Genomic DNA, 70,608 nt, shown 5'->3' on the forward strand with positions numbered 1-70,608 from the left:
GGCACCTGACCAAAAGAGCTAATGGGAAGGCTGGAACTTTTTTAAATGGTGAAAAAAGCTTTCCCTGTGTGTTCTGGGGTTGTTCTCCGGAGAGAGGAACAGAGCAAAGTCAGGGTTAGGACTATGCTGTAAAAAGCTTTTTGCCCGGTATGGAAATCACCCGATTAAGAACGACCCAAATATGTCAGTAGATCAGGAAATGTCTAGAAAGCTGCAATTAGGTTATTTCTTTTATTTTCGGTAAGGCTTGTGGACTCCTCTGTGCTAACCCCAGATGTTTTTGTTTTGCTGGTAACCTTTAAGCTGAACCTCAAGAGAGCTATTCTTGATGCTTATTTTTTGTAATTGTTTCTTTTACGATCTAGCAAAAAGCCTAAGTTCCAGATGTATTTTCTTTCTTTTTGTTTTTAATAAAATGTACCCTTTTTAATAACAGGATTGAATTTTTGGTGTCCTAAGAGGTTTGTGCACATGTTGTTTCATTAGCTGGTGGCAACTGCTAATTTCCTTTTGTTTTCTTTCTCAGCTCTTCCCCGGAGGGGGGGTGAAAAGGCTTGTGGGTACCGCACAGGGAGGAATTCCCAAGTGCACTTTCCTGGGTTCCAAGGAGGTTTTGCATTTGGGTGGTGGCAGCGTTTACCAAGCCAAGGTCAGAGAAAAGCTGTAACCTTGGGAGTTTAATACAAGCCTGGAGTGGCCAGTATTAATTTTTTTAGAATCCTTGCGGGCCCCATCTTCTGCACTCGAAGTGCCAGAGTGGGGAATCAGCCTTGACACCGTATAATGGTAAAATAAATCAATTGGAATACAACGATTGTACTTACATTTCAGTGTATAGTCTATAGAGCAGTATAAACAAGTCATTGTCTGTATGAAATTTTAGTTTGTACTGACTTCGCTAGTGCTTTTTAGGTAGCCTGTTGTAAAGCTAGGCCAATCTCCAGATGAGTTGACGTACGCCCTGGAAGATCTCTGCTTACCCCTAGTGGTACAACTACCCCTGGTTGAGAACTACTGACCTGGAGAAGGAGTAAAAGGCCTGTGAGAAAGCAGGAATCCTTATTAAAGCCCAGAGCTGCGGACACTGAAGTGGCTGGCAGTCTTTTCATTGACTTCAATGGGCGCAGGATGAGGCCCATAAATACTTGGCCCTCTAGTGTAATTAACAAGTGGCATGAAGAACTTACGGGGAAAAAAGCATCTGCAAGGTGGTTGAGGTTTACATCATATTTACAAAGTTTTCCTGGGTATCAGAATCCTTCTCTGGTCAATGTGAAATAACAATTTTCAGATATAGGGGGGGTCTGCTTCTGATTTCAGGCACGCTGGTGTAAATCAGGAATCACTGGTGTCAATCAGTGGAGTCACACCAGTGTCCAACTGGCTTAAGCAAGATCGGAATGAGGGTGTTTGTATAAAGCCCACTGGCACCATATCTAAGCAGGGTGCAGTAGAGCTGTGCACTGCAAGAGAGACGGATAGTACGGATCAGAGAGGAAGAAATCATTTTGCCTTCTGCTCCCGAGGCACAGGTACATTTAAACATCTCATTCCAAACGTTTTCCCGGGAGCACTGGGAAGTCAAAGCGTGTACGGGGACTTTGTCATCAAGGTGTTCTTGAAGGGCCCCATACTGCTTCCACTAAAGTCAGTGGCAAAATTCCCACTGGCCTCCCTGGTTACTGTCAGGACTGTTATAAAATTGTGAAAAGCTTTGCTCCAAATTAGCAGTTTGCTGATGCCAGCTACGAATGGCAACATTAACAGGCAATCGCTACAAAGTTACAGAGCACATGGTGTTAAAAAATTCAGTCCTTGTTAGTTAGTTAATTAGTTATCCAGTGTCCAAAGTGTGCTACAAAATATAGAACAATCCACCAATTGCCAGTCATTCGTCTCCCATTGAAATCATCATACCTGATGCTCAGTTGGTGTAAAACCATGTAGCTCCCTGTAAATCAATAATAACAACTGACCAGCTGCCCAGTGAGACTTCAGAGTGGCAAGATCATTACAAGTCTTCATGTTGCTTCTATATGGAAATATTTGAATTGCTTACCTACAGCTAGCTAGTTAGTTGCCTCTGTCTCTAATATACACAGGCCTAGTATCTGCGTAAGACAAATCGCCATCTGTCGTTTCTGCAGATATAATTGTAGCTGACAGTGTCTTTGGTGCCAGGCTATGCCACAGACTCACAACAGAAAGGTCAGTGGGTTGGGGTTATCACTGTTTGCAGTATCCTTCTGTCCTTCCAGTTGCTTATCTCAACAGGGTAGGAGTCCACAAGGCACCCTAAGGCCTTACAGCCTTTTTAACTACTGTGGCCAGAAGGGTGTTATATGTTATAGATGTGCAAAATATTATCGTTATTACTACTATTTGTTATCATTATTGGGACCCAAATCCAGCTCTCTTTACACAACCGGTAGGCGATCAATGCTTCTACTAACTCCTGTGGGAGTATTGTTTGACTAAGAACAGAATCAGTGCAGTGGGGTTTGGTCCATAGTTATCGTCATGCCTTTAGATTCCTCAGGGGCACTCCTTAGGAGGACACACCTGCATCTCCAACTCCGGCTTCCAGCCCCGATGCCCAAGGTCTCTATTTTCCCTTGGTGATCTCACCCTGGAGAACCAGCTCCTGAAGGACTTACTCAGCCAGAACTCCCGTTGAAGTCAGCCCTGGAGAAACCGACAGTAACTGTATTGTTAGTGAAGACGCTGATGGAAGAGGGCAAGAAACTCTCCTGCTGACATGGTGGTGTCTGCACGGGGGTAAAGCTGTAGCGCTGTATGTGAAGACAAGCCCTTACAAACCCAGAGTAGCGGAAACCTTTGCTGCATAGGGAAGACCAGGTGCCCTTTGATGTAGCATTCTCCTCACAGGCCTGGCCCCAACTGCTCCCTCCCTGGAGCTCTTCTCCCCTTCCCCCATCCCCCCCCTGAGGATTCTTAGATCCTTGTCTAGAAAAGAGAAAACTTCCCTAAAGCCAAATGCACAGGACATTGTAGGCCAAGGTGTGGCTTGTATGCAAAGGCATTATCTTCATCAATCTTCCTGATGGCTCTTTTCAGAGTAGCAGCCGTGTTAGTCTGGGACTGGGAGTGGCTGAGCCATTACAAACATTGAATCTATCTCCCCTTGTAAGTATTCTCACACTTCTTATCAAACTGTCTGTACTGGGCTATCTTGATTATCACTTCAAAAGTTTTTTTTCTCTTAATTAATTGGCCTCTCAAAGTTGGTAAGACAACTCCCACCTGTTTATGCTCTCTGTATGTGTGTATATATATCTCCTCAATATATGTTCCACTCTATATGCATCCGAAGAAGTGGGCTGTAGTCCACGAAAGCTTATGCTCTAATAAATTTGTCAGTCTCTAAGGTGCCACAAGTACTCCTGTTCTTTTTCCCCATGTTAAGTTCTCCTCACACCTTCTATGGGTCATCTCGATTATCACTTCAGTTTTTTTTTCTTCTGCTGCTGATCGCTCATCTCAGTTGATTGGCCTCTGACAGTTGGTATGCGTACTTCCACCTTTTCATGTTCTCTGTATGTATAAAGATCTTCTGTCTGTATGTTCCATTCTATGCATCTGATGAAGTGGGCTGTAGCCCATGAAAGCTTATGCTGAAATAAATTTGTTAGTCTCTAAGGTGCCACAAGTACTCCTGTTGTTTACACCCATTAGCCCAGCCCAGTGACCAGTGCAAAGGCAGAAAGCATTAGCCCAAAGGCTGTTTGACATGAGCACCCGTCTCTCTCCACACTGCTCTGGGGACTGTGGGCTCAGTCCCCCAGCCCCTGGGATCCTGGGCTCGATGGAAGCCATTTCAACCCTGGATGTAATTTACAGCAGCTTCAGAGGCTGCAAAGGTCAAGACTCTGGTGGTGCCCTCGGCCCACACCCCTCCTGCCTCCCCTGCACAGAGGGAGGGGGAAACTGGTGTCGCGGAGCCAGTTATGCTGGTTTTGCACCACTTGAGGATTCCCCTGAGTGAAGGAGAGTCCTTGGCTGCCCTGTTAGGGCAGCTTTCCCACTCCTGGTGCTGCTGCCGTGGTGCAAAGCAGGCGGCACAATGGCTGAGGATTGGCCCATGTGGGCCCAAATCTCTTCTGATTTACACCAGTGTGACTCGGGAATTACTGCACTGCAGCCAGTGGAGTGACAGCGCAGGGTTCAACCTGTGTAACTGAGGCCTGAAGCAGGGACCAGGGGCCAGCGCTTTACCCCACTGGGAGCAGGCGGGGGCTGTGTAATAGCAGACACCCCATTCCCCAGAGAAGTGAGTTCATTCAAGTGTGTCAGTTTGCATCCGTTACCAAGGCTGAACAATCCCAGCAAGTAAGGGAGGAAAAGGCAGAACAAAATACTGGTTATGGGCTCGAGCCTCTAGATGCTACTTCTGTGGAAACAAATGAGCATTTAGCCCTTGATTCCAAAGGGAGCAGGACTGGGCCTTTTCATTGGGGTCAAGCTGCTGTGACTCCGTCAATGGGAGGTCACACTGGGGTCAAGCTGCAGTGACTCCATTGATGTCAATGGGAGGTCACACTGGGGTCAAGGTGCAGTGACTCCATTGATGTCAATGGGAGGTCTCACTGGGGTCAAGCGGGAGTAAGTGGCAGGGGAATCAGGCCCAAGGGCCAGGGCCGGCTCTGGCTTTTTGGCCACCCCAAGCCAAAAAACAAAACAAAACAAAATGGGGCGGCCAGAACGGCAAAGCAAAAAAAAAAAAAAAAAAAACCTGCCGCGCAGCTGGAGCATGGGTGCAGGGGGACCTCCTGGGGGGGGAGGGAGGGAGCGGGCGGGCGGGAGAGAGAGACAAGGGGGTGGCCAGGGCTACAGCAGGGGCGCTGCCACGCTGCCCCTCCCGCTGCGCCGCCTCCTGCCACCTGCCGCGAGGGCTCCACTCCGGTCGGCAAGGAGGGAAGGAAGAGGACTGCCCTGCAGGGCGCTCTGGTTCTCTGCACCGCCGCCCCCTACAGGGGGACCGGAGCGGAACAACAACAAAAAAAAGCGGCCGTGCCACCCTAGGATTGGGCGGAATGCCGCCTCCAACAATCTGCCGCCCCAAGCACCAGCTTGCTCAGCTGGTGCCTGGAGCCGGCCCTGCCAACGGCGACTGTAGGGCCAAAGTAAGATTTTTTTAAAGTGGTTGGGAGAAATGTTGAGCCTCTTTTCCTGCCTTGTATTCTAGCCACGCCCTCCCGAACGGGCCCCATTAGAACAGAAATGTGTTTAAAAGCAAAAAACGCATCATTTTTTTATATATCTGTAACTTCCTGTAGCCCCTTCCACTTTCCTAGTTCTGATGTTTTTTAAAGCCTTTACATCCAATATTCTCACTACACACCAGTTCTTGTTGGCCATCGCTGCAAAGGGAGCTCTTACTTGGCAGCTTGACACGCTAGAACAGGGGTCGGCAACCTTTCAGAAGTGGTGTGCCGAGTCTTCATTTATTCACTCTAATTTAAGGTTTCGTGTGCCAGTAATACATTTTAATGTTTTTAGAAGATCTCTTTCTATAAGTCTATAATATATAACTAAACTATTGTTGTATGTCAAGTAAATAAGGTTTTTAAAAAGTTTAAGAAGCTTAATTTAAAATTAAATGAAAATGCAGAACCCCCCGGACCAGTGGCCAGGTCCCGGGCAGTGTGAGTGCCACTGAAAAAATCAGCTCGCGTGCCGCCTTCGGTACCTGTGCCATAGGTTGCCTACCCCTGGGCTAGCATGAGCAAGGAAATTGTTTGCTCTGAGCCTGGCTTTATTGGGTGAGGTTCCCTCCCCATCCCCCAGCTGAGAGATTGACACTGGCTCCCTGGTATTTATGTGTTTACATTCCTAACTCAGTTCTTTTCTCACGGAAGGGCCAGGCGAGTGGTCATGGGGCTCTGTATTGTTAATTGTCACTGTGATAGGGAGCTAGTTGTATGCCACAGGTCAATGAAGTTGCTGCCGGAAGACTGCAAGTTTGAGTGAAGTTAATTAATCTGTTTCTGTGGAGGGATTACTGAGACCTGGATGACAGGTTTCAGCGTGGTAGCCGTGTTAGTCTGTATCAGTAAAAACAACAAGGACATCAAGAGACACCTTAGAGACTAACACATTTATTTGGGCATAAGCTTTCGTGGGCTAGAACCCACGTCTGGGCACATGAGACAATTGGCTCAGTACCTGGGAGGATATGTCATTGGGACTAGGAACAGGAAGCAAAGGGAAGAGAGAAATCTGGGAAAGGCACCTCCTCCTGCTGTGTACCTGTGATGTGTCCTGCCCGCTTGGATACTGCGGATGAAAGGTACCTGTGGTGAAAAAGAAAGAGACGGTGTGTGTTTGTGAGTAGGAGACCATGTAAACAGGCTAGGCAGTTCTGCTCAGTGCGTAGCTGCAGAAGCACCCATGTGACAAGCACCACCAATGTGAAATTGGAGGGATCTTTAATAGTGATTGTGCAAATAAAGGGGCCTCTTCATTCACAGAAATAAAATGACAAGACACACTCCTAAGTCCTTTCTTAGGTAAACATCCCAGTGACTTCAAGGGGAGGTTCGCCTGAAGAAGGACTGAGTAAAATCTAAAGAAGGACCTTAGGATTGGGCCCCAGGCCTCAAGGCAACTGTAGCTATGGTTGTTTGCTTCTTTGATTACACATTTTCAGATGAAGATAATGAATATCCACACTCACAAAACTCCTAGACTATAGGGTGTAACTGTCCAAAGAGCAACTAAGTGCTTCAGTCTGGCAACTTGTAAATAGAGGATCTTATCTTGCAAATGATACTCACATGAGTAGGACTGTTCGTGCCATGAAACCAGCCAAATTAAAATGAGAAATTAGACATGCATTTTGAACAGGGAGTCTGATTAACCATTGGAACACACTACCTCGGGAAGTGGTGGATTCTCCAGCACTTGATGACCTCAGAGCTAGAATGGTGCCTTTCTGGAAGACCTGCTTTAGCTAAAGACAAGTTACTGAGCTCAATGTGGGTGAAAGTGGGTGAAAGTTAATGGCCGGTGATAGATGGGAGCTCAGACTAGATGGTCTAAAGGTTGCTTCTGGCCTTAAATCCAATCAATCTGTGATGGCAGCTCCTGGCTGGCTCCCCATTAACTATCGAGCCCAGTTCAAGGTCTCTGTCCTGATATTCAAAACCTTCCATTGGATTGACCCCAGAAGCCTGTGAGATCACCTCCCCCTCCACAGCCATGACCTCCTTCCGTAGCTCCATTCTACTGGAACAATCAAAGTATCAGCCAGTAGCCGAAGGCTCATGAGTGTGCCAGACTGTGGAAATTCCTTCCTGTGAGAGAGGAGTATGACCACGGGCGTGACCATTTACAGAACAAATTGCAACCCCTTTCCCCACTTTCAACATAGCTTTCCCTAAGTAGCTCTTCACACATCTGCTTAGGGCTTGGTCTGAACCATACTGAAGTCAATGGAAAGACTCCCAGAGATACCAGTGGGCTTTGGATCAGTCTTTTACTCAGGCCTGGTTTATGGCTTAAAAGTTCGGTTGAGGTAGCTATGCCACTTGGGGTGTGAAAAATTCACACCGCTGAGCACCGTAGTTATGCTGACCTCACCCCCAGTGTAAACGTGGCTAGGTCTGTGGAAGAATTCTGCTGTTGGCCTAGCTAATGTTGCTTAGTGAGGTGAATTATCTACAGTGACGGAAAAACCCCTTCCGTCACTGTAGGAAGTCAATAGATAGCTGCAGCATTGTAGCTGTGCCACTGTAGCACCGGTAGTATAGACATGGTCTTAGTCAATCTCACCCTCTTAAATTCACTCCTAAAAAAATATTTCTGGTTAATTAGATTTTCTCCCACATGATAAAGCTGGTGGAGATACAAGCAAATCTTCACTGTACGTGATATAATGGTGTTTCTAACATCCCTGGTCACAAGGAGGCCTAAAAAGCACCAGGTCAGTTTGATGCTTGAATGGGCCTTAAGTAAATATTATACAAAATGATGGCGAATGGCCAAATTCTGTCCTGTGGGAGCGTCACGTGTCTTGTGTTCCCAAGCTCCCGTCACCCGGGGCAGGAGTTCAGGTGGCGGCTGGAGGTACAGCACGCAGAAGTGTTTGTATTGGGAGGAGCAGGCTGGCCATGTCCCTAGCCAGCAGACCATGATCCACTGCGGCCATGATGCACCAGCCAGCATGGACGAAGCCGTTCCCCTTCTCTAGTGCTCTCCAGGGAGCTGTCCTACTGCTGTGTGAAGAGAGAAGTATCCCTCACCCTCTTCCCCTTCCAACTCACCCAGGCAACACATGGGATTGCACCTAAAATTCACCTTGGGGTGCTGGTGGCTTGCGTGTCACTCTGGAGGGGACATGCTGGCCACAGGACCCTTCTGTGGAACTGCAGCCCTTTAAGGACTGACGGACGGCACGTTCTGGACATTTTAGACCACGCTTTCCCCTCCTCGGAATCACTGAGCACCCCAAAAGGTTCCTTCCACCCTTTGGAGAGAGGCGTTTACTTGTAAAAGCCCTAGAGGAAGAGAGAAGCCACACAAAAGTCTTGCTGCTGCAGCTAAAGAGAATTTGGTATTAGAGTTAGCAAATGTTATTGCAAAGTGCAGGAACGTATCTTAGAGGAGGAGGGGGGGAAATAGCCCGTGGCTGGGGTGTTGCTGAATGTTTAGAGTCGGGGATCGGACAGTGGAGAGTGGGATGGATGGGATTGTCCCTGCTAACTTCCCCATAACAAATAAATGACTGCTTGGGGATAAGTGATGTGGGGGCAGGGATAGCTCAGTAGTTTGCGCATTGGCCTATTAAACCCAGGGTTGCAAGCTCAATCCTTGAGGGGGCCATTTAGGGATTTGAGGCAAAAATCTGTCTGGGGATTAGTCCTGCTTTGAGTAGGGGGTTGAACTAGATGACCTCCTGAGATCCCTTCCAACCCTGATATTCTATGATAATCCAGAGCCAATTGGCTTGTGTTTAGGAGTGGGTAGCCTGGTTCTCTTGTTTCTACAGTCTCCACTCTCTGACCTTGCCAGCTTTGCACACATTGCAGTGGAGTTACTCCTGGTTTAACCCACTGGCCCTGACAGCAGAATCAGGTCTGATGAAGTCCCACAAGCATGAAGTGAGCTCAGACCCAGGCTCACCATTTGTACAGGGCTCTGGGAGCCAGGTCCCGCTGAACCCCAGACCACAAAGCCAGCCTGTTGGTGACCTACTTGTGGAACTGTGCCCTCAAATTCTCCATAGAGATATTGTTATGGTATGATTGTGGCATAACAATTATGTGTTTTATGCAAGATAAGGCATGTGAGAGGTCATTGGAAAGGTTATGATTTACAGAATATGAGTATCCAGTTTGTAGGCATATATCATTTTGGTATCTGAAGTTAGGAATATTGTCTATGCATCTATTACAAATGTGTTTACACCTGGGGAACGCCCACTAGAAGAATGCAATTAGTCTAGATGACTCATTGGGAAGGGTCATTAAGGAGAACAATAGGTCTTAGAAGAGGCTAATCTCCCACCAGGAAGCCTTCCTGGGGACTCTGCAAACAGGCTTTGTGTTATGGCTGCAGAGACAAGTGACCAAGTCACATGGTACTGGACTCCATGATAATACTAGTGTTTTTCCACTGACCGGGGGCGGGAATCAAACGGAGAGACAAAGGATTCCTGCCATATGCAAAGACTATTTAAGGCAGGGGAGTGACATTATCGTGGTCCATTCTTCATTGACTCCCTGCCCAAGAAAGAGGACGGCTGGAAACACCTGAGAACAAAAAAGACTGGACTAGGGGAGAAGGGCAGAGCCCAGGCTGGAGGGTTGTCTGGCCTTTGAAAGAAATATCTGGGGTTTTAAGCAGCAAGCAAGTGCAGCCTGCCTTCAAGAATCTCTGCAATCTGCCTAAAGCAACATTTAGGGTGAGAATTTGCTACTTATAACCAGTTTCTTTAGTATATTAAGTTTAGATTGCATGTTTGTTTATTTGCTAGGTAATCTGCTTTGACCTGTTTGCTATTCCTTATAATCACTTTAAATCTATCTTTTGTAGTTAATAAACTTGTTTTGTTTTGTCTAAAACCAGTGCGTGTGAAAATCATAACCTGGAGCAGAAAGCTGTGTATATCCCTCTCCACATTGAGGGAGGGGTGAATTTCATGAGTTTGTGCTGTCCAGTTCTCTGTGCCACGCAAGATGGTACAATTTTGGGTTTACCCTCTAGAGGGCAGTGTGCACTTGAGAGCTAAGCAATTCCTTAGCTGAGTCTCGCCACGCAGAGCTGATTTCAGTGTCTGTGGGTCCCTACCTGTGTGCTGGTGAAAGTGTGAGACTGGGAGCGTGTCTACAGCTTGTCACAGCATTACAGGCTGAAGGGGAACCCAGGCTGGTGCGTCAGGTGGGCTCAGTGGTGCCCAGGGATGAAAATAAGTTAAAGGACTTACCGGTACGCCGGAGTCCTGAGCGGGGGCATGGCCTCAGCCGGAAGAGGCGTGGTCTCAGCCAGAAGAGGCGTGGTCTCAGCCAGAAGAGGCGGGGCCTTTCAAGATTTAAAGGCCCTGGGGCTCCGGCTGTGGCTGGGAGCCTCAGGGCCTTTAAATCACCCCGAGCTACCAGCTGCAGAGGCTCAGGGGCGAATTAAAGGGCCTGGGGATCCCCGCAGCGGCCGGAGCTCCGGGCCCTTTAAATCCACACCTGAGCCCGGCTGCCGGAGCTCCAGCGGTGCTTTGAAGGGTCCGGGGCTCTCCGCAGTGGCTGGAGCCCTGGGCCCTTTAAATCACCGCCGCGGAAGCCGGTCCGGTCCGGCATGGCTTACTGGCTCTTGCTGGTACGCCCTACCAGATCGGACTGGCTTACTTTCATCCCTGGTGGTGCCCCAGTTCCAGGTGGCACCCCCAAGGTGGGGGGGAACCCATCACACCAGTCTAATAGGATTCACTGGTGGTTTAGCTTCTGTGGCATCCGGCAGGTGGCTGGGACTCCCTCGTGCCCATTGATCTCACGGCATTAGGGTGGCTGCTGGGGGCTGTGGCAGCTGGCCAAGATTAGAGCAGCTGTCGGGTGTCCCACAATCAGGGACCTGCAAAGGTGTCAGAAAAAATGATGCAGCCCTGCATGCTCCCCAGCTGCAAACTGGGGGTCTGGGCCATATTTAGCGTGGCGAGATAATCCAAGAGTAGAGTTCCTTCCCAAATTCACTCTGATGCCGGTTAAACGCTGATCCTGAGGGGGGAGGAATTCCCTCCTCCTCGCTCACATTCCCAAAATGATCACCTCCAAGCATCCAGACGTCTGGGAACGGTTAACGATGGCCCACTGTGACCCAGCCCCCCAGAGCCTGGCAATCCTGTGAACTGCCTCCAGTCTATTAGCCCACTGAGCAACAACATCCAGTGTAGCGTGAGTATCACACAAGTTCTTTGCCTCACACATCTTTAAGCTCAGAAGGCCAGATCCTCAGCTGGTGTAACTCGATTGACTTCAGTGGGGCTGCCTGACGCCAGCCGAGGATGTGACCCAGGGTCTTTTCAATGCTTATGTCATGCGCTGGGCTAGGGGCTGGGCCACAATTGTCTGCATTTTATCCCTCACAAGGGCACATTTTCAGCTCTGTGTTCCATCGTTCGAGACAGTCGTCGTCTTCAACTACAGACACCTGGGCATTTGCTGCAGCCTCTTCGCTTCCCGGGCAGGTTGAGAACGCCATGAATTTTATGATCAGTGCTGTAATTAGTCTTAGCATTGTGGTAACTCACAGGAGTCCTTGTTATGGACCCCACGGCGCTAGGCACTATACAAACATAGGACAAAAAGCCAGTTCCTGCTCTAAGGAGCTTGCCATCTAAGGCCAGGTCTACATTACAGCCCTATATTGGTATTGCCACGTCGCTCAAGCGTATGAAAAATCCACATGCCTGAGCAACCTAACCCCCATGTAGACAGCACCAGGGCTGGATGAACCACCCCAAGGCCCAGCCCGAAGCCTCTCCCCCCCGAGGCCCCAACTGCTGCTTGCGTGGGGGAAGGAGGGAATGGATAGCAGGGGGCAGAGAGGAGTGAGTGGCAGGTGGGGCCTCGGGGGGCGCAGGCCAAGCAGGAGCAGGGCCTCGGCCTGAGCTGTGGTCTCAGCACACTGGCAGCCCAACCGATATCAGGTGTTTTGTATGTATCCCAGCAGGGAGGGTTTTAAGGACGGATGTGAAGGAAGTCGGTGGTTTTGCAGATGTTTATGGGGGGGCTCCGCCCAAGGGACAGCCCAGGAGAAAGCACAAAGGTACTTGTTGGAAAATTACCAAGCGGGCTATGAAGGCTGGTGGCGCTGCCAGGGAGGAGGCAGGCGTCATCCATACGCCGAGACATTGCTGGAACACACACACATCTCTTATCAGTTCCAGACACGCTGCAGCAGAACAGAATGGTGACGGCTTCTCTCATTTGCTTCCTGCTCAGGGGCAAAAGGGAAGTTCACAGGATTGCTAAAATCTGGGGTGCTGGGCTAAGTTCCTTGTAAGCTGTGCAGCCGTGCAGCAGGCTTTCAAGAGCCATGCAGGCGGGGAGAGGCACCCCTACCCGACCCAGCCCAGCCACGCCGGAGCTGTGGCGGCCCGGGAGAGGGGCCTCTCACCCAGCCCTGAGCTGCTGCAGTGAGCGAGGGCTGGGAGGAGTCCTCTCTCCCCACCACAGCCCCAGGGCAGCCTGCACCCCAAACCCCTCATCCCTGGCCCCACCCCAGAGCCTGCATCCCCCACATCCCAACCCCCTGCCCTAGCCCTGAGCCCCCTCCCACACTCCGAACCCCTCATCCCCAACCCCACTCCAGAGCCCGCAACCCCAGGCAGAGCCCTCACCCCCCCCGCACCTCCACCCTCTGCCCCAGCCCTGAGCCCCCCTCCCACACTTCAAACCCCTCAGCCCCCCCCCACCACACATCACCTCCATATTGGTGCACATTCCAAAATTCATTCCACACATGGATGTAAAAAATGAGAGGGAACACTGGAGCGCTGGGTCACACATGGCCTATTTCTAATTGCTCATCAACACAGTCCAAAAGGTGAGACAACACCTCATTGTCAACAAACACTTTCCCACCATTTGTTCTTTTAACCACAATGGGTGCGGGTCTGCTCCAGGAGCAACCCCTGGTCTCAGGCTGCAAGCTCTTTAGGGCAGGAACTGGCTTTTTGTTCTGTGTTGGTACAGTGCCCAGTCCGTGCCTGGTCTGTGACGCGTGCTCCTATGAGTTAGCACAATACTGCCATCCACAGCCAGTTGATCCTCATAAGCAAAGTCCTGTACACATAAATGATTGTCAGCTGGTTTGGAGTTGCTGAAATTGCGCATTATGGCCCTGGTGCAACAAGAGACTTTAGCAAGTACATAACGTTAAGCAGATGATTAGTCCCATTAACTTCAGTAGGATCACTCAGTCCTGCACTTGTTCTGAATCAGGGCCTCGTTACATTCAAGTGGTTTGAGATTGTCATACCTCTCCAATCCGTCCCAAATGTCTGTGCTCTTCCATTCAGCATATGCACATCTGACCCTCTCCCATATATTCTTTGTTGTCTGATCTTCTTTGTCCTCTCCGATACATAGATAGCCAACCTGTTCCATACACACTGTGCAGCCTGGTATATTAAGATCATTGTTATTAAGAATATTTCTAGGTGCCCATGATGCAGTGGCAGGGAAAATATTATTTTAGTACCAAAAACACTACCAGGCTGTACCACTATTGAGGTCAATGGGAATAGGTACAATAATAAATCCTACATCTGGGAGTACATGGCGATAAGCCCCTATGCTGCAAACAATAACCAATGAGCAGGGCCGGCTTTAGGACTTGCGGGGCCTGATTTGAATACCCGGCGGCGGTCTGGGTCTTTGGCGGCACTTCGGCTGCGGGGGGTCCGCTCTGCGTCTTCCGCGGCACCGAAGGACCCCCCGCCGCCAAAATGCCGCTGAAGACCCAGAGCGGACCCCCCCCCCCCGCCACTGAAGTGCTGCCGAAGACCCGGAGCGGACCCCCCGCTGCCGAAGTGCCGCTGAAGACCCAGAGCGGACCGCCGCAGGGTGAGTAAGGCGCGGGGCCCTCTTTGGTGTGGGGCCCGATTCCGGGGAATCGGGGGAATCGGCCTAAAGCCGCCCCTGCCGATGAACATCCACATATGGATAAGTCAGGCATGTGCATGTTTGGCTCAGGGCCTTAATGAACAAGAATCAATACGAAATAAAAGTCGCTGCCAAATAAATGAATTAATACAAATCAATGTTGATTGAAGAGGACTATTAAATACTGAATAAATAAGTGAACACTCCATGCAATGCACAACCTGTGGAACTCCTTGCCAGGTGTCCCTAAAGCTCCGACTGGCAGAAGCTGGGACTGGATGACAGGAGATGGATCATTTGATACTTACCCTGTTGTGTTCGGTCCCTCTGAAGCAGGTGGCACTGACCACTATTGGAAGAGAGGACATTGGACTAGGACCATTAGCCTGACCCAGTATGGCTGTTCTTATGTTTAATAAAAAGCAAGGCTCCAGTCCTGTAATGCACTTCAAATGAGCACAGGCCCTGAGCCATGGGAATGCGTCAGAATGCAAAGGGGGTCACCTGCGTGGGGTTTATTGCAAGAAGAGGGTCTTGATGAATTTAATAAAAATCAATATTTGTTAAAAATTACTGAGAAATTAATAAAGAGCAATACTCTTAAAATTATTGCTGGTAAAGAAATGAATATAAATTAATCCTGAACACAATTAGTGCAAGATCAGTACAAGAATAAGAATTAGTGCTGATTAAACATTAATGATCATTAAGGCTGCGAGTCTGTCACGGAAGCCACGGATTCTGTGACTTTCCGTGACTTCTGCAGTGGCAGGTGCTGGCTCAGGGGCCAGCAGCAGCAGTTTGGGTGTGTGGGAGAGGGCTCAGGGCTAGGGGCAGGGGTTGGAGGGTGTGGGGGGGTGCTTACCTTGGGGTGGGGGGCTCCCCGGCTCCCACTGGCATGGCCCTGCAGCTCCTAGATGGAGGGGCCAGGGGGCTCCGCGCGCTTCCCGCGCCCACAGGCCCCGCCCCTGCAGCTCCCATTAGCTGCGGTTCCCGGCCAATGGGAGCTGCGCAGCCGGCGCTTGTGGTGGGAGCAGCGCGCAGAGCCCCCTGGCACCTCTGCCGCCTAGGAGCTGCAGGGACACGTGGAGCCGGGTAGGGAGTCCCTGCCAGCCCTGCCAACCCGCCCGCCCCCAGCACCTGCAGTCCCCACCCCCCAGCACCTGCAGGGCTCCCTGACCGCCCCCCACCCAGAACACCCATGACCCCTACCCAAGGTTCTGTTCGGGGTATATAGTAAAAGTCACGGACAGGTCACAGGCCGTGAATTTTTGTTTTCCGCCGGTGACTTTAGCTAAAACTACCTGTGACTGAAACGTAGCCTTAGCGATAAGCCCGTACACACCAGGCTGAAATACAAATGGTGTCAGCACGTCTAGGTGACCAGATGTCCTGATTTTATAGGGACAGTCCTGATATTTGAGGCTTTTTCTTATATAGAAGCCTATTACACCCCACCCCCTGTCCCGATTTTTCACACTTGCTGTCTGGTCCCCCTAAGCACGTCTAGCAACACCATAGAAAGAGGAATGCCCGGGAAGGACCCCTCTGGCAGGGTCAGGTCCCCCAGCTCAGAGGAGAAGGAAGCTGCAGGCTCTCAGTGGCCATGGGAAATAACCAGGAGCATGAACAGGCGTTACTGCAAACTATGCGCCCATGAGCTGGGCAGACGCCAGCGGTGTATGAATGTGACAGAAGGTAGAGTCCATCTTCTAGCGAAGTCAGGATGGCCGAGCGGTCTAAGGCGCTGCGTTCAGGTCGCAGTCTCCCCTGGAGGCGTGGGTTCGAATCCCACTTCTGACAAAGCTCTTTTTTTCCCCTTTCCGTGACCCCTTTGAAGCCCTATATATTTCAAATGTGCCCTTCCCGGGCTCCGCTGCGGGGTAACCGGGCAGCACGGGCACAAACAAAACAACAACGCTTTCACACCCGGTTTTAGGCGCTCCGCGAGTCGGGGGCACCGCAGCGTGAAATCCAAAAAGTTAAGCTTTGTCAGAAGTGGGATTCGAACCCACGCCTCCAGGGGAGACTGCGACCTGAACGCAGCGCCTTAGACCGCTCGGCCATCCTGACAGCCGTGAGCAGAGGCGCTCGCCCGTGGGTAGAAAAGCGCCTTAGTCTCCGCGCAGCCGCACTTCGACTCTTCAGCCCCCCAGGGAAACTGTGCGCAGCCGCACTCCGCCCGAGCCTGGACTCCGCGCAGCCGCACTTCGAATCCCTTCCCGCGAGCGCGGGTCGCCCTTGGGCCGGGGTCTTCACAGGCCCGGTGGGGTCTGACCGGCCCCTGCCACGGGCTCCCCTCTTCCCCGCTCCGGCCCCGCGGCCCCCCCGCTCCGGCCGGGCCACTCGGCTCCCTTCGCCCTCCCGACCCGTCCCCCCCCGGGCTCCCTCCGCCCCCCCCGTCTCCCTCCCCCCCCTTCCGGCCCGTCCCCCCCCCGTCTCCCTTCACCTCCCCCCCTCCGGCCCGTCCCCCCCCGGGCTCCCTCCGCCCCCCCGTCTCCCTCCCCCCCCTTCCGGCCCGTCCCCCCCCCGTCTCCCTTCACCCCCCCCCCTCCGGCCCGTCCCCCCCCCGGGCTCCCTCCGCCCCCCCGTCTCCCTCCCCCCCCCTCCGGCCCGCCCCCCTCCCCGGGCTCCCTCCCCCCCCCCTCCGGCCCGTCCCCCCCCCGGGCTCCCTCCGCCCCCCCCGTCTCCCTCCGCCCCGTCCCCCCCCCCGGGCTCCCTCCGCCCCCCCCTCCGGCCCGTCCCCCCCCCCGGGCACCCTCCGCCCCCCCCTCCGGCCCGTCCCCCCCCCGGGCTCCCTCCCTCCCCCCCGTCTCCCTCCGCCCCCCCTGTCTCCCTTCACCTCCCCCCCTCCGGCCCGTCCCCCCCCGGGCTCCCTTCGTCCCCCTCTGGCCGCCCCCCCCGTCTCCCTCCCCACCCTCCGGCCCGTCCCCCCCCGGGCTCCCTCCGCCCCCCCCCGTCTCCCTTCACCTCCCCCCATCCGGCCCGTCCCCCCCCCCGGGCTCCCTCCGCCCCCCCCTCCGGCCCGTCCCCCCCCCCCGGGCTCCCTCCGCCCCACCCTCCGGCCCGTCCCTCCCCGGGCTCCCTCCGCCCCCCCCCGTCTCCCTTCACCTCCCCCCCTCCGGCCCGTCCCCCCCGGGCTCCCTCCGCCCCCCCTGTCTCCCTCCCCCCCCCTCCGGCCCGTCCCCCCCCTGTCTCCCTCCCCCCCCTCCGGCCCGTCTCTCCCCGGGCTCCCTTCGTCCCCCTCTGGCCGCCCCCCCCGTCTCCCTCCCCCCCTCCGGCCCGTCCCCCCCCCCCGGGCTCCCTTCGCCCCTCCCCCCGGCTCCCTTTGTCCCCTTCCGGCTGCCCCCCCCCACCCCGGGTTCCCTTCTACCCTCTCCGGCCGCCCCCCGGCTCCCGTCGCCCCTGTTCAGCAGGGACACCCCCCCCATCCCTCCCACTCCTCCGGCCAGGCCCGCCCGGCTCTCCTCCTTCCTCCCTCCAGCTCCTTTCCCTCCCCTCCAGCCTGGACTCCCCCTGGCTTCTCTTCCCCTCTGGCTAGGACCCCCCCCCCCACCAGGCTCCCTTCCTCCCGTGGCCGGAAACACCCCCAGCCGCCCCCACCATCACCTGGACCCGTGCGCCCCCCCCCCCCCGCTTGTCATTATGAACCAGCTGCAGCGTGGGGCTAGGGTGGGGTGTAGTGGTCGGGTCTGGCCCAGGTGTGGATGTGGTTTGTGGGTGTCGCTGCGTTATTAGCGTGTGGCTGCCCCAGCCCGGGCGACGAACTGCGTGGGTGTGAGGCACGTAGCATAGAGGGGGCCTAAGGCACCTTTATCCCAGTATTACTGTGTTCACGCTAGGGGCTGTATTGGTATCAGTATCAGTAGATCAGTAAAAATCACCTCCCTAACCAACATAGTCGTATTGGTACTAAATCTGTGTGTTGAGCAGGCCTCACTGCATTACCCCTCACCACCTACCACACTGCAAAGTGATGAAAATGCCAAGCCAGGTCCACACTAGGACATTTTGTTGGCAGAGCTATGTCGGTCAGGGGTGTGAAAAAAACACATCCCTCCAGCCAACATTGCTAGGCCAGTAACACCCCCAGTGTAGACGCAGCTATGCCGACAGAAGAGAGCTTCTGTGGGCAGAGTTAACATCATTCGGGGAGGTGGTGGTGTTAAACCATCACAAGAACCCCCTCTGTGGGCACAGGCTGTGTCTACACTAGGTGACTCTACCTGTATAGGTGTACTGCTATAGCTGTAGCAGAAGAGCATGTGTAGTGTAAACTAGCCCACAGTCTTTAAATCTATCCTTTTCTGTTTCAGGTGGCTGTTTTCCAGGCCAGGCATCCATTTCCTCTTACAGATCAGTATCTTTCCTTGCTGAAGGTATTACTTGTTGCATGAACACCTTGGATCTATAATTTTCTTGTTTAACCTCCCTGTCCCCTTTCAAAAGTTTGTCTTCCTGCTTCTTCCCTCACATTCCACTGATGATAATATGGCTGGAATATTCAGTTACACTTTCACTAGCCTCATAATCACTTGTGCATGTCCTTTTTTATCCGCTGTTTATTTTAAGGCATTTTTGTATTCAAACACAAGAGCAACATGGTGGAACAAGACTCAGGAGAGTGTTACATTTCTGCGCTGCAGTGGGGTAACGTACCCGGCGGGAACATGCTATACAGCACAATCAGTCCTCTTGTTTCGCAGTTTTTGGCCAAAGAGACATGTAAAATTGTGAGAGACACAATGAGAGCTCTGTGACGCTCGAAAGCTTGTCTCTTCCCCCAACAGAAGTTGGTTCAATAAAAGACATTGCCTTGGCCACTTTGTCTCTCATATCCTGGGATCAACACTGCAAATGTATTATACTTAGATAGCATCAGACATGCTGTAGAAATATTACTTACTTAAGATTATCCTTATTTTTATAGCTGGGGAAAATGAAGTATAGAGAAGTGAATCACAGAGAGCTGAGAAAGGAGTTCGGATCTGTTAACTGTGCCAGCCTTTTGATCATTCTTACGCTGTCTCTGTGTTGTTCGCGGTCTGGTCTACACTTAAAAGTTTTGCTGGCATAGCTATGTCGGTTAGTAATGTGGAAGAAATCACACCCGTAACTGACATAGCTATGCCGGCAGGAGACCTAGTGTAGTTCTACTGGGGGAAAAAATCCTTTTGCCAGTACGGTATAGCTTATTTCTTTTGGGGAACTGGTATATGCTTTAAGCCAGGGGTAGGCAACCTATGGCACGCGTGCTGAAGGTGGCACGCGAGCTGATTTTCATGGCATTCACACTGCCCGGGTCCTGGCCACTGGTCTGGAGGCCTCTGCATTTTAATTTAATTTTAAATGAAGCTTCTTAAACATTTTAAAAACCTTATTTACTTTATATACAACAATAGTTGAGTTATATATTATAGACTTATAGAAAGAGACCTTCTAAAAATGTTAAAATGTATGACCAGCACGTGACACCTTCGATTAGAGTGAATAAATGAAGACTCGGCACACCGCTTCTGAAAGGTTGCCGACCCCTGCTTTAAGCTATATTGGCAAACCCTGTCTGCTATGAAGACAAGGTCTCAGTGTCCCTCTGTGGCACAAATCATTCTGTCTCTGTTCACCCTTAGGAGTCAAAATCAGAATGGAGGTGCTTGGGCTTGATTGCTGGTGGTAAATAGTCTCTGCCTGCAACTCAGTAAAGAGCAGCTGTACGGTAAGGGCTTTGTCTGCCTTTTGTTTGCACTGCTGCATCAGATTGTGTTGTGTTAACTTTCCCATGACAACTAGGTTCCACATGTTACTGAGCCATGAAGCTTGTGTGGGGAGGTTCAGCCACAGGCAGTTGGACAGCGATCGCCTGCCAGCAGCTCTGCGATAAGGGTGTCGTGTGAACTGATGTGCTAAGTGGGGAAATCATCCACTGGGAAACCCAGCTATAGGACCAAGGCATTGCCTCTCCAGCAACTTGACAGCATGTCTTGGCTCAGAATTCTCATCCGGCTGGGCATGTCCACTGAATCTGATGACTTCAGAGTTGCTCTAGCACAGGGGATCCAGGATTTGGCTTCTAGTCTTTGTGAGTGCAAAAACCTACATTTACACACGCAGTCGGAGTAATTGCAAGCATGAGTGAGCAATTCGGCTGGTGCGTACAAATGCTCTGCATGTAGAACTGTGGTTTTGAGGCTGCACCTTTTGCACCTGCCTTTGAACATTTAACCTAGAGCGTATAAAGTGAAAAAGGTAAAGGATCTAATTCTGAAGCTCTTGCCCACATAAGTAACCCTACTGAAGTCAGCAAGGATGTTGAGGGGAGTAAGGAGCACAGGATCAGGCCCCAAGACTTGGGTTTTCGGGAGCGGGTGGGTATGAAAGTGTCTTAGATTGTGATGTACTGGGAGGAAGAGATGCTGGAGTCATTTAGGCTGTAATGAATAACCAAGCAGAAGTATCAACTGTATTGTGCCAGTTGCCGCTCACTAGATTTCATGATGCATGTTTTACAGCTGCATGTAAATATAACTAAACTGGATGGTGTTTGAAGAGCTGTACGGTTAAATCCTTAGGTGCCTCCCATGTGTGTGTTTCTCCTCTGTTGTATACTAGAGTGCCTGTTATGAATAACAACTAATGGTATATTGTGTTTACACAGCATCTTTCATCAGAAGAATCACCAAGCACTTTACATACCATATATAGTACGCAGCGTTTCTCAAATGCGGCCACCAGGGGGCTTTTCTTGCGGTCACAGCCTCCTGGCCTGTGATGGGGCGGGGAGGGTAAAGTAGCTCTCCCTCCCCTTCCCTGTTGCTCCTGGGTGCACCCGCCTTGGTGTTGATTACTAGGGTCACCAGCAGGGATTGGGCCCTGCCCCCCTCTGGAGTCATTTGGGGCACAACGCTGTAGGAGCAGGCAGCCAGAGAGTTCCCCACTTCCTCTGGGGCGAGGGGGTTCAGACTTTGAGCTTCAGCCCTGGGGTGGTGGGGTGGCAGGCTTCGGACACGGGGCTTCAGGCTCCAGCCCTGTGCTCTGGCTGCGTGGTGGCAGGCCCCAGGCTCCGGCCACACGGTTTCGGGATCCGTCCCTGGGTCCCGTCCTCCAGTTGCAAGGCTTCGGGCTCTGGCAGCAAGGCTTCAGGCTCCAGCCCTCGCTGCCTCCCCCAGCCCTTCACCCCCATCTCCCCTGACCCCTGCTGCCTCCCCTGACCCTCCCTCCAGGGCTGAGTAAGTCTGCTGTGAAAAGTGATACTTGTATGTTTGTTAATATCACTTTTCACAACAGGCTTACTAGCTAGTGATAAATAAATTACAATGATTCGGACATGGGTATGTGCTAATTAAGTATTTTAGGAAAAAATGTGAGAGCGGCCACCAGCTGGTGGTGAGAGAATGAGCAATGACCCATCTTACCAGCACAGCCACTGTCTGTGGGTTTGCTCCCCTGAGCAGAAGGTGCTTGAGTCTCATTTAGATTCCCTGAGAACTCTGAGCCACAGAAGGAGTCTCCTCAGACTCCATCTGAGAGGGATGGAGCTGGGCTTGGCATACCTTTGACCATGTAGCCTGGTAATCGCTGAGCTGAGCCCATTGTCTGGTTTTCCCTTGGAGCCTCATACAACGCACATGGGGCCCAGTGAAGTTCTGTTGTTGCAAAAGCTGAATCCGTCCTTTTTTGGCTCCACATTCAAGCAAAAGATCCAGTGTGATGAGTCAGGTTGGCCCCGCAACTCCCTGTCACAGCCTACTGGTAGTGGAGAGGGCACGGCTGCTGCTCTGCAGGCCAGAGACAAAATAGTGAGACCCAACACAGAGCAGCCAGCAAGTATCAAGGAGTAGCTCTCCTGAGAGTGGGGCCAGGGTTGTACTGCTGGTAGACAAGGAGTGGAATTGCAACGGAGCTGCTGTGGCCAGCAGGAGACAGGCCACAGAGCTCAGGTTGGGAGCAGGAAGGCTGATTGGCAATCCTTGAGTAGCTTCTTGGCTAGGTTCATACCTGGAGCCCACCCATCCCCTGCCCTTCCCAATGATTTAAAGAGTGTGATAGGTAACATGCAGAAGTGGCTGCAGCTTTTGAAAGGGGATCCTGAGACAAAAAGGTTTTCAGAGTACCCCTTGGCCTGGCCCTCTCTGAGTATCTCAGCCTCAGCAGGAGGGTGTCCCATTGTGACATTATTGACAGAATCTGTAACTGTATAGATCATCGTTGCAACCAAGGTCCCGTAGTGGCACCAAATCTTGTATAAAGGGGGTCAAATAAAGTGTCTAAGATAAGGTTATGGTTTGCTGGTTATGATTATGCTATCTGTATGCATGTCAGCTCTGCCAGAACCAGCATCGTTACAGTGGACTAGTTTTGGCGGGACCCAACTGACAGGGCCAATTCAGGACAAATTGCTTAAAGCCGGGCAGTTACAGCCCAAGGCTGGGGTTTTTCCACCTCTAAAGCAAACCAAACCAGCCAGACAGAGAGGACTTTGGTTTTGCCCCACTGGCTAACCACAAGTCACACAAGCAATTCCCTTAGACACTCCAGTTTCCCAGTATCACCACCAGTGCCACTCGTTATGGGGACGAATGGTTATGAAAACCAATACCTCAGTAAAAGAAAAAAGGTTCTCCTGATCCCATAGGACCAAGCCCCAGACCCAGGTCAATATACAAATCAGATCTTACCCACAAATCACGCTGTTGCCAATCCTTTAGAATCTAAAATCGAAAGGTTTATTCATAAAAGGAAAAAGATAGAGATGAGAGTTAGAATTGATCTATACGGTTACAGGTTCTGTCAATAACGTCACATCCGTGTTGGAGCAGCTCAAAGTATTTCAGAGGGCCAAAATTAGCAACATTTTAGGACACGCCCTTGTCAGGTCCTCAGGGCTGAGGTATGAGTAACAGCCTCGCTGGAATTTCCCCTCCCTGGGCTGTGTTCTCCTAGCTGTCGGGTGAACAGATCCATTGTCACGCCTGTCTCCATGCTAATGCAGGGAGCTGGCAGCTCACCTGTCTAGGTTGCACAGGTGGGGCAGGCAGAGGTCAGAATTCATTTTAAGAGCTGATTATTTTTCTTACAGGACAGGAAGTGACATATTACTGGGATTGGGGGCCAATCCCATGTGTCTGGAGCAGGTAAAGCTTAGATTGTCAGAGAGCCAAGATATGTGCCCCCCCCCCCCCCCCTCCAGCAGGTATTACTCTCAGCCACCTAACCATGCCATGCTCCCCATTGCAGCTGGCCTAGTCGCCCACAGCACTGCCTCTGTGGTACCTCTCTCCTCCACAGCTGTCATAACAGCCTGCTTGCATCTTTAGTAGCAGAAGCACTAGCGAGAGACACATGGGGTCATATTCTTGGCCCCAGCATGACTAGTCTGCATTGCTAAAGTGGCTTGCCTGGCTAGTGCTGGAATCCCCAAGTGGCATACAGCCAGCAGAGCAGGGCTGGGCAGTGGCCAAAGAACATTACGCCAGCTCTATGCCCCGAAGGGATCACCATACACTGGGGTAAACCTCTCTCAGCTGGTTCGAAGGCCAGATCCTGTTGGAAGTGTGACATGCAAGTCACTCCCAGTCACTTCTGCGTGAGCTGCAGCCAGCCACACCTTGTTCTCTTACCAGCATTGGTTATACGGCAGGGTGACCCCAATGCACCCCCAGTCCTAGATCCCCCCCCCCCAGAAGTGTGTGTCTGTACTGCCCAGCCCTCTCCTGGACAATACAAATTCATCTAAAGTAGGGTTACCATATTCAAACATTTAAAAAAGAGGACACTCCACGGGGCCCTGGTCCCGCCCCTGGCCCTGCCCCAACTCCGCCCCTTCCCTGCCCCCGACCCAACCCCACCCCTTCTCCGCCCCCATTCCAACCCCTTCCCCAAAGTCCCTGCCCCAACTCTGCCCCCTACTCTGAGCACCCCGCATTCCCCCTCCTCCCTCCCGCTCTGATCTTGGTTGGGGGTTGCTAAGTGCTTCCCTGCTCCCCACTCGCCCTGCAGCCTCTGCACCCCCTCGCCCCTGCAGCCTCTGTGCCCCCTGCTCCCCACTCGCCCTGCAGCCTCTACACACACACACCCCCGCCGCCGCCTGCCCTGCTCCCCCCGCTCACCCGGCAGAGGGAGAAATGCAGGCTCCACGTGGACTAAACACAGCCCCGCTGCTCTGTGGGGGAGGAGGGAGCGGGGGAGGGACTCTGGCTGCTAGAGGCCCTAGTGGCTGCGAGCGGCTTTCAATCAGGCCAGGCGTCCAATCAGCCGCACCACACAAGGGGAAGGGGGAAATCCCGGACATTTCTACTTAATTAGAAATCTCCCCCGGCTGAATAAGCCGGACATGTCCGGGGAAACCCGGACGGATGGTAACCGTATCTAAAGTCTCTGCTTCTTTCATGGAAATAATATCCACATTTTGTAACCCAAATGGAGTTTCCCAGAAACTTCGATTTAAACACACTGGATTAGATAAAACAATAAACCAAGTTTATTAACTACAAAGAGATTTTAAGTGAGTACAAGTAATGAGGTATAAAAGTCCGAAATGGTACAGGAAAAATAAAGATGAAATAGAACTAGTGCCTAATTTAAACTTAAATTCAAAGCAAAGTTTTTCTCACCACATGCTCTGAACAGTCTTCCCAAACTTCTTAGCTCAGGACCCCTTCTTCTGTTTAATGGCTGCTTCCTTTGTCCCTTCTCGTGCAATGAATTGATGGGCAGACAGAGAGAAGGGAGTGCCTGGGGGTATTTGTCCCCCTTTTTATAGTGTCCTCATTTCCCCCTGGGAAAACATTTCCAGCTGATATTATGGAGACAGAGAGTCTCCTGCTGCTCTTCCTCACTTGTAGGACCTTCTTTTGTTTCCCTTCCTGCTTGATGACATTGTTTGCTGCTTAAATGCAAATTAAGCAGAGCCCACCATGGACGGCTGGTATCGTAGGCTGGGGGAGGCTGTGCTTCCCCAAATAACCAGGTGTGGCCCCGCATTCGCTCCACCCCGAGGCCCTCCTCTACGGCTCCCCTGTGTGGTGGCCCTGGCTCGGCCTGGGGCCACACAACTCGGCCTCCCGATGCTCTGGGGCTGGGGGAGCTGGGGCCGCGCAGACCACCCTTCTGGCGCGCTGGGGCTGGCAGCCACGGTGGGTGGCCTCTGGGCTCTGGCGGGGGAGGCTGGGGCCTTGGGCTGAAGGGGCAGGGCTGGGGACTAGCCTCCCCCAGCCGGCGGTTCACACGCCATCCATGGAGCAAGCGTTCCTTTGGTCGAGACAGACCTGTTTGCCAAGCTCAGTTTGGAACGTGTGTTAAGAGCTCCTGACAGTGGAATCCTATCGCCTCACATATTTTATCAGGACAAAGTTGATCAGTTGAATGATGAGTTTTCAGCGGATACCTTACAAGGCATGCTCTATACAAAGATCATTACAACCGGATAGGGTGTGGACACGGGTACCGTCTATCATAGCCCCCTCCTCCCTGGGAGTCACATAGGAGGGCTGCCCCCCAGCCATCCAGCCAGAAAGTGACTCACTGAGGGGAGTGGGCAGCTCACGTCCCTGGTGGTGGCAGGACCTGGCTGGCTCCATCCCCGCCGTGTGGCGTGAGTGGACCAGGCCTTCCCGCCCCCTCCCCCCGAGCCTCTCACTTCCACAGGCTCTAGGGGTTTCAATTACATGGGGCTGTGGCCAGCTGTGTGTTTGGGCCAGGGCAGGGCAGCAGCCATAGGGGTGGGGGTGGGAGGTGTCTCCCCACAGTTGGAAAATCAATGGCTTAGAAGAGAAATGTTCTTCCTTTGTTGTTAACGCTCTTTGACATCAGCGAAGTTTTCCAACCTAATTTATTTTTTACTGGTTTGTTTCGTGCCTGGCTCCTAGCTTGGATGATGTCACTAAATGAATCAGTTTCACTTTTGGGTCCCACAATGGGGCATCTGTGATGCCAGCATTTCAGAAGATTGTGTAGAACCAAAGGAAAAATCCCCCAGCTTCCACCAGTATTTAGGCGGGGTGATGGTTAAATCCGGGACTCATTTCGATAGCTGTTAGGTTCTATAGACTGGGGGGTGGCCAAACTTACCGACCCTCCGAGCCACATACAATAATCTTCAGAAGTTTGAGAGCCACAAGACACTCACAGTATTCCCCAAGCTGCCCTTGCAGAAGCCCCTAGCCCCATCAGCCTGCCGCAGGGCAGAAGCCCCAAGCTCCCTCCCCCACGCTGGTAGGTAGAGAATGGAGGGGGGCCTCCGTGAGCTGCACTTTAACTGTATAAGAGCCACATGCGAGCCGCGGTTTGGCCACCCCTGCTATAGATGCTTGTTTTTGCCAAGTCTAAATTTGGGACCTACTTTGACCTGATGGTGTCCCCTGAACTAGTCATGCAAAATACTCATTGGAAACTCTCTGGATGTCTTGGGAAGTTCCAAAACTTGTGCTCTCCTCTCAGGGTGGAGGTGGGGGTGTGGGAGTAAAACGAGCCTTGTATCGCCTAACAGCAGCAACCGGAGAGAGGAAATGAGTGCAATAGGATCTGTTCCAAAGCATGTCATGGATGGAAATATGAGTCACCACGCTCCATAGTCCAGTGCACATTCACAATGCACCTTAGAATGGATTCAGTTACTGCCCACCTCCGCCACCTGCCCTGATGCACAGTCTCAACTCCAGTGGGTCTATTCTAAAGGATCTTGTGAGGCCCAAGAGGGATAGGATATAAAATGTTTTGGGGATGCCAAATTGAGACAGGTGGGGATAGAGGGGCGGCTCAGGGATGATGCTCTATGGCTGAAAGATTTGATGGTGCTGTGTATAAAAGTTTAGTGGTAGGGTGCAAACCGGTGTGAGATGGCAGTGACAGATGGTTCAAATAGTTTGGAAACCAACCTCATTAATAATTAGACTCCTTGCTGCGGGGGGTGATTTAGACGTGAAAGCTCCTGCTCTTTTCGGTGCTCTCATCCCCTTTGGAAGTGAGACATTTGGATTCAGAAAGGGAATCGCTTCTGTGACAAAGTTCCTCCTCTATCCTGGTGGGTCCTGCACTTATTGGTGGATTGTCTTGCCTCAGGGATTCACCATGTGGGTTGGGGAACAGCCCAGAGACCTTCCCCTCTGGAAGAACCCACAGTCCAGGTCAATTGGGAGGTTTGGGGGGAACCCAGGCCCACCCTCTACTCCGGGTTCCAGCCCAGAGCCCTGTGGACTGCAGCTGTCTATAGTGCCTCCTGTAACAGCTGCAGGACAGCTACAACTCCCTGGGCTACTTCCCCATGGCCTCCTCCAAACACCTTCCTTATTCTCACCACAGGACCTTCCTCCTGGTGTCTGATAACGCTTGTGCTCCTCAGTCCTCCAGCAGCACACCCTCTCACTCTTGGCTCCTTGCGCCTCTTGCTCCCAGCTCCTCACACTCTCACACCACAAACTGAAGTGAGCTTCTTTTAAAACCCAGGTGCCCAGATTAGCCTGCCTTAATTGATTCTAGCAGCTTCTTCTTTATTGGCTTCAGGTGTCCTAATTAGTCTACCTGCCTTAACTGGTTCTAGCAGGTTCCTGATTACTCTAGTGTAGCCCCTGCTCTGGTCACTCAGGGAACAGAAAACTTCTCATCCAGTGACCAGTATATTTGCCCTCTACCAGACTTCTGTACCCCACTGGTCTGGGTCTGTCACACTCCCAACACCAGTGAGTAGGTCAACACCATCCCCTTTTTAACGGGTGGAGAAGCAGAGGCATACGGACGTTAAGTGAGCTGTGCAGCAAGTCATTGTGGCTGAGTTGGGATTTGAACTCGGGATCCTTTTGTGTGTAATCCCATGTGCCATCCACTAGATCTGTTGCCTTCTAAGAGGCTATTGTTCCACGGATGAAGATAGTAATGCATACCAGGCACAGGATCCAGTTTTGTCCTTAGGGTGACCATCTGTCCCTTATTTGAAGATGTCGTGAACGGTATTAAAATTGATCATAAGTACCATTTTAAACAGTACAATTAAGCTGATGATAATTGCATTGTAACCTTGAGGGCAGTAGAAATGTACAGTTGAGAGAAAAATGCCTGATATGCTAAAGGAAATGGGGTCTCCCCAAAATGTCCCTTCAAATGAGACATTGCTTCTTATTTTCCATGTGGTTTTTTCCCTTATTTCCATCCAACAACGATCATCATCCTAGGGTCCACCTTAACCCATTTTCACTCTCTGGAAGGGATGAAAGGCAGAGCGTGGCTTTCTCTCTCACCTTGTCAGTTTCACAGCATTCCAGGTCCTCTGTGGGCATGGAGGGCGCAGCACCATAGGCGCCGACTCCGTGGGTGCTTTGGGGCTGGAGCCAACCCGACCCGCTCCAGCTCATCTCCTCCCCTGAGCGCGCCACCGCATCCTGCTTCCCGCCCCCCCCCCAGCGCTTGTGCTGCAAAACAGTTGTTTCGTGCGGCAAGCGCTGGGAGGGAGGGGGAGGAGGAGGAGGAACACAGCGCGCTCAGGGAAGAGGCGGGGTCGGGGCGGGGATTTGGGCAGGGGTCCAATAGGGGCAGGGAGGGGGCAGAGTTGGGTTCGGGGCCAGGGGGCAGGCCCGGGGTGGGGGTGGGGGGGCGAGCACCCACCTGCGCCAAGGAAAGTTGGCGCCTGTGTGCAGCACAAGATTTGCCCGTTAGCTGTTGGAATGGCGGCTGTCCTTATAAAGGTGGCTTTGCTGGGTTCTTCCATTTACTACTTCATTTGCTTCCCCCTGACTCCCTTTGTTACTAATCAGAGGAGTCACTCAGTGCTCTGTGAAGGCTGGCCGTGCTCATTCAGAGATCTCCTCTGGACAGACTGGCTGCCTTCTTTCAGAAGTGATGGGGTTAATAGAAATGCTCCTGGAGTGATACACATTTCAGTGCACGTACTGTGAGCACATCAGACTTTCCCAGTGCATGGCAAGAGCATTGGGGGTCCATTTCTTTGCAAACCACTGAAGCTCAGTGTTTATATACAAGTTCCAACCGAAAATATAAGTAACCCAAACCCTCTCCCTTTGCCCTCCAGTGTATGGCCATCCGGTGTCCTAGGAAAGCTGTTAGGGAATGGGTCATTAGGTAAGAGGGCCCAGGACCGGAAAGTTTTACCTGAAATGCCACCATCCTCACACACTTCGGGGGTTCAGATAAAATGGGACCTGGATCCAAATCCCTCCTGGATCTGCTTTGATAAAATCCATGACAGGGATTTTTGCAAACCCAAGCCCGCTTTTGGCCATTGGCGATCAGTTCCCTGGGGGTAGTAATATGTGCATGCTCCCAGTAGCAAGGCTGAGGGGGGAGTCAGCACATGGTTAGCGTATATTCTACCAGCCGGATTTAAAGAGGGGGCCTATTAATGAGTTAGGGCAGGACTAGGTATTATCTAGACCATCCCTGACAGATGTGTGTCCAACCTGCTCTTAAAGACCTCCAATGACGGAGATTCCACAACCTTCCTAAGCAATTTAGTCCAGTGCTTAACCACCCTGACAGGTAGGAAGTTTTTCCTAATGTCCAACCTAAACTGTCTTTGCTGCAGTTTAAGCCCATTGCTTTTTGTCCTATCCTCAGAGGTTAAGAAATGTTTTTTTTCTTCCTCCTCCTTGTGAGAACCTTATACGTACTTTTACGGTTATCATGTCCCCTCTCAGGCTTCTCTTTTCCAGACTAAACATACACAGTTTTTTCAGTCTTACCTCAGAGGTCATGTTTTCTAGACCTTTAATCATTTTTGTTGCTCTTCTCAAGACTCTCCAATTTGTCCACATCTTTCCTGAAATGTGGCACCCAGAACTGGACACAATACTCCAGTTGAGGTCTAATCAGCGTGGAGTAGAGCGGAAAATTACTTCTTGTGTCTTGCTTACAGCACTCCTGCTAATACATCCCAGAATGATGTTTGCTTTTTTTGCAATAGTGTTACACTGTTGACTCATATTTAGCTTGTGGTCCACTATGACCCCCAGATTCCTTTCCGCAATACTCCTTCCTAGACAGTCATTTCCCATTTTGTATGTGTGAACTGATTGTTCCTTCCTAAGTGGAGTACTTTGCATTTGTCCTTATTGAATTTCATCCTATTTACTTCAGACCATTCCTCCAGATCATTTTGATGTTACTCCTATCCTCCAGAGCACTTGCAGCCCCTCCCAGCTTGGTATCATCCGCAGTGTACTCCTTATACCATTATCTAAATCATTGATGAAGATATTGAACAGAACCAGACCCTGCAGGACCCCACTCGTTATGTCCTTCCAGCATGGATGTGAGCCACTGATAACTACTCTCTGGGAACGGTTTTCCAACCAGTTTTGCACCCACCATAGAATCATAGAATATCAGGGTTGGAAGGGACCTCAGGAGGTCATCTAGTCCAACCCCCTGCTCAAAGCAGGACCAATTCCCAACTAAATCATTCCAGCCAGGGGTTTGTCAAGCCGGGCCTTAAAAATCTCCAAGGAAGGAGATTCCACCACCTCCCTAGGTAACCCATTCCAGTTTTGCTCCTTCTAGGTTGTATTTCCCTAGTTTGTTTATGAAAAGGTCATGCGAGACAGTATCAAAAGCCTTACTAAAGTCAAGATATACCACGTCTACCGCTTCCCCCCATCCACAAGGTTTGTTACCCTGTCAAAGAAAGCGATCAGGTTGGTTTGATGCGATTTGTTCTTGACAAATCCATGCTGACTGTTACTTATCACCTTATTATCTTCTAGATGTTTGCAAATTGACTGCTTAATTATTTGCTCCATTATCTTTCTGGGTACAGAAATTAAGAGGACTGGTCTGTAATTCCCTGGGTTGTCCTTATTTCCCTTTTCATAGATCGGCACTAGATTTGCCCTTTTCCAGGCCTCTGGAATCTCTCTCGTCTTCCATGACTTTTCAAAGGTAATTGCTAATGGCTCAGATATCTCCTCAGTCAGCTCCTTGAGTATTCTAGGATGCATTTCACCAGGCCCTGGTGTACAGATTTATTAAATACTAGGAAAAGGAATCATAAAATATCAGGGTTGGAAGGGACCTCAAGAGGTCATCTAGTACCACCCCCTGCTCAAAGCAGGACCAATCCCCAACTAAATCATCCCAGCCAGGGCTTTGTCAAGCCCGGCCTTAAAAACCTCCAAGGAAGGAGACTCCACCACCTCCCTAGGTAACGCATTCCAGTGCTTCTCCACCCTCCTAGTGAAATAGTGTTTCCTAATATCCAACCTGGACCTCCCCCACTGCAACTTGAGACCATTGCTCCTTGTTCTGTCATCTGCCACTACTGAGAACAGCCGAGCTCCATCCTCTTTGGAACCCCCCTTCAGGTAGTTGAAGGCTGCTATCAGATCTCCCCTCATTCTTCTCTTCTGGAGACTAAACAATTCCAGTTCCCTCAGCCTCTCCTCATAAGTCATGTGCTCCAGACCCCTAATCATTTTTGTTGCCCTCCGCTGGACTCTTTCCAATTTTTCCACATCCTTCTTGTAGTGTGGGGCCCAAAACTGGACACAGTATTCCAGATGAGGCCTCACCAATGTTGAATAAAGGAGAACGATCACGTTCCTCGATCTGCTGGCAATGCCCCTACTTATACAGCCCAAAATGCCATTAGCCTTCTTGGCAACAAGAGCACACTGTTGACTCATATCCAGCTTCTCGTCCACTGTGACCCCTAGGTCCTTTTCTGCAGAACTGCTACCTAGCCATTCGGTCCCTAGTCTGTAGCAGTGCATGGGATTCTTCCGTCCTAAGTGCAGGACTCTGCACTTGTCCTTGTTGAACCTCATCAGGTTTTTTTCTGCCCAATCCTCTAATTTGTCTAGGTCCCTCTGTATCCGATCCCTACCCTCTAGTGTATCTACCACTAGTTTAGTTTAGTGTCATCTGCAAACTTGCTGAGAGTGCAGTCCACACCATCCTCCAGATCATTAATAAAGATATTAAATAAAACCGGCCCCAGGACTGACCGTTGGGGCACTCCGCTTGAAACCGGCTGCCAACTAGACATGGAGCCATTGATCACTACCCGTTGAGCCCGACGATCTAGCCAGCTTTCTATCCACCTAACAGTCCATTTATCCAGCCCATACTTCTTTAACTTGGCGGCAAGAATACTGTGGGAGACTGTATCAAAAGCTTTGCTAAAGTCAAGGAATAACACATCCACTGCTTTCCCCTCATCCACAGAGCCAGTTATCTCATCATAGAAGGCAATTAGGTTAGTCAGGCACGACTTCCCCTTGGTGAATCCATGCTGAAACAAGTAGACACACACACACACAAATGAGTTCTAATCTTCAGTTTCAAAAGGTAATAGAAGCTTTACTAAGCAAGTTCTGTATGTCCTTTAGGGCTAACCCAGGCTAAACAGCCAAGGACTCTTGCTTCTGCCTAGAAAACCTTGTCTGCCCCCCCCCCCCCCCGAGTCCAAGCACCATAGAGAGGCAGTTTCTTCTTGTTAGGGGGTTCGGGTGTTTTAATCCCTCTTCTCCTCAGAGCTGCAAATTCAGCTGACAGGAGGAATCCGCTTGCATGACTCATCTTCATGAGGGAGAGGGGGGAATAGCAGAACAATGGTCTATTGTCCTCTTTTATGTCCCACAAATAGCCCTGTGGGGCAGGACCTAACACCTTCGGCTGGAGACCAGCACTTCACACTAGGCAGTGTCTCTCCTGTCTGGTGATTTACGTGGTCACAGGGGCTCACAGTACAAATGCTCAAATCCCTGGGACACAGACATTATAAGTGAGATCCATGCAGGCAGCAACTCCCATGTGTTCAACAGAGTCTACATCCATTCTGCTAACTCTAATACCTGTTTTAACGATACTAACGCGCCGGGAAACTGGACTGGCTGTGGCTGGGTGTCGGTCAGTGTTGGGTTGAGTCACGAGGACCTTGGCACGAGCTGGCACCTGGTCTGCCAGCGTCACAAGGGGCATTCGGCTCCCATCAGTAGCACTGGGGCTTTCTCACCAGATTTGGTTGCTTCTTCATTTGCATAATTGCCACCAGCAAGAGCAGTGTATTGACATTTTAGTCCAAGGATAATGTTCAGCAGCTGATCAGACAGTTACCCGCTCGGCAGTATCAATACACGCTATCGGTAGAAGCATCATGAGGTCAATAATAGCTGATGGTGGCTTGTCAGATTGATAGCTCAACCATTGACAGATGTTTCTCCAGCCTAGACAGTGTGTTGCTCTTTTGAGTCTTTCTTAGAGATCCATCCAAGATGAAGAGGGAAAGGTGCCGGCTGACACCTCATCAAACCCTGGTTATCAACGTCTCAGGACTGGGAAATAACAGTCAACATGCTAAATATCTGACGATCCATAGTTATTGCTTGTACTGTCTGCGTCTTCTTTTGTTCAGTAGTTTTGTTGAGATTACCAGATGATTTGAGCAGAGGTGCCGACTTTCTGAGTTCCCAGGAGGTGCTCGAGCCCTGCTCCTCCCCTTCCTCCAAAACCCCGCCTCTTCCTGCCCCTGCTCTTCCCCCACCTCTTCCTGCCCCCAATCCTCCCCCTCTCTCCCAGTGCCTCCTGCACACTGCTGAACAGCTGATCGCGGTGGGCGGGAGGTGCTGGGGGTGAGAGGAAGGAGCTGATTGATGGGGGTGCTGAGCACCCACTATTTTTTTCCATGGGTGCTGCAGCCCTGGAGCATCCACGGAGATGGCGCCTATGGATTTGAGATTATGCTTTTTATGGGATCAAAGAGGTCTATTTCACCCCTTTGCAGCCTACCAGTTACAAACTGCTTTATTTCTTGTGTTCCATTCTCTCTTATCATGCACAAACTTGCCTCAGTTTCAGGTGAGGCCCCAGTAGACATTGCAATGTTCAGAAACGGCTAGCTGTTGTCTGGCCTTGTCCCAGTTGCAGTGCTAAAAGGATTTGTCATTCTTTCACTCACCATGTTTATAATCCCAGGTTCATCTGCAGCCATGCACTTTGTGGTAGTTGTTTTGTGGCTGAAGGCTGTATGCCACACGTCTGTTTTGTCGTTCATACATCACCAAAGGGCTGTTAGTCTGGTAGACTGCTCCCTGAATATCAGCTAGGGCATGATATATAGCTGGCTTCTCCTCCTCCTCCAGAGGTCTGGCTTCTGCTACATTTACATATCTACATTTACTCCATCCAGCATAATTCACATGACCACACTGGAAGTCAAGTGGCGTCATCTCTGCAAATGTCTCAAGCTCCGTGGACTTGTTATCATCTCTTTTTGCTATGTAATCCCTCAGGAGTTGGGAGAAATCAGGGACAGAGTTTTCCTGGAACAGAAATGTATCTGAACAGTTTTTTCCTTGGGTAACGAAGGCATCCAGGAGCGGGTGGAGTAACTGGGTGCTGTTCAGTGCATTCTGTGCTTCCACTCTGTTTTCTCTGTATGCCTTTTCCGCATCTTCACATGCTTCAATGCATGGTCAAGCTTTCTCCAAGATGCGTCTCTTCACATCTGGGAGAACATCCTTGTTCATTGAATCGCCAAGTGCCATCCACTTCAAGTGATTCATTGCCTCATTCAGCAGTTTGTGGATTCTAACACCACAGATACATTCTTTTCCTCTTAGAGCGTGGCTGATGATGGAAGCTACCATAGATGTTGGCTTCTACACAGATGTCTTCAAACCCACTTTCCCGCATCACACTGCCTCTATCACCCATGGCATTCGCTGCACAATACATGCCTCCCATCTCAAGGTGGTCATTGTGAAATTTATTTTGATTCCTCCATTTAATCAACTGCGCTTTGCAGTAGATCACTTCATCATACACAACATTGGACCAGTCTTGGCCCAGAAAGTGGAACATATCCCGAAAATATTTCACCCTGGTGTACGCTGAATTAACATCAGTTGTTGGTGTGGGAATCACTGGACAGTAGCCAATATTAATAAAATGTCAAAGAGCAGATGGAAAAACGTTTCTCAGATCAGTCCTTTCTACAGATAATGACAAATATTTGGATGTATTACATGGTACAAACAAGTTCATACTGTCGTGTGACTACAGACTTTTGCTTTAACCGAAGGCAAAAAGGTACAGGAAAATGCCTAAAATATATCACCTGGGGCTAAATATTTCCCCAAACACTACTATTTTGAATACATAGTTGCATTAGCAATGGTATTTAGAAGCTTTTTGCCAATTTTGGTCGAAATTAAATTGTGTCTATGAGTTATGGCCATTTTTGTAATTGTTATGATTTTTTTCAGTTTGGATGCCTGATAATGTTAAAACACTATGTGATACAGAAAAACGGCACCATTTCCAGCATCTCCATTCACCAGATATGTGCCCAACATGGGAGAGCAATGACATTTTTCTAGTTGATGGGTTTCCTCTTAGTGCCCAAAATGGGTCAGAACTGGTAGTCTATTCTAGAGATGGGCCCAGGACAGATCCAACGTTTTCCTGTGTATTAAGGAGTGTTCAGAACACGGCATTTGGTTCGGACCATTATAGATACAGAAGCAAGCTACAATGATCAGATATAAGACTGAGCCTCTCTGGAGTTCAGGGGTGTTTGGATCTGGGATTTTAGATCAATCATGTATTGAGTTGAGGGGGTCATTCCTGATTTCGGTTTTGGTTTGGGCACATGCTGAATTCCCCCGAGGCGAGCTGCGAGAGGTGTCGAGCTGATTGCAGTGACTCAAGACCATGAGAAGCAACCTCAGAGCACACTGTTAGAAAGCAGGGCACCTATCCCAAATTGGCTGTGAGTTATATGCTTAGATTTCATCCACCAATTAGCAAGTGTAAACTCTTCCGGCACTATAACAGCGGTAACATAGAGTCACAGACAGTCTCCTTGGGTGCTCCGATCTGTCTCCACGCAGTGAGCCTGCCTTTGTGTAGATGGTCCCTTAAATCAAGAATCACAGCAATATTCAGTTTACGCCCAGTCCCAAAGGGCCAGTAACTAATGCCAGGTCAATTGCACATCTGATGTCACACCAAAGAGAATGCCTGTAGCCAGTCCTATAGTAAACTATGTACAGATTTATTAAATACCCTAGGAAAAGGAAATGAGAGCTGAAGCAAGTAGACACACACACACAAATGAGTTCTAATCTTCAGTTTCAAAAGGTAATAGAAGCTTTACTAAGCAAGTTCTGTATGTCCTTTAGGGCTAACCCAGGCTAAACAGCCGAGGACTCTTGCTTCTGCCTAGAAAACTTTGTCCGCCGCCCCACCCCTGAGTCCAAGCGCCATAGAGAGGCAGTTTCTTTTTGTTAGGGGGTTCGGGGTTTTTAAATCCCTCTTCTTCTCAGAGCTGCAAATTCAGCTGACAGGAGGAATCCGCTTGCACGACTCATCTTCATGAGGGAGAGGGGGAAATAGCAGAACAATGGTCTTTTGTCCTCTTTTATGTCCCACAAATAGCCCTGTGGGGTAGAACATAACACCTTTGGTTGGAGACCAGCACTTCACACTAGGCAGTGTCTCTCCTGTCTGGTGATTTACACGGTCACAGGGGCTCACAGTACAAATGCTCGAATCCCTGGGACACAGACATTATAAGTGAGATCCATGCAGGCAGCAACTCCCATGTGTTCAATAGAGTCTAAACACTAAATCCATTCTTCTAACTCTGTTTTAACAATACTAACGCGCAGGAGAACTGGACTGGTTGCGGCTGGGTGTTGGTCAGTGTTGGGTTGAGTCATGAGGACCTTGGCACGAGTTGGCTCCTGGTCTGCCAGCATCATAAGGAGCATTCAGCTCCCATCAGTAGCACTGGGGAGATGTGTGCAGCTAAGTTGGCAGGCTACCTTTGAATGGATTATCAGAAAGGAAGGAAGGCAGGGTGTGGACATGAAAGTGAGTTCCATGCTCTGCGGAAATAAGTGGGTGACCATGGAGAGTCCCTGAGTCTGGTTATTCCCCTTGTTTTTGTGAGAGGAAACTCATGCTTTCAAACTGTGTCCCCCCAGTAATATTTAGAAGGCATTGTTCCTTGTTACGCAGGATGTTTTGAAAACTGCACTCAGACCCTCATCTTTCATGAATTGACATAATTGGATATGTACACCAGCTGAGAAGCGTGTTTGAATTGCTCACATGGTGGGACCCAGGGCGACTGTGGGAGATTCCCACAGACAAAAATCTTTGGGGAATTCCCACACAGGGTAGCGGATTTTAGGGATGTCTGAGGCTGACTTGGGTAGCTTGGAATTTAGGATTTCTGTGCTAGTGACACTATTTTACCAGTTTTCCAGTTTCAGGTTAACAGAGTGTGTTTGGGGTCCATTCCTGGGCAAAGCTTTGGCTAATACTGTAGCAAAGAGAGCAAGGGTGAATTACACAGAAAAGATGTTTAATGTATGGAAGCTTTCCATTAGTAAACAGAACTGGCCACATGATGGCACCATTAGCCGGAGCAGCAAAGAGGATCTGCTGTTTGCCCTTATGAAACAGGAGTCTATTTTTAGTGCGTAAGTCTTTAGTTTCATTTCCCCATGGAATAGAACGGTGTCTGCTCATTTATTGAGCTTTTGTTTCTTTAAAAGATCATCAGCAGCGTAGGGACTATTCCATGTATGAAATGAAATTTTAATTCGTGGGATACATTGTGTGTGTGTATGTCCACCTGTCCATCTCCCCCCCCCCAAACGGGACTGTATGCTGGGGATCAGAGAGAGGGCTTAGCAGAACGTGGGCTGCCTGGAGAGCGTCCTGGCACTGAAGAGGGCAGTTTTGTGGGGAGTGCTGAGCTTCCAGTCCCACTGGGGTTTTCCCATAATCTCTTCGCTAGTCTACATGGAAAACCCCTCGTCTAGGGGCCCTCCCAATTCATCAGCCACCTGGAGAAGGGTGCTGCAGGCAAAGGGCTGCCTGGGCTCTCAGTGAAGTCATGGAAATATGCCAGTTTATGCCAGCTGAGATTCTGGCCCAGTGTGAAGTAATCAGTGAGTGTCGTCCTTTTGAACGGGCTGAAATGCTTCAAGTCTTTGGTTTTAATGGTTTTGGTTGCTCTGGGAGGGTCTGATGCCACTTTGAGTTGGTGTGTCCTGGTCTGTGGGGAGCTTGCTTCTGATGATGAGCTCAGAGAGGTTGGGGGGTTGTTCGAAGGCCAGAAGTGGGGTTCAGGAAAGATTTCTTTCAGGATGGGGTCCCCATCGAGTATGGGTCATAATTGTTTGATGATACCCTGAATGGGTTTCATTGTGGGGTGGTAGGTGACTGTGAGGGGTTCGGTCACAGAGACCCCCTTGGGACTGTCACATGATGTGCTGAAATTACCCCTGAGCCCATTTTCCCTGCCAGCTTGGGACTCCAGAACCCTGTCTTGTTGAGCCAGACACGCTAGCCTGCTGCAACACAGACCCAGGTCTGGTCCACGCCCCCAAAGCTTCAGACTTTAACCAAAAACTGCTCAGCAGGTCACCTATCTCCAGCACCCAGACAACCAGCTCCCAATGGGATCCAAACCCCAAATAAATCTGTTTTACTCTGTGTAAAGCTTATACAGGGTAAACTCATAAATTGTCCTCCCTCTATAACACTGATAGAGAGATATGCACAGCTGTTCATCCCCCCCCCAAGGTATTAATCACTTACTCTGGGTTCATTAATAAACAAAAGTAATTTTATTAAGTATAAAAAGTAGGATTTTAGTGGTTTCAAGTAATAACAGACAGAACAAAGTAAATCACCAAGCAAAATAAAACAAAACATGCAAGTCTAAGCCTAATACATTAAGAAACTGATTATTGGTAATATCACCTCCAGAGATGTTCCAATAAGCTTCTTTCACAGAGTAGACTCCTTCCTCGTCTGGGCCCAATCCTTTCCCCGGTACAGTCCTTGTTAGTTCCAGCTGACATCTTAGGTGAAAAGCAGGAACGCTGTCATGACTGGCCCCACTCTTGTCCTGCTCCACCCCCTTTTATCTCTTTGGCATAAGGCAGGAATCCTTTGTCTCTCTGGGTCCCCACCCAACCTTCTAAATGGAAAAGCACCAGGTTTAAGATAGATTCCAGTATCGGGTGACATGGTCACATGTCACTGTAAGACCTCATTCTTCATTACCCACAGGCTGGGCTACACCTACACAGGAAGGCTTGCAAGTAAACAGAGCCATTTACAACGGATTGTCCTTGAAAGTAAACAGAGCCATCAAGATCCTAAACCGCCATTAATGGCCCACACTTTGCATAATTACAGTAGGACCTCAGAATTATACTTCATATTTCTAGTTTCAGATACAAGAATGATACATTCATACAAATAGGATGAATATATTCAGTAGATTATAAGCTTTGTAATGATACCTTACAAGAGACCTTTTGCATAAAGCATATTCCAGTTATATCATATTCATACTTACAAACAGAATTCCATAAAACATATGGAGTGCTACGTCACAGTGCCAACTCGGGGTGTGTGGTCAGAGGGGGGTTTATTTATTTATTGGAGGGAGGGATAGCTAAGTGGTTTGAGCATTGGCGTGCTAAACCCAGGGTTGTAAATTCAATCCTTGAGGGGGGACACCTAGGGATCTGGGGCAAAATCAGTACTTGGTCCTGCTAGTGAAGGCAGGGGGCTGGACTTGATGACCTTTCAGGGTCCCTTCCAGTTCCATGAGATAGGTATATCTCCATTTATTTATTTATTTAAAATATTTATATTTCTGTATTGAAGCAAGTTCTCTTGGGGTCTTTGGGTAGCCCGTTCCATGATGGGATCTACTTGTCTGGTAGAGCATCCTTGTTTGGTGAAGGCGATTTTGAGTGTGTTAAGGTGTATATCCATGTCTTTCTTCTCAGAGTATATTCTGTGGTATTTGAGTGCCTGGCTGTGAATAACAGTTTTCTTGGTGTGATTGGGGTAGTTACTGGATCTATGAAGGTAGGACCAGCCTGGGAGTTTAAATTCATAACTTTGCAAACCACTAAAAATCATGGACTGAACAGAGACACTGGATTTATGGTTTATTACAACAATCTGTAACCCACTAACCCCCTCTTTTATCCTATGACTGCAGAGGTATTAACTGGCCACTCTACCTTGAATGGTGCCTTACCATATGTGCTAACTACTTATGCCAAACAATCTGTTCCACCTTTAGCTGTGACACTCAGAGTACCTTTCCCAGACCTGAGGAAGAGTTCTGTGTGGCTCAGAACCCTGTCTCTCTCGTCAGCTAGAGTCCTCCAAGAAAAGATATTGCCTCACCCAATTGTTTCTCTAAGGATTTGAAGGGTCATAGAGATGAAGGCCTTGTTTACACTGGGGATTTGCCTCGATTCCAGCCACTGGTGTAGCTGCAAAGATGCAAACCCGTAGCTCTGGAAAACTATGATTTGCACGGGTGCAGCTTACCTCTGCTTGGAACCGGAGAAGCTGCACTGCTGAGATCGGCCACTTCGCTTGTCTGCTCTAAGGGTTTGCATTAGAGCAGCTGCAGCAGTTGCTGGCCACCCACCTCAGCATAGACAAGAAATTGAGCTTCTCCCCTCCAGCTCTGAGGTGGCCTCTTTGATGGACATTGGCTGGGCAGCATGTGTGGGAATCTTGCACTGCTGCTGCCCACGGCGTCCTCATTTTGGGGGAAAACAGGATCTCAGTATTTAGTACTTTCTGTCTGGTACCTTTCACCAGCACAAAATTCATTATAATTAATTAAAGGCAGTAACTCTGCAGAGAAGCTACAATTACTGCAAGCTGCACATATGTGATGTTTTCTGGCATTTTCACCTAAGTGCAATCATTTCCTTTTGAGAAAAAGGATCCCACTTTTAGAAAACCCAGAAGAGGGACTTGCACAATACTTAGAGGGGAGACTGATCTCAGCTGTCGCTCATTTCCTGCCTCTTTCTCAGACTGAGGCTTTGCACCCATGCGGAATGAAAGAAGAAAATTCTATTTCTGTGGGATCCTTCGCAGAATTTCTCCCCTCCTTTTCCCTCGAAAAGTCACTTGCTTTAAATACAACAGTAATGAAGTGTGAGGTGTGGGAGTTTCGCAGAATGATTAGCTCGTGCACTGTTGTTCCACATTTGTAAAATTCATCTCTAGAAGCAGCTGCAGAAAAGTGCTGAGATCAGTGCTTGCTGATTTTGCAGTAAAGGGGCCTCTGATTTTAAGGGTTATTTAGTGGTTTAAGTGCGAATACAGAGAAAGGAACATGTACAAACAAGCAAGTATCCTAAGAAGTAATGACATGAACTTCTTTCTATATTATTACAGAAGGGACATGCGTTATTTTGCTAATTTGATGCACCTGGACTACAAGTCAGCATTCGTCTCTTATGAAATCAAATCCAACAGGAGATTATTTTCCGGGTGGAAGATATTGGATTCATCAAACCCTCCTCGTCCCCCGATCTCTGACCACTTTGTAGCAGACCCATCACACCTAGCTCCTGAGTTCAAGTAAAGAATTTCCAGATAAAACGCTTGCTGCTCCCAGATGCTGATGACCTGGTCATTCTAACACCTATGCAAGTGGTTTCCAAAGGAATTTATGCCTATTAAAAACATGCTTCAGGGCATGGGCTTGACATGTCAACTTGGATAAAAACAAGAATCATGCTATTTCAGAAAAAAGCCCCAAACAAGCTAACATTTGTCACAGAGTTATCAAAACGGAACATACTCCAAATTATATGTAGCAGAGTCTCGTAATGAATGCACTCTGGCCCAGGCTGCAGGCTGGAGATCAGACCAGTTCACTTATGTGGTGGGGTTGCTCAAAACAGGTATCAGTCGTATAAGAAGGTATTTAGAGTGCAGAGTCTGTGAAATGCTTGCAAGTTGCTGCATGGATTAATCTCACGTGTAATGTCTGTATTCCATGCTACACGGCAATATGTAAAGTTTGCTTTATAACTTTGAAAATGTTTGCTCTAAATTTGTGAATGGGAAGAGTGTTTTCCCCTGCCTGGCCAGGAGGACTATCAAAATCAGATTGGCCATCAAGGAACATCGCACTACAAAGGATTGGTTATTGGCCCTATTGCACCTTGGAAATGCTACCTGCAAGGAAGTTTGTTCTTGGGACTTGGAAGCTGAATGAAGGAAATAAAAGACACAGGAAAATTTTCCACCTCTTTGCTGTTTGAACTCTCCCAGGGCCAGAGACACCAAACTGAAGCCAGCGATCTCCAGTGGTTACCTTTTGGGTCTGTCCTGAACGACACTTTGAATTGACAGATCACTACAACTCTGTCACTCTTAGGATTCAGATTGAAATTCATTTGTGTGTATATGTTTGCTTGCTTTAACCTGTAAATAACTCTCCTGTCTTTTCCCTAGTTTATTACAGGATGGGCTACAGGCGTTGTCTTTGGTGTGAGATCTAAGGTACAAATTGATCTGGGGTAAATGACTGGTCTCTTGGGACTGGAAACAACCTGAATATTGTACAACTTTTGGTGTGTGTCACCATGTATTACTCAGTCCAGCTTGCCTGGGTGGTAGGACCGACTGGAGAGTCTCAGGGCATGTCTACACAGCAATGAAAGCTTGGCTCAAGCCTAACCCACCTTGCGTCCACACACCAATTGTGCTAACCTAGGGATTGGACATAGGGTCCCAGGACCCTGCAGGCTGCCGGTCTGAACCCATGTTAAGCTGGGACGTGGGGTCCAAGCCCTATTGCTTTTCTGTGTGCACATGGCCCCAGCTTGACTCTGGTCCCAGAAGTCTCTGGATGTATCCCAGAGTTTTTGGCGACAGAGGAGCAGCATTGAAGGCAACGGCAGGAGGTGCCATTACTGCCTAGCTGAGAGCGCTTCCTGTTTCTGTTCCTGTTCCTCCTGCGGCGCCGGCAGCTCCTGCTCCGGCTCTTCCTCGCTGCTGCGTGGAGCTTGCCCAGAGCAGGGAGCAAAGCTGACAGGTGGGAGAAGGCGGGAGCCCTCCCTCCCCCCCCCAAGCCCTGGGGTCCATGTCACTGCTCCACAGCCGGCAGCAGCCCGGCAGAGATGTGTGTGTTCATATGAGGGTCTTGACACAAAAGGCCTTGAGAAATTATGCACAAATAGGGGAATAGTCCATCAAAAAGAAAGCCTTAAATCAAGAACCGAGAGCTTTGCTCACAGACTTTGCCCCAGGAGCAGGGCCTGAGCACCCAATGCCACAGACACCTCTGCAGCGGAACTGGTTCGGCTGATGCTCCGGATAGCCCAGGAAGAATGTGAGCCCCAGATACTGATCGTGGAACTCCAGTTGAAGGAGAAGAAAGAAAACGAGACAGCCTACCAGAGACGCAAAGCCAAGGCTGAGATTGAGGCCGAAGCTCTCCGCAGATGCATGAAACATTTAGTAGCTGAGGAGAGAACTCACCCATTGCAGCTCAGAGTACTGGAGCAGCAAAAGCAGCAGCCTTAGCCACTGAGTCCAACTCCCCAAGGCACCAGGGAGTTTATCAAGAGACTGACTACATAGAAATGTTTCTGTCCACCTTTGAGAGCCTGTGTAGGATCCAGAAGATTCCAGAGGAGAAGTGGATGTTTAGCCTCCTGACCAGATTAACTGGGAACGTGAGACAAGTTTTTAATGTTATGGAGGAGGGTGATGCCAAGGTGTATAAGAAGTTTAAAGAAAATGTACTGAACACAGGCACCGACTTTTCAAAGTGCCAGAGGGTGCTCAACCCCTCGCTGTGCCCCAGGCCTTGTTCCCACTGCAACCTTCCTCCAATGCCCCACCTAGGCCCCACCTCTTCCCATCCCTGCTCCGCCCCTTCCTCTAATGCCCCACCTCTTCCCATCACTGCCCCACCCCACCCCGCCTCTTCCTGTCCCCCCCCAGGAGGTGCTGGGGGGGAGGTGTGCGGGAGAGCTGATGGGGGGCTGCCGGTGGGTGCTCAGCACCCACCATTTCCCCCCGTTGGGTGATCCAGCCCCAGAGCACCCACGGAGTCGGCGCCGATGGTACTGAAAAGGATTAAGATTACCCGAGTCCCGTCAACTGAAATACAGAAATCTTAAAAGGTTTGACAACGTCCCTCATGTCAAATATGTGCAGGAAATGTGTAATGCTATGAAAACATGGCTAAGAGGGGCAGGGGCTGAAGGTAACGATGAACAACGGTTTGATCTGTTGGCACATGCACCGTTGTTGTGGACAGTCACTGATGAGGTAAAAGTGGCCCTCTGTGAGCAAACACCTTCCCCAGTTTTGGAGGCAGCAGAAATTGCTGATGAGTCAAGGGCTCATGGGGGGCATAGACCCCAGGGGGAGGGAAATCCTCTTGTTCCCCAGGTTAGGAAGAAGGAGGGGGTCTAGGAATAAACCTAATCCCAACTTTCTTAAACAACCGCAAGGGAGCCTGGATTTTAAAGCCCCTTGCCCTAAGGGAAGGCAGGCGGTCTGCCCTCACTGTTGAGCTCCTAGCCATATCAAACCAAATTGCTCCAGACTGAAGGTCACCCCACAATCTGTACCCCCCCCATGAGTGCCAATGCTCCCACTGTGATCCCAGAGGAAATTGTAGAGGAGGAAGGAGAATGGCCTCGTACACAATATTGGGACTGAGTCTTGGGAAGGTAGTGAAGGATTGAAGAGTGCTCGAGTGACTAGCACTGAATGTACAGGCTGGAGTGATGTGGCATCGCAAGTCGCTTTGGCTAAGGAAAGTTTGGGAAGGGAAGAGGACAGACTTCCTGGCAAAAGTCTAAATATTCTAGCTTTGGATGAATTTTCTGTGACCGTGCTCCTGGCTAAAGTCTACCCGGAGCGGGCGGATTTTAAGGGGCTGTTGATCGTAGGCATCAGAAATTTGCTGCCCACTGATATTTTAATGGGTAATAACATTTTCACCAGGTCTAAGCAGCCTAATATCATAACACGCCACCAGAGAGAGTATGGCTCTGGTGCACCTGCTTTGGCTGTGGACAGCAGGGAAAGCTGCAAAGGGGGGGGTGGGAGGGGGAAGGGCTTCAACCCTTTTGTCTGTTGAGAGCGGTAGCTTGGCTTCGGAGGAGGAATTTGTGGCTTTTTCTGCAGTGCCAGAGTCTGCGCTAACCGTAGGTGAGGCTATTGTCGTACTTGGGGAGTTCACCTTTAATACTGGGTTGGTGAAATCTAATTATACCACTATAATACCACCGGTTGGAGTATCGGCTCTGCTTTCTGACAATTTTCCCTGAAGTCATGGTCATGACTCACTCCAGGCAGCATGACCAAGGGAAACAAGATTTGGTTCTAAGAATGACCAAGCTCAGTTTTTGCAGAACTGCAGTCAGAGTTCTCCAAACTCCAGGGAAAGGGTGAATTCCACATCTTCATGGGCAGGTTTAAATTCCGCAGCTCTGTCCAAGGCTGTCAGTTCATTCCAGCCATCCAGGGAAACAGTCCAGGTCCAGAGCTCTCCAGCCGAGGAGAAACCTCCCAGAATCATGAACAGCCTGACCACAGTGCTTCTGGTGATTTTCCTGCTAGGGCTTTCCCTTCAGCGCATCCATGCAGGTCAGTGGGAACCTCCGACATTGCCGGGCCTTTTCAGCAAAGAGCTGTGAGGAGTGGGGGGAGGTGCCGTTGGGGTCGTGGTGAGAGAGGAGGGCCAGATTCGATAGCCCATTCTGTCTGCTTTGTGATGCAAAGAGCCCAGAAAATGGCCAGATCTCCCCAGTGGGTGTTGTAATGGCCTACAGGCCTCTTATGCCACCCTTCCTGCAGCCCCGGTGTAGGGACGAAGGAGGGGCATGTCAGGGGCATTCAGCGTCATGGGTAGTAAAACATGCTGGGTAAACACCTTCTACCAGGGAAGTTGACTTTGGCACTCCCTCACCAGCTGTTTTGGGGCTCCTTCTGTCTAGGAAGATGCTGTGTAGTTGCAAGTCATCATTATGGTCTTTGAACGGAATTCGTAGTACGGGCTCTTTTCCGTCTACATCTTTTCCACTAGAGAGATGTAACGTTTGTGAAATTGTTTCTCATTTGGTTTCCTTTCTCCCAAAAGCTCCACAAGGTATCCTGGAAGACACAACCTGCTGCACTGGCGTCACTAAGGGACCCATTCGTTTTGCTAACCTGAGGAGTTTCTACTGGACCTCTCCGGGGTGTAGAAAACCTGCTGTGGTGTAAGTAGCCTTCAGTCAGTCAGGCCTCGCTTTAGGGTGAACAGAGGCTAGGATAGGTGTGTGTCAGGGACATGCAGCTCGTGCCAGTGTTAGGGGGAAGGATCCCATACTGTGGTCGCTTAGCCAGGAAACTGCCCTATTCACTAAGTCAGGAGAAGCCTGAGTCTGATCTCACACTGGTTTTGCAGCTGTATGGCTCCAACGGAGTTGCTCCTCATTTACCTTGATTAATTTCAGCAGAGTCGTTCTGACTTGACACTGGGGTGGCTGAGAGGAGAATCAGGCCCCAAGTGTAAATCAAATAATTATCTTATTAATTGTACCTTCAAAATGCAAATGTATGGAACATATTTCCAGGGCTGGTATTGATTCATTCTTACACAACAGAGAAAAGGAGGGAGCTGATGGGCTGATGACCATTCTGACCATGTGGTTAAGCAGGGTAACTGCTCAGGTCAAGACTCACTAGTTCCCAGAAGGAAACGGGACTTGATGGGAATGACATTACTTTCCAGGCAGTGCAGCGCTGTAGACACTTGTGCTTCTCAGCTGGGTGCCTCATGCATTGTGATATACGCTGAGCCCTGGAGGCATCTGATATGCCCACCCCTGGCTTTATCTTCCCTTCCTCTATCAGAAAGACACTGTTTAACTAGCAGTGCACTAACGACAGTTACATGAAAGCTTTACATAAAACAGAGCAGGGAATTCAAGCCAGGTTAACTCCCGAATCGCCCCCCCATCCTCCGTGTCTGTTTTTAAGGCACCATCCCAGTACACGGGGCTGTGCAGTAGGGGATGTGACATGCTTTTGCCCTGAGGCTCTTCAGAGGTGTTAAAAGGCACAGTGGAGACACTCCCGACCCAACCAGCACAGAGTAAACAAAACGGGGGCATGATCATCATAGCTGGGCCCAATTCAACAGCAGCAGCATTTCCATAAGGAGCTGTAGATTCTTCTTTATTCTGGCTTCCTGATAAGGGGGACATGTCAGATCAGACTGAAGGGCTTGAGGAGTAGAACTGAGGTGCTGACCCCTTATGGTCATTGGAGAGCTCATGGCCCTTTTTGCAAGATAAGGGTGTTAACCACTGCACCCCAGACAGGCTTCAATCTGACTTATTCCGTTCAGCCTGCCTAAACCAACCGGGTAATTTCAGCCATAAAGGACCCGATTCTCCTTTTACATACACATGACCCCACAGATTTCAATGGAGTTACTCTTGACTTACACCAGTGTCTGTGAGAGGAGACTCGGCTCCTAAGATGGCGCTTTCCTTCCTTTCCTGAACAGCCGTGTGCTGAACACTGCTGCTGCAATCCAGTCATGGGAGCGTATTTATATGGGATGAAGCATGTTGGGATAGGAGGTGCTGCATGAGTTAGAGCCTGTTATAACTAAGAAGTTGTCAAAGCATTGCCTGCTGGTTTGGGATGAGGAAACACTACACTAGCTATGGGCAGGTCCCGTAACCTTTCTCTGCCTCAGTTTACCCATCTGTAACTACAGTACTTCACGGGTAGCATGAAGTCTGCTTTGAGATATTTGGGTGAAAGGAGTTATAAAAATACAAAGTATTTTAATGTTACCGCCTAGCAGCCAGGGAAATTCTCCTCCTTCAGTCCTCTGCAGACACTAGCCAGCTCACAGCAGTTTAGTGCACCAGGTACATGAGGCAAAAGACGCCCCCCGGGCTGCCTCATATCAGTATGCCAGGAGCAGCACCAATACTACAGCAGAGGCTGGCAGCAAAGCAGTAAAACCGATTTATTCAGCCCCTGGTTTCCTTTCTGGGGTATTCATTGAATTTCTGGAGAGTCACACTGTCCCTGACATTTGCACAACCCTTTCTAAAGCTGACTCCAGGGTATGACACTGTCCGATCTCGCTCACCAGTTAATAACCGAGCTCCCTAATGTTTCCGCATTGCAGGTTTGTGACTGTCCAAAACAGGGACGTCTGTGCTGCTCCAGAGGCCAAGTGGGTACAAGCTGCAATCCGGCGCCTGAGGAAAAAGAAGTAACTTAGCACAGCTGCCCTTAGCAGGGCTGTCCTCCCAGGGGCCTGCTGGCCCTGCTCTATTTATGTAAAAAACCCGTGACCGTTAAATTTATTAAATCTTTATTTTTTTGGAACCAGTTGTGTCATGTGTTGTTGTGTGTCTCTGCGTACGGAGAGCGCTGACCAATAGCTTTCAGCCCCAGGTTTGTCCTCACTGAGGGATTGTTACAATTGGATGGGTCATGTGACCTCTGGGGTCTGTAAGACATTGAGAGGAAATGTTCAGTTGCCCCTTAGTCCTGGTGCGAACTGCTGGGTCCCCAGCCCTGGAGACGGAGTGGCAGTCTCTACAGCACTCGTACACAGGGTGACCAGGGGACCGGGTTTGGACCGGAACACCTGGTCAAAAAGGGATCTTGGCGGTTCCGGTCAGCACCACTGACCGGACCCTTGACTGTCCGGTTTGCCGCGCCGCACAGCAGGCTCCCTGCCAGCCGCCACGTGGCTCCCGGGTCGGGAGGCAGCCGGCATGTCCGGCTCCCAGCCTTAGGGGCTGCCGGGGAGGGGTCCGCGTACTGCCCCGCCCCCTGCCTGCAGACGCAGCTCCCATTGGCTGGGTCAGGGGAGGGGAGGAACTAGCACAACCGCCACTCGCGAGCGCTCAGCAGGCGGCTGTTGAGGGGTCACGTGGCTCGCGCCTCTCCCGCTGCTGCCCGGCCCCGTCTCCTCGCGCGGGGCCTGGGCCTGGGCTCCAGCTGAGCGTGTGCCCTGCGGCCAACCGCCATCTGTCTGTCACCCCATCGCCGGCACCCAGGGGTTGGAGGGGTGTGTATCCCCGTCTCTGCGTGCTGGGAATGGGGCTGCACCCTCCTCCCCCGCACTGCACCCCTATCCCCCCTCACTGCCTCCCTCCCGATCCCAACCCCCCCACACCCCCATCCCCCCTCACTGCATCCCTCCCGGTCTCAACCCCCCCGCACCTCCATCCTCCTCACTGCATCCCTCCCGGTCCCAATCCCCCTGCACCTCTATCCCCCTCACTGCATCCCTCCCCGTCCCAACCCCCTGCACCTCCATCCCCCTCACTGCATCCCTCCCGGTCCCAACCCCCCCGCACTGCCTCCCTCCCTGTCCCAGCGCCCCCGGACCTCCATCCCCCTCACTGCATCCCTCCTGGTCCCAACCCCCCCCCCGCACCCCTATCCCCCCTCACTGCATCCCTCCCGGTCCCAACCCCCCCTCCACACCTCCATCCCCCTCAATGCATCCCTCCTGGTCCCAACCCCCCCGCACTCCCATCCCCCCTCACTGCATCCCTCCCCGTCCCAACCCCCCCCACCCCGCACCCCCATCCCCCTCACTGCATCCCTCCCCCATCCCATCCCATCCTGCTCCCATCCCCCATCACTGCATCCCTCCTTGCCCCCCCCACCCTCCCAACTACTCTCTCCCCATCCTAACCCCCCTGCTCCCCCATCTCCCTCACTGCATCCCTCCCCGTCCCATCCCGTCCTGCCCCCCACACCTACCCCTGCCCACTCCTGCCCCGAGGCCCCACCCCTTTCTGAGGCCCAGCCCTCGCTGACTCCATCGCCCCTCCCTCCGTTAGGACCACACATTATCACAGCTGCAATGGGTCCATTAAAGGCCCACTCCTGAAGGTCAAATACCAATCCAGAGAGCACCACCACAGAAATGCACCTGTCCATATCCCTATATAATTCAATCTGTAGTAACTGACTCCCACACCTACATGCAGATACACACGGGTATTCACATGTACACATCTAGCATGCACTGACACACATACTACCCCATTATTTATTATTACAATTGTTTAGTGCCTAGAGACCCCAACTCAGATCGGGGCTCCAGGGTGGTGGGTGCTGGACATACACAGAAACAGAGAGAGTCTGCAACAAAGAGTTTATAACGTAGCTAGACACAGGTGGGGAGAAATGTCCGCTCCATCGGCTCCGACTGCGATTACTGGTCAACTAGTTCAGTTTTCTGGCAGCAATCCAAGCTCCAGTCTGGCAGACCTGGATGGCCCATCGCTAGGGGGCAGAGGGTTGGTTAGTCCTCTTGCATCAGCAGATCCATGGCTTTTCCGCTGAGGCTGCCAGTGGGGAGGATAACTGGTTCCAGCTGTGTAGTGACACGGACACAGGTTCATATGACCGGCATCTGGATCTGGTCTTCCTGGCCAGTGGGGAGGATAACTGGTTCCAGCTGTGTAGTGACACGGACACAGGTTCATATGACCGGCATCTGGATCTGGTCTTCCTGGCTCTTAGAACGTTGGATCTGAACACTCCCGAACGCTGGTGCCTGAAATCAGGAGCCAAACCAAATGTACCCATAATTCCTGGTGCTTGGCAGGGATGTTCAGCTGAGACTGAGCGTACGAATAAAGCAGCAAACTTACATCTGAACCCTGGGTTCATCTCCAGGGGTTTGGTTAAGACCCAGCTTCTCACTTCAATAGAGCACATGTCTCATTGCTGAATGGGTCATGGGGGCCTCAGAACACCTAGGTTCTAAGAGTCTAAATTATGATAAGATAGACCCGAGGGGATGTACGCCACCAGGCTGTGCTGTAGGGAGAGTTGATAGACTAGCCAGCTGGCACATGGGAGTTTGGGGCTTTCACTGGAGCCCAGAGATACCTCCTGGCATGCATGGCCTGGTCTGTTGAGTGCGTGGTCACTGGGCTGGTACTAGGGAGCTGTGAGATGTTGATTTCTATCTTCTTCTTCAGCTATCCCTCGATGCGAGGATGACGTCTGCCAAGGGGGTTCATTGGTGGGTTTTTCAGTGGCTGAGGAGCCCAATTCGTGCCCTGCAGATTTCCCCACAGAAGTGACAGGTGTAATCTTGGAGGAGATATCGTTGTTTGGCTGGAGTGTTGTGCCCTTTCTTTCCTCCTTTGTCGCTTCTCTGTCTCCGGAGCACATCTGTTCCCCTCAAAGTGGGCTGTGGCTTGGTGTATGGTGTGGGGCCACTGCGTTCTGTTCCGCTCCGAGACCTCCCAGTTTGTGGGTTCATGCTTCCCTTTTTAAGATGTACTTTCAGTATGTCTCTGAAATGCTTCCGCTGCCCTCCGCGAGCCCTTCTTCCCTGACTTAACTGAGAGAAAAGTACTTGCTTCGGGAGGTGAGTGTCAGGCACACGTACACCGTGGTCAGCCCAGCAGAGTTGGTGTTTCGTGACCTGCGCTTCCATACTGCTGATGTTGGCTGCAGAGAGAAAGCTGATGTTAGTGTGTCGGTCTTCCCAGCTGATCCCGAGAATCCTCCAGAGGCAGCGCTGCTGGAACCGCTCCAGCCGCTTGAGATGTCGTCTGTAGGTTACCCAGGTCTCACACTCATAGGGAAGGGTGGGGATGACAACTGCCTTGTAAACCAAGATCTTGGTACCTGTTTGTAGGTCCCTATCACTGAAGACTTGTTTGAGTAGTCTTCCAAAAGATGTGCGGGCACAGCGGATCCTGTATTCAATTTCTGTGTCAATGCTGGCTGCTTGGGAGAGGTGGCTGCCAAGGTACAGAAAATGGTCCACATTTTCCAGGGGTTCTCCACTAACGGTGATTTGTGGAGTACAAAGAGTAGTTTGTTCAGGTGAAGGCTGGTAGAGTACCTTGGTTTTCCCGATGTTGAGAGAGAGACTCAGGCTGCGATAGGCATCTGCAAAAAGATTTAGGTGCTTTGCAGCTTGGTGTGTGCAAGAATGACACAGTCATCTGCATACTGAAGGACCCAGTGGTGCCAATTCTTATGATCTTAGAGTTTGTTTGGAGACATCAAAGATTGAGGAGTTGACCAGCCATACGATACTCAATCCCGATTCCATCAGGAAGGTGGTCACGGATGAGAATCAGGATCACGGCAATGTAAATGGAGAAGAGTTTTGGACCAATGACAGCCCTGCTTGACACCTGTGCGAATGGCGAATGGTTCAGTCTCTGAGCTGTTGCACAGAATGGTGGCAGTCATCCCATCATGGAGTAGTCTGATGATGGAAATGAATTTCTGTGGACAGCCAAACCTACACTGCACCTTCCATAGGGCATCACGATTGATAGAGTCAAAGGCCTTGGTTAAGTCAATGAATGCCATGAACAGTTCCTGGTGTTGCTCTCTGCACTTCTCCTGAATCTGTTGTGCCACAAAGATCATGTCAGTTGTGCCTCGGGATGGCCTGAAGCCACACTGTGATTCGGGGAGGAGCTCCTCGGCAAGGGGGAGGAGGCGGTTTAGTAGGATCCAGGCACGGATATCCCTGCGATGGAGAGGAGAGCAATACTTCTGTATTTCCTGCACAAAGATTTGTCCCCTTTCTTGAATATTGTTACATTGTTGGCATTCTTAAAGTCAGGTGGAATTTCTAAGCAGGTCCAAATTTTGTCGAGGAGTTGGCAAAGTTTGTGCTGGAATATTGTTCCACCAGCTTTAAAAACCTCAGCTGGGATGCCGTCTGGACCTGGAGCCTTGTGATGTTTTGTCTGGGTGATGGCATGCCAGACTTTCTCAGAAGCTGGGGGGATCAACAAGGTGTTCCATAGCTGAGCGTTGTGGAATAAACTTGATGGTGTCTTCAGAGATCGTGGATTCGCGGTTTAGTAGGCTCTCAAAGTGCTCCTTCCAGCATTGTTTAATGGCTGCATTGTCCTTGAGGAGGGTGTAGCCATCCTGAGAACGTAAGGGGGTTGGGCCTTTGGAGCTTGGTCCATATATAGCTTCTGTTGCTTTAAAGAAGCTTCTCGTGTCATCCTGGTCTATGAAACCCTGGACCTCAGAAGTCTTCTCTTGCCATCACTTGTTTTTGATGTCACGTAGCCGCCTTTGGACTTTGTCTTTAAGCAGGTGATAGGCATCAGGTTTTTGTTTGTTAGAGGAATAATTTTGCCAGTTACAAAATGCATTTCTTTTGTTGAATTAATGATAGGATTTCCTCATTGTTTTCATCAAACCAGTCTTAGTGCCAATGAGTAGAATACCCTGTGGTTTCAGCACATTCATTGTGAATGGTGTTTTTAAGTTGATCCCAGTGCTCTTAAATGTCAATGATGTTTTCAGGCAGATTAGAGAGTTTCTCAGCCAGATGTTGCTGGACTGTCTCACAGCTGGCTTGGTCTTGAAGTGATTTGACGTTGTACTGCTTTTGCTTAGTCTTTGGGTGTTTGTGGTGTGGGGGAGAAAGCTGCAGGTACATGACTGATCTTACTAATCGATGGTCTGTCCAACAGTGGTCGGTACTTCTCATAGCTCATGTTATATGGACATCGGTATAGTCTCGGGCTCTGACTATAACAGAGTCAAGGAGGTGCCAGTGTTTGGACCAAGGATGTTTCCAGGTGATCTTAAATCTGTGTCTCGGCCTAAAGATGGTATTTGTGATGAGCAGGTCATGCTCCACACATTTGCTGAGGAGGAGAATACCATTGGGGTTTACATTTCCCACCCCTTCTTGGCCTATTGTGCCACTCCAGAGTTGGAAATCCTGTTCAACTCTGGCACTGAAATCTCCTACGGGGATGAGTTTGTTCTGCCTTAGGTGTGGCTGTGAGGACTGCATTGAGAGTTCTATAAAACTACTCCTGATTGTCCTCTTCATCATCGAGTGTTGGGCCATATGCACTGATGACCGTGGCATATTGGTTGTTGCTGAGCTTGAGCCGAAGAGTCATGAGACGCTCCTTGATCCCCACGGGAAGCTCCGAAAGCTGACTGGCGATCTTATTTTTGATGGAAAAGCCAATCCCGTGACTGTGTCTCTCTTCAGTGACTTTCCTGTCCAAAAGAAGGTGTAGCCACCTCCATTCGCTTTTACTTGGCCCTCATCGGCCCGGCGGGTCTCACGAAGAGCTGCAATGTCAGCGTTGTCCCCCCTGGCCCCACCTGCTGCCCCCTCACGCCTCCTCTGAATGTGGGCTGGCCCCCCTTTGCTGTTCCCCCCCCCCCCCGCATCTCTCCCCTGAAGCTCCATGCTGCCTGCCTGCATTAACTGCCGCCGCAGGGTCCTAGTGCCCTCTCCCACTACTGCCAGGGCAGGCTGCCCTTCCCCCTCAGACCCTTTGATTTTCTGGTGGGACCCTCCACCAGTACAGCCGCCCCCCCTGCCCGCAGTCACCGTTCTTGCCCCACAATGGGCAAGGGACAGCCCCATCCCCCACCCCCAGTGAAGCTACAGTGAAGGGCAGCAGCAGGGGAGGAGGTGCACATGTGATGGCAGCCCCCCTGGCATGGCACCCACCACAGGGGAGGCGAGGGGGATTCCTGGACCTGAGAGGGGCCCTAGGAGCATGTGCAGTGACAGTGGGGGGTGAGTGTGCTGCCGGGGGAGGAGGAGAAGGGGGTCCCTACGCCAGAGCTCGCTGCTGCCGGCAGGGAGAGGGCTGGGAGGAGTCCTCCTCTCTGGCTCCAGTCCCAGGGCAGCCTGCCTGCACCCCAAACTCATCCCCAGCCCTGCCCCACCCCAGAGCCCACACCTCCAGCCAGAGCCCTCATCCCCCCCGCACCCCAACATTCTGTCCTAGCCCTGAGCCTCTCCAACACCCCAAACCCCTCATCTCCAACCCCAGCCAGAGCCCTCATCCCCATGCACCCTAATCCTCTGCCTCAGCCCTGAGTCCTCTCCCACACCCCAAACCCCTCATCCCCAGCCACACCCCAAATCCACCCCAAGCCTCACCCCACAGCCCGCACCCCAAACTCCCTCCCAGAAACTGCACCCCCTCCCTCCGCACTCCCTCCCATCCCCAAACTCCCTCCCAGAGCCTACACCCTGCACCCCTCCTGCACCCCAATCCCCTGCCCCAGCCCAAGGCCTGCACCCCAGACCACCTCCCCCACCCAAACTCCCTCCCAGAGCCTTGGGCAGGTGTGGGGGCAGAGTTTGGGCAGAGGCAGGTTCTGGGCACCACCAAAATTTCTACAAACCTGCCACCCCTGCCGGCAAGAGCTGGTGCGCCATACTGGGGTGGACTGGCTTTCTTTAAATTGCCGCCGGAGCCCCACTGCCAGAGCCCTGGGGTAGCGGTGGCGGGGCTCGGGTGGCGATTTAAAGTGCCCAGGGCTCCTGCTGCCACTACCGCCCTGGGCCCTTTAAATCACCGCTGGAGCCCCACTGCCGCTATCTCAGGGCTCCGGGGACAATTTAAAGGGCCTGGGCCCTTTAAATAGCCCCCAGAGCCTGCCGGAGCCCTTGGGTAGTGGCGACAGGGCTCTGGTGGCTATTGAAAGGGTTCGGGGCTCCCGCTGCCTCTACCACCCTGGGCCCTTTAAATAGCCACCGGAGACCTGCCGCCTCCAGGGCTCCAGCAGCAGGGCTCCGGAGACAATTTAAAGGGCCCTGGAGGGTAGCGGCAGCCGGAGCCCCGGGCCCTTTAAATTGCCCCCTTTAAATCGCCCCTGAACCCCAGGGCTCCCAGACACCTCTGCAGCTGGGAGCTCAGGGGGTGATTTAAAGGGCTTGGGGCTCCCAGCTGCTGCTACCACAGCCCTACACCCGGAGCCTTTAAATCCTGATTTAAAGGGCCTGGGGATTTAAAGGCTCTGCCTCTTCCAGTGGAGGCCACGCCCCTCCTCAGGACTCCGGAGTACTGGCAAGTCCTTTAAGTTACTTTCACCCCTGGACTAAAGACACCCAGAAATCACTGCTCCTGTCTTCCCCGCCACTCATCCATTGCCACAAGGCTTTGTGTGGGTCTGAGCCCTTTGGCAGAGGCCTGTGTGTGAAATTTTTTAACACAGGGAAACCGGTGCGCAAGCGGTAACCACACGAAACTTGACAGGAGGAAAACCCTGACCCAATGGCAAGGAGATCCAAGACAACCAGGGGCCTCCTTCCTGCCGCAACCTTCATCCGCCTTCACTGCCGCAGAGTACGAGAAGGTCCTCTATGTGCGCCCGAGCCACTGTTGGGGGTCTTGTGAAGTTTGGACTACGGTTAGTCAGGAGCCTCGCCTCAGGCCTGCTCGCCAAGGGGGACGCTACCAGGAGTATAAAAGCTCCGGCCAATGCAGCTCTGAGGGTCTTTGGCCCTTGCAAACCTCTCCACCACCACAAGGTTGCGGTGCATCAGAGAAGGTTGAGTTCTAGAGCAGATATTAGATGGCAGTTGAGCTTTTGTAAACCTAAAGTGCTCCGCCCCCCCCACCAGCCTCAGTGATAACCACTGTGTGAGTGGGTTACTCGACCCCACAGCAGAGGTTAAGGTTTCCAGCTTGCCGGAGTAACAAACCACAGCAGCAGTGGTGCTGAGGTTTCCACTGCCACGTGGCAAGGTTTCAGTGCTTAGTCTGACCAAAAAAATCCCTCAGAATCTGCATCAAAGCTGCCCTTTCTTTGCTGGCCTTCAGGGAGGGAATGGAATAAAGACATGGGAACCGGAGAGGGGAGAATCATGGCGAGAGAATTGGGAGAGGCGGGGGGCGGGGAAGCGTTTTGCTCAGATCTAAACATTCCATTTGAGCCTCATTAGAACGGTGCCGCTCAGTTTGTCATTTATCTGATGTGACCCAGCAGGGTAGGGCTGGGCAGGGCCCTGGAGAGAGCAGCAAATCCATCCCGGCAGGCTGAGGCGGGACCAGGTAAACCTGACCTAGCCCATCCCTGACAGATGTTTGTCCAACCTCCAATGACGGGGATTCCACCCACAACACTCCGCTTTCCTCTGACATTTGAAATGAGGATAGCAAGCAGAGAGCAAGGACGAGCTGGTCTGCTTCAGATTAATGACACTGGGCCACGGGGTCACTTGTAAATTAACTCGGCTCCTTCGGCTGCCGTGGAGCCCTGTCCGTTTATACCAACTATTTCTACCCGCATCGTTCACCAGCTCCTGTTTTGATAGTGCCGTGCTACCTTCTGTATAAGGAAAAGGTTTTTACGTAATTGACACACTGGGAAATTCCCGGAACCGACCCACATTCCGAGCACTGGTTTTCCCCTCCTCCTTTGTCACGGGACAGGAGTGGGGGTGGTAAATCCAGCCTGCACACACACATAAAATCAAAATTGAAACCACATATTCAATAAAGGCTGGGCACCGCACCATGCCTCTAGTCCTTGGAACGCTGCTGCTGCTGTGTCCAGATCTAAGAGGGAGCCAAGCCTAATACTGGGAAATCCCTGCCTGCTTAACAGCCGCCCTCTTGCTGCCACCGGCCCCTGATCACTGGAAGATGAAGGGCACGTCTATCGCTTCTTTCTTGCTGCTGGCACTGGCGGTGCCCTGGAATGTGGAAAACCGAGTCGAAGGTGAGCTGCTTTGAAATAGAAAGAGCTGAAGGAAAGGCTGGGTTTCCTGGGATGGTGGGAAGGAACTGCAGTTGAAGTTGATTAATGGTACTGCTCTGCGGTGTTATTTCAGAAAGCAAAGATTCCTTTAAGGAAGGAACAGGCCCCGTGTCCTGGGTATGAGGCATAACCTGCCCAGCAAAGAAAGCCAAACAAGCCCGGGCTACAGTTTGTTTTCTGAGTCAGGTGAAGGAAAGAGAAAGTCTCAGGATTAGTCAGATACACAAACACCGAGCGTCAGAGCTACACGCAGAGTCAGACACACAGTGTATCAGATCTTCACCCAGAGGCAGACAAAAAAAAAAAATGTTTAGACAAGGCTTGTAATGTGTCAAAGTTAGACTCAGGACTCATAGTTTGTCAGACCACTCTGTTTTATTAGCACAGCGCTCTGCTAATACATTCAGATAATGTGAGCCTCCATGCAAGATTCAAACAGTCTTATTTATACAGATAAAAGGGTGTAAACTAAACAAAGGGACAGAGAGAGCAAAATTGTAAAATATGCATGGAGCACAATATGGATATCCTGCTTCCTTGTTAACTCTTATCGATCTAAGACTAATGCTTCACCAATTGCCCTTAAGTGGCAAGTTAAGCAGTTAATGTCTGCCCACCTGGCTTGCAGCATTTCTCATTTCTACTTAAAGGTACATACAGCATTCTTTAATTCATTCTATTTCTTTAATATAATTCATTTCACTTTCACAATCCCTCCTTTTGGTCAAGCTTACATAAAGACCAACAATTACTGGGTTCCACATATTAACAGTTCTTTATCTCTTCGTTCATCAGTGATATTTAACACCATCATATTAGCACTCTGTTTTGGGGCAGTCACCTGGGTGGCATACCGTACACAATTCTGGATACAACAGGAGATTAACTGAAAACATACAAAAATCATTAGGATTCCACACAGGATAGTCAGGGCTCCCTGAAACAACCAGTTTCCTATGCCTAGGGTTACCATATTTCAGCGAGCAAAAAAGAGGACGGGAGGAGCCCCGCCCTAGCCCCACCCCTGCCCCTCCCACTTCCCGCCCCCCCTGACCTCCCAACCCTCCCCCCGTTCCTTGTCCCCTGACTACCCCCTCCTGGGACCCCTGCCCCTAACTGCCCCCCAGGACTATCTAAGCCTCCCTGCCTCTTGTCCCCTGACTGCCCCAACCTTTATCCACACCCCCACCCCCAGACAGACCCCTGGGACTCCCACACCCCATCCAACCACTCCCCACCCCCTGACAGCCCCCCCCCAGAACTCCCAACCCATCTAAACCCCTCTGCTCCCTGTCCCCTGACTGCTCCGATCCCTCTCCGCACTCCTGCCCCCTGACAGCTCCCCCCCAGAACTCCCAGCCCCCTACCCCCCCCGCTCCTTGTCCCCTGACTGCCCCCTCCTGGGACCCCTGCTCCTAACTGCCCTCCAGAACCCCACCCCCTACCTAAGACTCCCTGTTCCTTGTCCCCTAACTGCCCCCTCCTAAGACCCCCCCCCAACTGCCCACCAGGACCCTACCCCCTACCTGTACCCTGACTGCCCAAAACTTTCTCCACTCCCCCCCAAAAGCCCCCCCCGTTTCTTGACTGCCCCCTCCAGAACCTCCCTGCCCCTTCTCCTGCCCCCCTTACCCTGCTGCTCAGAACAGGGTGTTGGGCTCTGTGCGAGCCGGACACGTGGCTGAGCTCCCCAGCACAACAAAACCCGGTCCCTGGCCCTGCACAACAAAACCCGGTCCGAGGTCCGGACCGGGTTGCAGGGGAGAGCTGCCCTTGTATCAGCACAAAGTGCTCTCGCTCCCGTTTTGCTACGCTGCATGGCAGAAACCGCTCCCAGTTGCAAAAGGGGAGGGCTGCACTTTGTGCTGAGACACTTGCTCAGAATGCAGGGCGGAGCTCCTCTCCAGCTGCTCCGGAGTCCAGCCCGGGACTTTCCTGCAGCCCTCCCAGCCGCTCACTCTGCTGTGCCGGGGGAGGGGGAAATCCCGGACATTGTGAGTGCTTTACAAATTCCCCCCGGACGCTATTTTTAGCACAAAAAGGAGGACATGTCCGGGTAAATCCGGACGAATGGTAACCCTACCTATGCCAGAGAAATTGAATAGGTTACTTAGCCACTTCCATAAAGAACTTGGCTCTTCATGGGGAAGAGATGCAATTTGTTCTAAGTGACTAGCGCGATCTATTACCTCATTGGTGTCGTCAGGTATGAACACACAACATTCTTTTCCAATGAGAGCACAGGTCCCTCCTTTGGCCGCCAGCACTATGTCCAGTGCCTGGCGGTTTTGGAGGGCCATCTGTCGGATCGCCCCTGTTTCTTTGGCCAGGGTCTTTAAACTCTCTCCGGTTTCATTTGCCATTATTTCAACTACTGCTTGTAACCTTAGGAGCCTTTTTGCATGGTGTATTACTCCCCCAAGTGGGATAAGGGAACCGCCAATGGCCTCTTCCTAGGTCAAGGGGCTTATGTTATTTACATACCATTGGGCATCTGAAAAGTCCCTTCTTCGCCTGAAATTACGAAGGCGTTCTCGTGGGAAGGACCCCAGCACTCGGAATTGTGGGAAGAGTCGAGCGGGATAACAGATACCTGACCAGTTAGCTGGTAACACAGTATAAGCTTTGGTCCCACAAACCCAATGATGGCCTATTAAGGCTGGGAAGGGTCGGTTGCACCCATTTGTCACATAGGTGCCTACAAAGGAGGAGTAATATCCTCCGAAGGGCACAGGGTGATTCTCCTTACGAGGAGTGGTGTTATTTGCATGGCATTGAAAGATTGTATTGTTTTCACTAAGGTTACTGTAGGGGGAACATGAGATTGATTTTTCTGTTTGATCCCAGGTCGAGAAAAAATTCATATCCCCATACCTGGCCCACCACTCTTTAGTTTTGTTCGAATAATCCCATACACCATTGGCCACAATATGCTGAAGGCAATGACTTTTTCCCAGATCCAGCCCTGTCCCATTACACACCCAACACCAATGACCTTTTCCCTCCACCACTCTTATCCATTTAGATACAATTATTCCCACTGCTTCCCAAGTGTCATTATTGTTCCATGTTTTGTTAAACGGATGAAGTCCTCCAGTGAGGTCTGGGGAATTGAGTGGGATTGCCAGGACAGGAACACCAGCTTGAGAGTGGGCTGGGATGTGGCTGCAGACCCAGCAATTAGAAATATTAAGAGTCTGAGCTATCCACACTTGCTGCTGGATAAAAGAATTGTCACTGTGAACTCCCCAGACCTTAAGACACCAGCAGCCAAGGAACAGGCGCCACCAGAGGCTCATGTTGGAGGCAAGGCCCTTCGGTTCTGACAACCTCAACTGAGGGAACCACAGTCACGGTTTTACATCCACCAGGCAGCAGGCGCTAGGCTCACTACTGCTTCTTTTTGGGCCTTGCTTTAGGTCCTCGTCTGTTTCTGGCAACCCTTACGAGAGCGTAGATGGTAAGGTATTGCAGGCTGTTCCTCTACGTCTTCTTCTGGAGTCAAAATTGACTCTGCGTGGTCCTGAGGTGATTGGTTTGCTGGGGGGTGCCTTCGTACACTGCGAAGCATGTATGCACGCTGTGATGTGATAGTTTAACAGCCATCTGGATAGTAAGCAGTACCTGATGATTCTTTGATGTCCTTTAAGTCTCTTTACTTCTTCTTCCTTGACTCTGGCTATAACAATGGCCTTCACACCTTATCTTTTCCTGATGCATACATTCCTTATTCACACAGATTGAGAACACAAACAGTAGTATTTTATATGGAGCAAAAAGTCATTGCAAATTAAACCTTGCTAAGTTTTACAATCAATAACCAAGACAATTTACATTGAGACCCAGGCCTTCAATGTTCCTCTAATCTACTTAACATAGACACACTAGAGAATCCTGTTTCTTACTTACTAAACCTTAAAACAAAGAAATGTATATTTAACTAGAGGCCTATTCTGTAATACATATAGGAAACCATAGTAGACATTATAACTTATTCTAAAACAAAAGGGTGACCATAATCAGTCATAAGGATTGTTCTGGTCTGTCATTCCTTTCTGCTATTCAAAAAGGGTGGCTGACAGGGATGAAATCAAATCATACATTAATTCTTATGGGACATTATAAAATCCTGCTCCTACATATCCCCCTTTTGACACTAAGATTATTAATCGCCAGTGTCACTTCTTATTTAGTCCATGTAATAGAAAATACTGGGAGGTGATTTGGGCCTGTGGCTCTAGCTTTGCATACATTTGTTTTATCCAACAGCACATTTTAAATGTTACAATTAAACACATACAATTGAAAATCAAAACCAATTAGGGTTAGTAACATTAGTACGCCAGTAGTTGTGGGAGACCATTCAGAAAATATATTATACCAATGGTAAGCTGTTATGTCTTTCTGCAGTGGCAATTCTTAACATGTTGCCATTTGCATGTATAATATGAATGGTTCGGTTTCCCACATTGCCCTTTTGTTTGTTTTAGGAACTGTTACCTTTTTACCTTTTGTAAACACATTACTTACATTACATTTACATTTGTCTATTGGAAGGTTGCTAACACTTCCATTCTTTTAAAACACTTTTCTCCCCAAGAATTAACACATACACATAGTCCATTATACAGTACTTTGGTGTCATTATTCATTTTATCCCACATACAGGATCCTAGGGAGATGTCTTCACTACAGGGCTTTGGAGCAACAGGCATGGATAACCATACCCACTTTTATTTGTTTCTTATTAGGTTGTCCTGTAGCTGATATTAGCTTTTTCTGAAAGACAAAAATAACATTTTTCTACCCCTTTTGGGGTGGCATTTATTATTGCTTAAAATATTCCTTTCTTTTACAAATACCCTTGCTGATTGCAGGCAAAACAAGAGGAATTACCTCCATATTTTCCTGTCTTTTTGTTCTATAGGCAGGCCAGGTTTTAATGGCTTCTATCTTTTAAGAGTTATGGGGAAATGATCCCACTGTTCAGTCATTAAATCCATGAGGTGGTGTACCTCAGTTTTCCCTTTACAGAGACCAAGGTTACAATGTCTTTCCTGCTGTATTAATCTTTAAGTTTGTTCACAGGTAACAGCTGAAAAGCATCATTACCATAAAGGATTTTCTTTCCCCCCAAATCATACACACTATACATTGTTACAGGGGTACTTATTAACATTACATTTATTTTAATTAAAGGTATCTTGTTATACTGTGCCTTTTATTTAGACAATTTGTTTGCTGACCAGGTATGTTCTTTATCTGCAACTTCTTTGTGCTGGTAGTTCTCTCACTTCCTTTATCAGTTAGATAATTTGCATCCACACAGGCTCGGCTTTTGGATTCAAAACCATTAGCAGAGCTCAGAGACTCTGTCTTAAAAGGAACACAATTAACTTTTACCAGAGTTTTGATTACTTTTAACTCTTGCTTCCAAAACACACACAGATCTGAAAAAGAAAACACAGTCTATTGTGGCTCCTTTGGAGCCCTAATAGGATTTTAATTAAGTAGCATGTTTCGTTTGCATTTCTTTTACCCCCTCTATAATACACACTGCACACGTCTGCACATTCCTTCTATACTTTAACTTTTAAAACATTTGCCATATTAATTTTTACATAAGGTGTAACTGTTTCTTTTGTTCTTACAGAGTTTTATGTACCCTTATCAAAGTGACAGTCTGATTACACAGAGCCATTTTAAGGCTCAGTGTTTCTAACATTTCTTCTTTTTGTTTTGTGCACCTCAGCCCTGCTGTTGCTTCAGAGGGGCACTGTCTTTATTCTTTTACTACAGCTTTCATTTGCTATTTTGTTACAAAAACAAACAAACAAACAGAATCCAGAATCTCTCCCTATTTTTCTGATTTTGACTGTCCTGCTGCAGTCATGACTTGGTCTTTATTTGAAAACATTTAAATTTTGTAAAGAATCAAGTTACCCCTTAAGGGTTAAATACCAAATCTCAAAGTCACCAACACTGATTACCTGTGTCTGGCAAAAAGGTCTGTCAGTTTTGCAACTTTGAATTAAAGAGTCAAATGGATTTTTAGTGGCATTATAAACAAAACCAAACCAATTTATCTTAAACTTACAAAACAGGAGTTTTACAAACCTCACATATTCCCACAGACAGACAGATACATACACATTTTCTCTCCCTTAACATCCCTCTTACACTGCTTTGTTTTTACATAGCTGTACATAGATTACATTACGTTTATACATTTGGGGCAGTTAAGTTCCAATAGAACCCCCCCCCCCCATGTTCTTTTAGCAAATTTGACTCAATTGTCCATAGTCAAATGATTTTAATTAGATAGTCTCTTTACCTGGATTATTTACAGACATTCCTCTGGAAAAGGGCCCATTTTTCCTTTAGAATGGCTGCAAAGAAACCAAGAATTCTTTTAACAAGATCCTTTTTAACATTTTCACAAAGTTTAACTGTTTAATTCTCTCCAGCCTCTGTAGAGTTAACTTTTCACTCTTTCCTTAAATCACTTGTTTATTAGTGTTTATTTTCCACTTAGGAAGGAAAAATCAATTTCACACATACAGAATGGGAAGAGACTGTCTAGGAAGGAGTATGGCAGAAAGGGATCTAGGGGTTATAGTGGACCACAAGCTAAATATGAGTCAACAGTGTGATGCTGTTGCAAAAAAAGCAAACATGATTCTGGGATGCATTAACAGGTGTGTTGTGAGCAAGACACGAGAAGTCATTCTTCCGCTCTACTCTGCTCTGGTTAGGCCTCAGCTGGAGTATTGTGTCCAGTTCTGGGCACCACATTTTAAAAAAGATGTGGAGAAATTGGAAAGGGTCCAAAGAAGAGCAACAAGAATGATTAAAGGTCTTGAGAACATGACCTATGAAGGAAGGCTGAAAGAACTGGGTTTGTTTAGTTTGGAAAAGAGAAGACTGAGAGGGGACATGATAGCAGTTTTCAGGTATATAAAAGGGTGTCATAAGGAGGAGGGAGAGAACTTGTTCACCTTAGCCTCTAAGGATAGAACAGGAAGCAATGGGTTTAAACTGCAGCAAGGGAGGTCTAGGTTGGACATTAGGAAAAAGTTCCTAACTGTCAGGGTGGTTAAACACTGGAACAAATTGCCTAGGGAGGTTGTGGAATCTCCATCTCTGGAGATATTTAAGAGTAGGTTAGATAAATGTCTATCAGGGATGGTCTAGACAGTATTTGGTCCTGCCATGTGGGCAGGGGACTGGACTCGATGACCTCTCGAGGTCCCTTCCAGTTCTAGAATCTATGAATCTATGAATCTTTCCCAAAATGACACCTTTATCAACTCAGATTTCACCCTTGTAAGTATTGTTCCAGGGGTTCATACTTGCACTTACTCCTGACACTATGCCCTTAGGGCTTCCAACCTGGTTTTTTTTGTTGTTTTTTTTTAGTTTCTTTATCTGTTGCTTGCCTGCTTGTCTGGGCCCAATCCTGCTTTTTCCAATGAACCATTTTTGTGAGTGATATTGTGGTCATTTCACAATTTTGAAAGAAATGCTTAAGGAAAGGGACCAGGAAGGGTGGGGGCTAGTTGAGGAGCCCACCCTCCTTGCTGAATTGGTAATGGAACATTAAAGAATCAGTTTCTGAGGCAGACAACGAAGGGGAACAGAACAAGGGGCATTTTATCCTTTTTACAATGAGAGGGGAGTATGAAGGGAGTTGGGATCGATCCGGGGTTGTTGTTTTTTTTTGGTCAGAGAACAGGGTGAAGGGGAGCGCTCAGACTGGTGGTGGGAGAGGAGGCTTTTAATAAAGCTTTTAATTTATTATTTGAATATTTGAGAGAGGTGAGTTTTGATTTTGTCCACCTACGATTTGCCTCTTCCCACCACTGCATGAAACAATTAACCTCTCCTTTAGCCAATTTAGTTTTAGGCTGGCCGAGTTTTTTTTTTTTTTTAAGATGTCCACTCGGTCCTTGTTCCAAGGTTTTAACAGTGGCCACTGAGTTTTGGGATCTCCCTGAATTAGCCTAGACCATTTTTCTAGAAATTTACAGGAGTCCGGACCCTTCCTAAAACTGAGCCGGTGTTCCTTTAGGGAACTGTCCCGACTTAGTCGTCTGGTTACCAATACAGGAGGACTTTACACACACCAATCACACAAGAAGGAAATTCGGGTTCGTCAGAGCGATGCCCGGTGCAACACACAAAAGGAGCCCACAGGCTACTGACTCAATCGCCCTTGCTTTCACACCAAGGGTTTTACCCAAGGTGCGGTGCGGCTGCGATTGTGCAGATTTCACTCACTCAGACCGCGGGGACAGGAACCCCTTGGTCGGCCGATCCCCGGATGGAGATGGCACCCAGACTCAAACACTCCACAGGAGGACGGATAGACACAGAGACAGGACAGTCCTCAGTCCGGACAAAACACAGAAATAATTACCTGACCAGATTCCTGATGTCAGATCCTGGGATCCCTACCAGAACAGAGTGGGAACCAACAGGTTCGATGGCGTAGACCTCACTGTGGTCGTGCACCCTTCCGTTCAGGAGGAGGACCGCTCGGGCCAAATGCCCAGGTGCCGGCTACCACGGTCATCCTACAAAAACGGTCAGGAATCACACGGCCCCAGTGAAGACGGTTGCCATCTCGGTGGAACCTCCAAATTGTCAAAGTTAGACTCAGGACTCATAGTTTGTCAGACCACTCTGTTTTATTAGCACAGCGCTCTGCTAATACATTCAGATAATGTGAGCCTCCATGCAAGATTCAAACAGTCTTATTTATACAGATAAAAGGGTGTAAACTAAACAAAGGGACAGAGAGAGCAAAATTGTAAAATATGCATGGAGCACAATATGCATAACCTGCTTCCTTGTTAACTCTTATCGATCTCTAAGACTAATGCTTCACCAATTGCCCTTAAGTGGCAAGTTAAGCAGTTAATGTCTGCTTTCCTGCCCCCCTGGCTTGCAGCATTTCTCATTTCTACTTAAAGATACATACAGCATTCTTTAATTCATTCTATTTCTTTAATATAATTCATTTCACTTTCACAAATGTTAAACAGAAACTTTAAAAAAAAGTAGCTGATAGATTGGCTAGAGCAGTGGTTTTCAAACTTTTTTTCTGGTGACCCAGTTGAAGAAAATTGTTGATGCCCACGACCCAACGGAGCTGGGGATGAGGGGTTTGGAGTGCAGGAGGGGGCTCAGGGCTGGGGTTGGGGTATGGGAGGGGGTGCAGGCTCTTGGATGGGGTTGGGGATGAGGGGTTTGGGGTGCAGGAGGTGGCTCTGGGTTGGGGGCTCAGGGCTGGGGTAGGGGGTTGGGGTGTGGGAGGGGCTCAGGACTGGGGTAGGGGGTTGGGGTATGGGAGGGGGTCAGGGCTCTGGAGTGGGGCCAAGGATGAGGGATTTGGGGTGCAGGAGGGGGCTCCAATTTTGGTGGGGGCTCAGGGCTGGGGCAGGGGGTCGGGACGCGGACTTACCTCGGGTGACTCCCAGTCAGCGGTGCAGTGGGCGTGCTAAGGCAGGCTTCCTGTCAGTTCTGGCACCGCAGACTGCGCTGAGCACCAGAAGCGGCCAGCAGAAGGTCCGTCTCCTAGGTGGAGGCGCGCAAGCGGCTGTGTGTGGGTCTCGCCCGCATGCGCTGCCCCCCAGCTCCCAGTGGCCCCCCCGCCTAGGAGTCGGACCTGCTGCTGGCTGCTTCCGGGGTGCAGCACGGTGTCAGAACAGGTAGGGACTAGCCCGCCTTAGCTTGGCAGCCCCGCTGACGGGACTTTTAACGGCTCGGTGAGCAGTGCTGACCAGCCCCGCCGCGACCCAGTGCCTGACATTCCACGACCCAGTCCTGGGTCACGACCCGCAGTTTGAACACCACTGGGCTAGATATGCAGATCTACCCTAGGCAAGAACAGGTGTGCCTCTGGGTGCCTAGATAGCACGCACCTAGGCACACACGTAATTAGGGATAACTGGTCCTCTGGACATTCAGTTGGCACAGTGGTGGGCACAGCCATGGTGCATGTGCACAGGCTCATGGTAAAGCCTTGTACTTGTGCATCCCAGGGGCTGAAAATGTGGCCCATTATCTGCATAAGAATATTACAGGACAGTAAGGTGATATGTGACATGGAGGCTGGTGACATCTGAATGTGGGTATGAGTCGAATCTATCTAACATACAAACATTAACATGGATTGAATGTGCACACACAGTCCTATAACTGCCTGCCTCTCTCCATGGTGGGACACTCCGTTAGAAATGAATCAGGCTGAAGCCAATAGCAATCTATAGAAATGTAATAGGTTTGAAGAGGCAGAGTTCTCCGCTGGGTTCAAGGCTGGTTTCCTTGAGGAACCTTCTTGAAGAAGTGCGTTGCTACGTATCACACAACAAGGGTCATCAGAGACAGTCCTAACTCAACAGGAATGGAGCCTAAACTTTTACCGGTGGCCCCCACAGAAGAGCTGGTATAGAGACTGAGAAATAACAGGACCCTCAGAATCCTTGGCTGCATATAATGATACATACTAGACTATTACTTTCGCTGTTCTTCTTAGGATGGCAAAATCTGTGTCCTGCTAGAAGTAGCAGGGATCTCTGTGATACTCCTCATAGAGGCATTTCAATAAAGGGTAATTTTATGGGCTCTAGCTAGGATTTAACAGGGAGATTTATCTAAACCAGTGATTCTGAGCTATTCTCTTTTCCATCCCAAGACCCCCCGACCCAACTAATTGGGACCCCAGCTAGCGATAGGGCCTGCCCAAGGCAAGGTGGTCATGACCTCCAGGTTGGGAACCTATAGTCTGAACCACTCTATGGCGTTCTATAGCAGGGGTAGATTTCTCTACTCAATCAATAAGACACTTCAAAAATCCTATAGAAAGTTTCTCATGTTCTATTGAATTCTGCAGAACTGTTCCATAAGGCTTTATCCAGTTGCTTTGAGTTTTGTTTTGCTTTAGTTATTTTTAAACCTTCCATCATCTTGATCTCCCCCTTTTCTCACGATGCAACTTCTGTCCTTCTTGCTTCCTTCTTGGCCATAATTGTGCTGCCCAGGGCCAGCTGGCAGTGGTAGAAGACTGTACTGTGTCTGACTTCCCTTGTGAAGTCTCCAGTCAAGATGTTTATGATCAGCGAGAGGAGCAAGCTGCCAAGTAGGGATGTGGGCTGTGGTAAGAACTTGTCCAAAGCTGGGAGATGTCAGCGCCAGGGTTTTTGCTTGGCCCGTTGCAGAGACGAGCCAGTATAGAATCAGATCCGCACTTTCCCCAAAGTTCACAGAAGGGGAAGGTTCAGATCTGGGGGGTGGGTCAGGCCTGTTTCTACTTATGATAAAAGAATGGCTCAGATTCTGGTCCCCCATTGCTCAGGGGGTGTATAAGGGCCGTGAAAGGCTACAGTGGCCCCAGAGAGGATTCCATTGGCACAGGGGGTATGGGAGGGGGTCAGGGCTCTGGGGTGGGGCTGCGGATGAGGGGTTTGGGGTGCAGGAGGGGGCTCAGGGCTGGGGTAGGGGGTTGGGGTATGGGAGGGGGTCAGGGGTGGGGCTGGGGATGAGGGGCTTGGGGTGCAGGAGGGGGCTCTGGGTTGGGGGGCTCAGGACTGGGGTAGGGGGTTGGGGTGCGGGAGAGGGTCAGGGCTCTGGGCTGGGGGTGCAAGTTCTGGGGTGGGGCTGGGGATGAGGGGTTTGGAATGCAGGAAGGGGCTCCAGGGCTGGGGCAGGGGGTCAGGGCGCGGACTTTCCTCAGGTGGCTCCCGGTCAGCGGTGCAGCCAGGGTGCAGAGGCCGGCTTCCTGCCAGTTCTGGCACCGCAGACTGCGCTGCGCCCCAGAAGCGGCCAGCAGCAGGTCCAGCTCCTAGGCGGAGGTGCGCAAGTGGTTCTCCGTGGGTCTCACCCGCGTGCTCTCCGTGGGTCTCACCTGCGTGCTCTGTCCCCCAGCTCCCAGTGGCCTCCCCGCCTAGGAGCTGGACCTGCTGCTGGCCACTTACAGACCCCAGCGGAGGGACCTGCCAGGAGCCGGCCCAGGAGGGGTTGGGAAGGGGTGGGGTTGTAGCACTTGGAATTGTGGGGGTCCAGGCTCAGGATGGAGTCCGAGCTCTGGGACCCCACCAGGGGAAGGGTCCAAGGGCCTCAGCTCCAGTCCAAGCCAATTTTTAGCCCTGCAGCCGGAGCCTCAGTCGGCTGATCCAGGCCAGCCACAGGGTCTTTCATTCCACTGCAGACATACCTCACTGGCTACGGGTCAGACTCTGCCCTCCCCCCACCTTGCTCAGTGAGTAATCCTCTCGCTTGCCAAAGGTCACTCGCTGAGGTCGCAGAATGTGGTCCTTGATGTTGAAGGTCTGATGACTCTATTGCACTTACTACAGCAAATATTTGTATAACTTCCTTGAAATGGGAAAAAAACAGACACCCCAGCCTAGTCCACTTAGTGCTGCTCATGAAGGAAGACTATTTGGCCTAGTCTGTAATTCATTAACTAATTCACAGGAACGAACAGAGAACTCAGGAAAAAAATACCATAAGGAAGTTATGGGGTGGAAGCAATGATTTAAATTGATCTAAAAGTAGCATGGAAGACATGCCAGTCCAAACAAGCTCTAACTCCAAGGCACACAGGAAAGAATGTAATGTTTGATTGTGCAACCTCTGCTTATGTTGGACGGCAAGTAGCCTCCGTGACATCGATGGGCTTGCTTGCAGGAATAAAGTCTACCCAATGTGCGGAAGGACTGCACCATTTGGCCCGTATTGAGCAAGATGCTACTTTTGCCGAATGATGTTTTCAGTAGCCATGTTTTAGAAAGGCTACCCGTGAGGTGTCTATGGCTCTCATGTTACTATCTAAGCACGGGCAATAATTATGAGAAAACTCATAGAAGGTCTCCAAAGGTGTTTCCTTTGCACCTTTCCCCAGATTCCAGGAGGTGCTCAGCGACTGAGAGGATCCCCACACGGCAGCTGGGAAGGTGCTTCCTCGCTCGGGTAGGCGTGTAGTCAGAGTGGCACGAACACCTTCTCAGGCGAGTACAAGTCTGCCCAACCCCGGGGATATGTACTCGGCCACCGCAGCTATTTTTAGCACGCTATTTTTAGCACGCTACCTGCAGCGGAGCTAGCGCCTGTCCAGCTACCCCCTCGAGGAAGCACCGCAGACATATGCTCTATG

At 50.2% G+C, this 70,608-nt stretch overlaps 2 protein-coding genes and 2 non-coding genes across 5 annotated transcripts in view; 3 read left to right on the forward strand and 1 right to left on the reverse strand.

The window, feature by feature from the left end:
• Window positions 1-15,837: 15,837 nt before the first annotated feature.
• On the forward strand, window positions 15,838-15,920 carry TRNAL-CAG (transfer RNA leucine (anticodon CAG)). The gene has a single exon. It is a non-coding gene; the product is annotated as a tRNA-Leu (tRNA).
• A 187-nt stretch (window positions 15,921-16,107) lies between these two features.
• Window positions 16,108-16,190, reverse strand: TRNAL-CAG (transfer RNA leucine (anticodon CAG)). Its single transcript has one exon. It is a non-coding gene; the product is annotated as a tRNA-Leu (tRNA).
• Window positions 16,191-19,845: 3,655 nt separating this feature from the next.
• CCL22 (C-C motif chemokine ligand 22) lies at window positions 19,846-48,267 on the forward strand. Of its 2 annotated transcripts, none has more exons than XM_054049343.1 (3): window positions 19,846-20,196; window positions 46,024-46,144; window positions 48,079-48,267. In XM_054049343.1, exons 1-3 carry the CDS (start codon window positions 20,094-20,096, stop codon window positions 48,167-48,169), a joined length of 315 nt encoding a protein of 104 aa, XP_053905318.1. In that variant the 5' UTR covers window positions 19,846-20,093; the 3' UTR covers window positions 48,170-48,267. The 2 variants fall into 2 exon arrangements, with proteins under 2 accessions (XP_053905318.1, XP_053905320.1); XM_054049345.1 differs by lacking the exon at window positions 19,846-20,196 and adding an exon at window positions 45,006-45,530.
• Window positions 48,268-57,198: 8,931 nt separating this feature from the next.
• Window positions 57,199-70,608, forward strand: part of LOC128848957 (fractalkine-like) — a 22,966-nt gene continuing 9,556 nt past the window's right edge. Inside the window, exon 1 of the mRNA XM_054049268.1 lies at window positions 57,199-57,410. Coding sequence (XP_053905243.1) covers window positions 57,335-57,410 — 76 coding nt within the window. The 5' untranslated portion in view covers window positions 57,199-57,334. The remainder of the gene's footprint in view (window positions 57,411-70,608) is intronic.

Source organism: Malaclemys terrapin, chromosome 14 (assembly GCF_027887155.1).
Source record: "Malaclemys terrapin pileata isolate rMalTer1 chromosome 14, rMalTer1.hap1, whole genome shotgun sequence".
NCBI lineage: Eukaryota > Metazoa > Chordata > Testudines > Emydidae > Malaclemys > Malaclemys terrapin.

Excerpts from the sequence above, each read along its gene's own strand:
- CCL22 (XM_054049343.1), top strand. The coding sequence starts at position 20,094 with ATGTCTTGGCTCAGAATTCTCATCCGGCTGGGCATGTCCACTGAATCT. Across the intron at positions 20,197-46,023 it reads GGATTTGGCTTCTAGTCTTT|CTCCACAAGGTATCCTGGAA; the intron begins GTGAGTGCAAAA and ends TTCTCCCAAAAG. Across the intron at positions 46,145-48,078 it reads TGTAGAAAACCTGCTGTGGT|GTTTGTGACTGTCCAAAACA; the intron begins GTAAGTAGCCTT and ends TCCGCATTGCAG.